The sequence below is a fragment of the Neoarius graeffei genome, chromosome 20 (genome assembly GCF_027579695.1).
Source record: "Neoarius graeffei isolate fNeoGra1 chromosome 20, fNeoGra1.pri, whole genome shotgun sequence".
NCBI lineage: Eukaryota > Metazoa > Chordata > Actinopteri > Siluriformes > Ariidae > Neoarius > Neoarius graeffei.
The window spans coordinates 7,395,886-7,467,974 of record NC_083588.1 but is presented as its reverse complement, the minus strand read 5'-3'; the positions used below and the strand labels follow the sequence as shown (position 1 = coordinate 7,467,974).

Below are 72,089 nucleotides of genomic sequence, written 5' to 3'. Positions count from 1 at the left end.
AGAATAAAAGAGCAAATGTAAATGATTATTTACAAGAAATTGACCGATGCCTAATGGACCTACCGAAAGCCACAATGCGAGAGAAACTTAAACTGATCTGGAAGACCTCCAGTAGCAGCGTTCATGCCTTTTTAGAGACGCTACCCCCAAACGTTCACGATAGTTATTTGAAACTTCGCAATTACATGAGGGAAGAAGATGCGCCGTACACGGATGAAACCTCCGCGACATCGTGTGCCATACAAGTTAAACAAAAACAGTCTGAGGTGCCTCGTGAATATTATAGACGGCTACGTACTGCCTATTTCCAGGGTAGTAGTGCACCAGGCTTGGAAGAAGATAGAGGTTTCAAATCCCTCTTCTTACATAACCTCCACCCAAGCATGCGGACTCAAGTCACACTGGCATGTCAACAAGGGTTCTACTTGATGAGGGAAATTAGGCAACTAGCCCAAATGACCTGGGAGACCATTGTCAAACCCACAGACAGGAACAATGATGAACCCAGAGCCCTTAGTCTCCAGGATGCAGACGGGCCCCCGCTGGCCTTAGAAGGAGGCGAAGCTCCAAAAGGGGGACCCCCCTGGAGAAATCCCAGTCCAAACTGCCCCTTGCCGAGCCATCACCAGGGTGAGTGGAAGAATCGGCAAGGTAAGGCCAGGAGGGACCGAGGGCAAGTGCACAGTGACTATGGCAACCACCCATCATATGAAAAGGGTCGTAGGAAACAAGGCGGTTGGCAGCAAGACCTTCATCCCCACTCTGGCCAGAGACGGCAGGAGCGCTCCGACTGTAACTCTAAACGTAGGGGTAGAGATGACCGACACAGTGACTCAGACCAACCTGGTGAGTTCCGCTCAGAGCTGGATTCTTTAAAAGCCCAGTTGGCTGAGATTAAAAACTGTTACAAAAGAGGTCAGACCCCTCAACAGATAAATAGAAGCGAGCGTAAAAGGACAAAAGGCCTACTACGACCGAAAAGCCTCCCATCACAATATCAAATAGGCGACAAAGTCCTATATTGTAACTTTACCAAACCAGTAGGAGTTTTTTTTTTAAAGTTCCTACCACACTGGTCGGGACCTTTCGATCGTGGAAAACTGTCCCCCATCGCGTATCGCTTTAGGACATCCAGGCCAAATCAAACGCCCTCATATCGATAGATCCATAGCCATCAAATCAAGCCCTTTGAACAGTTTCACTCAAAAAAGGGGGGGACAATAGTTAGGCCCATCCTGTCCACCTAGCTTGTACACCTCACTCACCCATAAGCGTACACCAACACTCCCAGTCACATTTTCATATCAAATACATAACAACATTACACACCAAGCTGGATAAGATGGTCTGCGTCCCTGACAGCTTTAGCCACAGTAGCACACGCTTTCTGGCCAGACCACCCGCTGCTATTACTTCTCCAGAAGATTAGGTTTACCAACCCAAACACTAATACTTCTTTTCTTCCTTCATTTCTTCTCCTTTCTTGTTTTTCTTTTTATGCATAGGAAATGAAGTATATATGTTTCATGTTCAATGTTTAATTTTTTTTTTTAGATGTGATTGTGACCTAGTTAGATAGAGTAATTATATGCCCAAAATGCCCGTAGCCTGAGTATATGCCCAAAATGCCTCTGCCTCCAACTGTCTTACCGGAACTCATGAGTTTACACAGTTTTCATAGGACACCATGGACTGTACAGAGCAAAGGCTACCTCAAGGACTATGGACATGTGGACTGTACGGTACTGTGCTCTCAGTGCTATGACTCCGTCATACCCCTGAGACCAAAAGGGGGATTGTAGGTACACACACAGTCCCTTTAAGAACTACAACTCCCATCGCCAACTTCCGAGTTGACCTACGTCACGTCTGGGCGGGATTTCCTACGTCACATCCTCCATAAAGCTATAAGCAACTGAGCAACGCTTCCTACTTCCTCTTTCGGGGCCGTGAATTCAACACAGACACAAGGAGGACCACCCGCTCCACCGAGCACCCAAGATAAAGACGTCTTTTCTTTTCTCCCGAGAATACGATTCAACACGGTTTTTGTTTACCCTTGGCCATGGTAGAAACACTTAAATCATGCTATCTCTCTCTCAGTTGAGCTACAGCCGATTTGTTTGTCTATCAGTAACATTACCAAACTGCCGCCCAAAACAGTTTAACTTAAAGTTAGGAGCGATCAGATTCCTCCTAATTAAAGCGCTGTGCACATTATTCTGATCAGAGACTCTCTTTTCATCACAAGCGACCATGCGTCAGACCAAGAAATCCTCTGCTTTCTACAGAAATGACTCACATGCTTCACAACGGTGAAACTCCAAAAGTCTCGGAACAACTTCTCATAATCTCGCGTAGAGGCGAGATACTGAAGTAAGACTGGCAAATTTTGGGCAGAAAAAGACTAGTCTTAGGAATTAGTTTTATGAAGGAGTGTGAATTTAAACTCAGGAACGGTTTAAATGTGTACACTGTAGACACTTAGAGTGTGAATTGATCATTGTTCTATTTTTGTCCTCTCAATTGCTTAATAGATAGGTTGCATGCTCTCTCTCTTTATTCCTTTCTAACCCTTAACTTCATTTTTACACATATTTTGACCTCATCAAGATTTCAGTGGAATTAGCTGCTACGGCTAATTATTTTGTTTCATTAGCATCCAGGGCTAATTGTATTGTCTCAAGGGACCACAAGGTCATCATCCTCCCCCCACAAACACACGTGGAGTTAGCTACCAGAGCTAATTCTTTTGTTTCCACATACAAACATACCTTAGCTAGCAATCCATGCTAACTCTTTTGTTCAGGCCACACACAGGCTAACTCTTTGTTCAGGCCACGTGGATATACACAGACACACCTTAGCTAGCCACACAGCTAATTCTTTTGTCTCGTTAGCAAGCTAGGCTAACCTTTTGTTTACCATGAGGCACACACACACACACACACACACACACACACGCACACACATATGCTTATCAAGTATATATCATATTTGTATATATTTCAATTGACATTACTCATTTTTATCTTTGTTATAATAAATTCATTTATTATTGAAACTGTGTGTTTATTTGTGTTCTGATATTTATGAAGTACCCAACCTCAAAGAATTCCAAGGTGCATATGAGTTGTATAATACGGTAAGTGATCATAATAATTTGGAATATACCATAATTTAGCTGTTTGATAATTTATTATTAAGCATCAAAATTAATGGTATTGATTAATGAGACTGATTTAATGACCTAATGAGACTGATTCAATGAGATTGATCACTCAATTACCAATTGCACCTACACAGTGTACAGTATAACAATGTCCACAAGATACAAAACTTATCAACCCTATTTCACTGATACTTTAATATTTGATTGAAAATTATAGGGGGCGGCACGGTGGTGTAGTGGTTAGCGCTGTCGCCTCACAGCAAGAACATCCGGGTTCGAGCCCCGTGGCTGGCGAGAGCGTTTCTGTGTGGAGTTTGCATGTTCTCCCCGTGTCCACGTGGGTTTCCTCTGGGTGCTCCGGTTTCCCCCACAGTCCAAAGACATGCAGGTTAGGTTAACTGATGACTCTAAATTGACCGTAGGTGTGAATGTGAGTGTGAATGGTTGTCTGTGTCTATGTGTCAGCCCTGTGATGACCTGGTGACTTGTCCAGGGTGTACCCCGCCTTTTGCCCGTAGTCAGCTGGGATAGGCTCCAGCTTGCCTGCGACCCTGTAGAACAGGATAAAGCGGGTTGAGATAATGAGATGAGATGAGAATGAAAGTTATAGTACTTGATATAGAGGCTTCTGTTCCATTAAAAGCCACACATCCTCCATCAGATGAATCTCCTCCCCATGTTTGAAATAAATTTCACTGGAATGAAGTTTTAATCAAAGAACTGTATTAAAATTATATTTTTTCAAGATTCGTCACATTGAACCTTTCATTCGTTTCACAGAATATTTCATGAACAATGAAAATACAGTGGTGCTTGAAAGTTTGTGAACCCTTTAGAATTTTCTATATTTCTGCATAAATATGACCTAAAACATCATCAGATTTTCACACAAGTCCTAAAAGTAGATAAACAGAACCCAGTTAAACAAATGAGACAAAAATATTATACTTGGTCATTTATTTATTGAGGAAAATGATCCGATATTACATATCTGTGAGTGGCAAAAGTATGTGAACCTTTGCTTTCAGTATCTGGTGTGAACCCTTTGTGCAGCAATAACTGCAACTAAACGTTTGCGGTAACTGTTGATCAGTCCTGCACACCGGCTTGGAGGAATTTTAGCCCATTCCTCCGTACAGAACAGCTTCAACTCTGGGATGTTGGTGGGTTTCCTCATATGAACTGATCACTTCAGGTCCTTCCACAACATTTCCATTGGATTAAGGTCAGGACTTTGACTTGGCCATTCCAAAACATTAACTTTATTCTTCTTTAACCATTCTTTGGTAGAACAACTTGTGTGCTTAGGGTCGTTGTCTTGCTGCATGACCCACCTTCTCTTGAGATTCAGTTCATGGACAGATGTCCTGACATTTTCCTTTAGAATTCGCTGGTATAATTCAGAATTCATTGTTCCATCAATGATGGCAAGCCGTCCTGGCCCAGATGCAGCAAAACAGGCCCAAACCATGATATTACCACCACCATGTTTCACAGATGGGATAAGGTTCTTATGCTGGAATGCAGTGTTTTCCTTTCTCTAAACATAACGCTTCTCATTTAAACCAAAAGTTCTATTTTGGTCTCCTCCGTCCACAAAACATTTTTCCAATAGCCTTCTGGCTTGTCCACGTGCTCTTTAGCAAACTGCAGATGAGCAGCAATGTTCTTTTTGGAGAGCAGTGGCTTTCTCCTTGCAACTCTGTCATGCACACCATTGTTGTTCAGTGTTTTCCTGGTGGTGGATTCATGAACATGAACATTAGTCAATGTGAGAGAGGCCTTCAGTTGCTTAGAAGTTACCCCGGGGTCCTTTGTGACCTCGCCGACTATTACACGCCTTACTCTTGGAGTGATCTTTGTTGGTCGACCACTCCTGGGGAGGGTAACAATGGTCTTGAATTTCCTCCATTTGTACACAATCTGTCTGACTGTGGATTGGTGGAGTCCAAACTCTTTAGAGATGGTTTTGTAACCTTTTCCAGCCTGATGAGCATCAACAATGCTTTTTCTGAGGTCCTCAGAAATCTCCTTTGTTCATGCCATGATACACTTCCACAAACATGTGTTGTGAAAATCAGACTTTGATAGATCCCTGTTCTTTAAATAAAACAGGGTGCCCACTCACACCTGATTGTCATCCCATTGATTGAAAACACCTAACGCTAATTTCACCTTCAAATTAACTGCTAATCCTAGATGTTCACATACTTTTGCCACTCACAGATATGTAATATTGGATCATTTTCCTCAATAAATAAATTACCAAGTATAATATTTTTGTCTCATTTGTTTAACTGGGTTCTGTTTATCTACTTTTAGGACTTGTGTGAAAATCTGATGATGTTTTAGGTCATATTTATGCAGAAATATAGAAAATTCTAAAGGGTTCACAAACTTTCAAGCACCACTGTAAATGTGTAAATGTTTCTGCACCTATAGAGGGCAGTATCTCACTTCTCCTGAGGTGAAACTCATGAAACGCTTTTTTTTCTGAAATGAGAAAAGACACAATTTTATCTATCAGAATTAGGAGCAGAGACATCGTCTAAATAACAACAGCAACACTCAACATATTAATTCAGACACCTTCAACATGTATATTATAAACACTGATATAGACAGTGACTAAAAACATTTCTTTCTTCCAGGGCTGCTGACAGCTTTGGCTGGGCCCGGGACAAAATGCTCTGAATGGGCCCCCCCTAACACCCCCCCATGTCACGTTATCTGACCAGGGGGCTGAGACGCGGTGCCAGCATATTGGTGCCCGCATATTTCGGCACGTGAGTGCAGGGTTCAGAAGCGCAGTGTGCTGCTTTGCAAAGTCGGAGCCGCCGTCAGCTGCGATCAGGTTTGTGCATGTGTGGGTTTCGCAGAGCAGAAGCAAACGAAAAGCCAATGTAAAATGCAGGCTTGAAAAAAAAAGCCCAAAACCAGCAACCTCACACACATTGTGATCCTGTGAAGTAATCCCCAATTTCACTGAATCTTTCCCCCCTGTGCTGTAACGGAAGAAGTGGTTACTGTTATTTTGTATCCTTTAACCAAATGCCATTAAATGTATTCCGTTATGCGACAGCCCCCGCAATGCCTTCCTAAACTCGTAGATAGTCTACTCTACTCACGCGATTGGGGTGCTCTTGAAGGAGCAGCGATGGACAGGGGATTTTGGGCAGGGCTGGGGGCGAACATAGTATACTGTGCGTGCGTACTGTCCAGTGTGAAAAGCAGAGAAGAACACACCGCTCAAGAAACGGCGGGATATGATTGCGGGCTAATGTGAATATTCTTAGCTTCAATCAGATATATGAAATACAATGTTATTAAGCCGTTGTGGTTATGAAATGATTCAATGCCCTGTGCGTTTGATATGGTGTTCAGTGTGACTTACTCTCCCCTCGTTTGTAACATGAATTGCGTGCCACGCGTGCCTTGGTTGGGGTTACTTTACGGGGCTGGAAAAAGTTGGCTGTGTCTTACCTGGCTCAGCTGCCCCACTGCCTTTGCTAGTACCTGCTGCATCATCCGAATCTTTTTTAAAATATTTATGCAGTGAGGCCCTGAGTCTCTTGGTTTCTTCCTCTCTTTTTTCTTTTCTTTTCTTTTCTGTGCTCCTGACTTGTGCATGTTGGCAAATGGCACGCACGCTGATTGTCGAAACGCTATGATTGAACGATGTCATTTTTTTCCCCTTAATCAAAGAGTCAGACCAAACTATTTTTGCATTAGGGGTGGTAGGGGGTTCTTGACGCCTTTTTCAAAGACAATAAAGGCAAAAGATCTAGAAATCATTTATTGAATGCAAATATAGCACATTTCTCCCCCAAATCAACACATTTTGAAATGAAATAAAGTAATCGCAACTTCATGAGAGCCCAGTTCTGGGCCCTCCCCATTCCTGAGCCCAGGACAACATACCCGTTTGTCCCCCCCTGTCAGCGGGCCTGCTTTATTCTATAAAATATGTTCATTAATAATTAACAACCATCTCTAAAGTCAAGGAAATTACTGAATTACAATAACTTTGAAGGTCACTTGCATGTTCACCGATGATTAAAATCAACCACTAAACTGAACTGACAAACTGTGAAATGTGTCATCGCTCTCATCCTCGGCACATGCAAAATCAGCCCGTGGATCTTCATATTATAGACCTGACAAAGCTTTATCAACAGACAAGGAGTTGGCGTGAGCTCCTGACTGAATGAGTTGGTGATGATTTGTGAACTGAATTATTTCTGTTACTCCATTCAGTTTCTATCGGATAATCTGGATGAGAGACGTAGCTGAAAAATGAAATCTGTAAAGTTTGTGTTGTTCAGTGATGATCAGTGATCAGAAAACTTCATGTTCTTCTGGGTGTTACAGTGATGCACTAAAAGGACATGAGATCTAATGAGTAAAGAGCAGTTATGGACTTGACAGCAGGAAACACAGCTGGAGCTTTACAGTCAACTTTTTATCTTCATGGCTGTTCCTCTGTGAATCTTTTTATGACTCTAGTGGGCGTGACATGCAAATGAAATCCTGCATTTGAACCATTTATGGCGATTCATTCAGCTCAACAACACACCAGCAGTTTGTGTTCATTTACAGTAACAGGAATCATTTGAATTCTTTGAGATGGGATGAGGCAGAGTTTTCAGTTACTTTGCTCTCGCAATGCCCATTCAATGTTAGTCTTATCGATTTCACAATTAAAATATAACATCTTTTCCCTTCTTTATTTCTTTTGTTTGAACTGTAACACCTGTCTTTGTGTGTTCTTGTATTTCAGATTCCTGCAGTCAGTCACTGATCGAGTCTGATTCAGTGATCATCAAACCTGATCAGTCTTATAAACTCACCTACACAGCTTCTGGATTTGACTTTGGGAGCTCCTGGATGGCTTGGATCAGACAGGCTCCTGGAAAAGGGCTGGAATTTGTTGCAACTATAGAGTATGATCGTGCTAACAAGTATTTCTCCAGTGCAGTTAATTGCTGCTTCACCATCTCCAGAGACGACAGTTACAAGCAGGTGTATCTGCACATGTACAGCGTGAGGACAGAAGACACAGCTGTGTATTACTGCGCTCGACACACACAGTGAGACAAATCAATGACAGCCCTGTAAAAAAAACACCTCAGACAGTGTACAGTATAACAGAATGTCCACAAGATACAAAATTTATCCGACAAGTTAACCTAAAAAAATAATAATAATAATCCCACAAAAAATGAATCAACACCTTCACCAGATTCAAGAATTCAGCACCACTGTGGTATCAGTGCATTTCATCAATTTTATTAATCTTTCAGGATGTTTTTTTATTTTGCTCTTTCAGTGACATTAGAGAAGCATCATCACAGAGAGTGAAGAACAAACTCCATCATAAAGACACAGTGATAAATGACTTAATTTCCCACTGATACTGTATCTGAGTGCTTTCTCTCTTTCAAACCCTGCTGATACAAATGCTCCAATCTGGAATTCAGACTTCCTTCATTTGTATCGCTGCTCCATAGGAGACCTTTTGACTGACAGCAAAAACATTTGAACCTTTTTTTTTTAATCTCTCCTTCCAGTTCTGGATATTTTGAAAATAGGACTTTTGTGCCTGGCGGCATGGTGGCGTAGTGGTTCGTGCTGTCGCCTCACAGCAAGTAGGTCCGGGTTTGAGCCCCGTGGCCAGCAAGGGCCTTTCTGTGCTGAGTTTGCATGTTCTCCCCATGACCGCGTGGGTTTCCTCCGGGTGCTCCGGTTTCCCCCACAGTCCAAAGACATGCAGGTTAGGCTAACTGGTGACTCTAAATTGACCGTAGGTGTGAATGTGAGTGCGAATGGTTGTCTGTGTCTATGTGTCAGCCCTGTGATGACCTGGCAACTTGTCCAGGGTGTACCCCGCCTTTCGCCCGTAGTCAGCTGGGATAGGCTCCGGCTTGCCTGCGACCCTGTAGAACAGGATAAAGCGGCTAGAGATAATGAGACGAGATTAAATGAAGGACATGAGGGAAGAAAAATCTGCTGTGAAACAGGACACAGAAACTGGTCAAAAAAAAAAAACGGGCGGCAAGAAAACAGAAAAAATTTAGAAGGACTGCAGTTTTTGCTTCCAGGCTTCACAGAGCGTTGGGCCTGAACTTGGTCCTCCTGCAGCTCTGTCTGTGTCACATCTCTCCAATTTACCTGCTTATTGTGGAATCTCCCATCATCAGCAGATAAGCAAATACAAGTACTTGAATATCATATCAACATTTTAGTCTTATTTTGCTTCTGTCCCAACTCGTTTGAGTGTGTTACAGGCGTCAAATTCGAACTTTGTTCATTTTCAGAAAATATCATCAAGTTGGTCAGGAAAACTATCAAAAATCTTTTCGTTGTATTTTGGTCAATTAAATAAAAACTCACGAATGTGAGTATGTAACAAATGGCAGGTTTTTGTTTTTATTACAGTTTGGAAAATATCCCAACTTTTCTTGAAATCAGGTTCGAAAGATCTGCAGCGACATGAGAAATGCATGAACATTCTGCTTTACATTTTGCTTCAAGTCCTCTGAAAGGCGCTCTTTCTCAACTTTGACAACATCTGCCCAACATGTTGAGGTTAAAAGGACTGAGAGAGAACTGATGTCCAACAATGTGACTGGAATTAGTTTCATTTAGAAAAAAAATATCGTTGTGAAAAAAGTACAATCTTGAGGTGTGCATCAGGATGGGAATCAGCTCTAATAAAGTCACAGGAGCATGTGGTCAGATATGAAACTTGTGGGAGCCACAAAAGACCAGAAACATGAACATGGCAGTGTATTGGGAGCTCATTTGATGCTGCGTGACACGTTTTCTGCTTCATCCTTGTTCACGTCACTCAGGTTTAAAAAAACTAAAGTGTTTATGTTGTGGCAAAAAGAACCAACAGAGTTTGTGAGAAAATATTATAAAACAAAAATGAATGCAGAAGTGGGCAGGAGGGGGATTTATGTCCTCAAGCACAGATAATAATTATCGCCCTAAATTTAGTATCTCATCCTTGTTGTGAGTTTCACTATATGTATAATTCCCTCTTTTATTGATTTATAAATAATGGAAGTGAGTAAAGAGCTTTCTGTCATGGAAAAGATTTATTCTATTAAAAAGCCACACATTCTCCATAAGATGAATCTCCTCCTCATGATTTAAATAAATTTTAAATCCGTTCTCCTCCCATCATCAGCAGATAAGCAAATACAAGCATCAGGGCTGGATGTCGCTCTATTTATGTGGTGTGACGATCTCTGTTAAACATTGGAGAACAGAGAAGACCCCAGTACAAACAACACACACCATGTTCTCTCCATCTCTACTGCTTCTGCTGGCAGCTGCTTCCTGTGAGTGCTTTATCAATTTCATTCATTTACTACAATAATTAAAGTGCAGCGTATATTGTGTGAGATATCACCATGTGTTTTCCTCCACAGATGTGCATGGTGAGGAACTGACTCAGCCTGCTTCCATGACAGTCCAGCCAGGCCAGAGTCTCTCCATCCACTGCAAGGTTTCATATTCAGTTACTAGCTATTATACAGCTTGGATCCGACAACCTGCAGGAAAAACTCTGGAGTGGATTGGATACATCTATCCTAGTGGGAGTACAGCTTACAGTGTGAAACTGAGAAATAAGTTCAGCATCTCCAGAGACACTGCTACTAACACAATAACAATTCAAGGACAGAATCTGCAGACTGAAGACACAGCTGTGTATTACTGCGCGAGAGACACACAGTGACACAGAATAGTGGATTCCCCTTACAAAAACTTTGTGACGTGTTAGAGACAGCCTCTCAATGCGATGAATACAGTGGTGCTTAAAAGTTTGTGAACCCTTTAGAATTTTCTATATTTCTGCATAAATATGACCTAAAACATCATCAGATTTTCACACAAGTCCTAAAAGTAGATAAAGAGAACCCAGTTAAACAAATGAGACAAAAATATTATACATGGTCATTTATTTATTGAGGAAAATGATCCAATATTACATATCTGTGAGTGGCAAAAGTATGTGAACCTTTGCTTTCAGTATCTGGTGTGACCCCCTTGTGCAGCAATAACTGCAACTAAATGTTTCCAGTAACTGTTGATCAGTCCTGCACACCGGCTTGGAGGAATTTTAGCCCATTCCTCCATACAGAACAGCTTCAACTCTGGGATGTTGGTGGGTTTCCTCACATAAACTGCTCACTTCAGGTCCTTCCACAACATTTCGATTGGATTAAGGTCAGGACTTTGACTTGGCCATTCCAAAACATTAACTTTATTCTTCTTTAACCATTCTTTGGTAGAACAACTTGTGTGCTTAGGGTCGTTGTCTTGCTGCGTGACCCACCTTCTCTTGAGATTCAGTTCATGGACAGATGTCCTGACATTTTCCTTTCGAATTCGCTGGTATAATTCAGAATTCATTGTTCCATCAATGATGGCAAGCCGTCCTGGCCCAGATGCAGCAAAACAGGCCCAAACCATGATACTACCACCACCATGTTTCACAGATGGGATAAGGTTCTTATGCTGGAATAGAGTGTTTTCCTTTCTCCAACCATAACACTTCTCATTTAAACCAAAAAGTTCAATTTTGGTCTCATCCGTACACAAGACATTTTTCCAATAGCCTTCTGGCTTGTCCACGTGATCTTTAGCAAACTGCAGACGAGCAGCAATGTTCTTTTTGGAGAGCAGTGGCTTTCTCCTTGCAACCCTGCCATGCACACTATTGTTGTTCAGTGTTCTCCTGATGGTGGACTCATGAACATTAACATTAGCAAATGTGAGAGAGGCCTTCAGTTGCTTAGAAGTTATCCTGGGGTCCTTTGTGACCTTGCCGACTATTACATGCCTTGCTCTTGGAGTGATCTTTGTTGGTCGACCACTCCTGGGGAGGGTAACAATGGTCTTGAATTTCCTCCATTTGTATACAATCTATCTGATTGTGGATTGGTGGAGTCCAAACTCTTTAGAGATGGTTTTGTAACCTTTTCCAGCCTGATGAGCATCAACAATGCTTTTTCTGAGGTCCTCAGAAATCTCCTTTGTTCGTGCCATGATACACTTCCACAAACATGTGTTGTGAAGCTCAGACTTTGATAGATCCCTGTTCTTTAAATAAAACAGGGTGCCCACTCACACCTGATTGTCATCCCACTGATTGAAAACACCTGACTCTAATTTCACCTTCAAATTAACTGCTAATCCTAGAGGTTCACATACTTTTGCCACTCACAGATCTGTAATATTGGATCATTTTCCTCAATAAATAAATGACCAAGTACAATATTTTTGTCTCATTTTTTTAACTGGGTTCTCTTTATCTACTTTTAGGACTTGTGTGAAAATCTGATGATGTTTGAGGTCATATTTATGCAGAAATATAGAAAATTCTAAAGGGTTCACAAACTTTCAAGCACCACTGTAAACCATCTCAGTCACACTTTTACTTTTTATCTTCTTCTGATTCAGTTTATTTACCCAAAACATTTCTGACACCAAAAACCTCATCCACTTCAGTGAAACATTTCCGAGCAGCAATATTTCTATGAATTAGAGTTGAAGATTTCATCATTCAGTCCTTCTACACAATGAATATCACATGAACGCTTTTCAATAAACTTTTAACTTGTTAAAAAAAGTTCAGCTAATTGAACAACATTTAATTATTCATGTTAATATTAGGTTTGTCCTCCACTTGAACAGAAACAAGGCAACATCTATCAGTCACTTGACATTGAATATATTAAAGCTGAGTAATGAATTATATCATGAGGTCTCACTGATGGAAGAATAAGAATAATGTGTGGAAAACAAATACACACACTTAAAGACAGACAGACACCTGCAATTATAATTTCTAATTTTCTCAGTGTTTCAAGTCTGTAATCCTCGACTGGGTTCATGCCATGTTTCCTCCAAATACCAAACATGATAAACAAAGTTTCACAAACGCACACTAAATTTATGGCTCTGATGTTTGTCCTTTTGTGTGATTTGTACTTTGGTAGGACAATGTGTCAGAACAATTTCTCACATCAAGAAATGAATGAATGCTGAGAGAAAATGAAATGCAGTCATTTGCAAATCTCTAAATAAAAAGTGAATCTTATCGTGGATTTCTTTCAGTTGTTTTTTTTTTCAGTTCCCCCCATCACTGATTATTTTTCTATAACTGCACACTCTATTACTGTTGTGTTTTATTCATTCCCTAATGTGGTGATATTCTCATGTGATTGCTTCATATAAATTCACCTGAAAACAGCTAATAGCCCATAAGCTCACCCCTTAACAACTGTTTTAATGTTTTTAATTGTTCAAATATTTGCTCCAAATTATTATAGATTTAAACTCACAGATTAGAGGTGTTTGAGAGATGGGGAGGTTTTCTCATCCAGAGGAATCCATCAAATTTCCCTGAAGATAAGGAGTGTCTTGATGCAAATGTCCTTCCCTGTGATATATTTCAGCAGTGAAGACCAAGAGCTTTTACTTCTTCTGCTTCAACACACACACCATGATCTCTACATCCCTCCTGCTGCTGCTGCTGGCAGCCGTACACTGTAGGTGTTTTTACATTTGATATTTAATACATTTTTATTTTTTACTGGCAGCTTTTTGCTTTTTCAACAGTAAAATAACTTTTTTTTTCTCCCCAGGTGTTCACTGTGTTGAGCTGATCCAGACCGGATCCACAGTATTAAACCCTGGTCAGTCACTGACTCTGACCTGTAAAGTGTCTGGATATTCATTAACAAGTACCTACTGTACAGAGTGGATCCGACAACCTGCAGGAAAAATTCTGGAGTGGATCGGATCGATATGTTACGATGGGAAGACTTACTACAGTGAGAAACTGAAAAGCAGGTTTCAGGTTTCCAGAGACACGTCCAGCAGCACAGTAACATTAACAGGGCAGAACATGCAGACTGAAGACACAGCTGTGTATTACTGCGCTCGTTATCCACAGTGAGACAAATCAACAACATCCCTGTACAAAAACACCTTATACAGTGTACAGCATAACAGAATGTCCACAATGTACAAAACTTATCTGTCCAAGTTGAACTGAAAAAAAAATCCCACAAATTTCAAGAGTTTCATATTGTTTTTTTTTTCATTGTTTATCGTGTAAATGTTAAACCACAGTTCTACATGCACAGCCTTAAAGGTGCTGACTGCAAAGTCCTCTGAAATTTTCAAATTTTTTTATTGTGCATGCATTTCCCTATGTCTCGCAAGAACAATGTCATGCGCACAAAACTACTTAGCATAACTATGAAACTGCGTCACAACAAAATGGTGGCGGGCGGTAAACATCATGACTCTGCATTGACCTCAGGGAGTTTTGAGTCGCAGGGATGTAATTTGGGGTTGACATTTGCAAATAGATCCATGAAACAAAAACAAATAGATCTTTTCTCTGTGTCTGCTTTTGTGTTCTCGTTTCTTCCTCTGTAAGAACAAGACAATAGGTGTATAACTCCAGACTCACGACCATGTTCACCAAAGTTGCTGAAGTCAAGCCCATGCATTCTGAGGCTAAGCTAGCTGCGCATGAGTGAGAATGATTTTGTTATCTGTCCAGAAAAATGACAGGTCATCTCATCTTGCTCGATCTTGCAGTTGCACTCACGATCTTGCTCGATCTTGCAGTTGCTTTTCTTTTCTGTTCTGCTGGCTTTTAACTGGAGGGAAAGTGGAGTCCACCATGCTTCGAAGAACACCTGAAAAAAACATTTCCTGAAAACTGACATTTATTTATTTATTTATTTATTTATTTATTTAAAATCTGCTTTTGTGAAACATCCACCATACAACAGACCCTCCAGGATTTCGCGATGTTGCGATTTGCAACTTCAACGCAAATTCAACCAATCCCCGAGAATTCAGGGTGGTGTTGCAATGAATCAGCGCAACTTTCCCGCAAATTTGACCAATCGCTGGCGTCGTCTTGAGGTGATGTCGACAAACTACCTTCCACCTCACTTCCATGTATACATTCAAAAGGAGCAGCATGTGCGCAGTGTTGCCAGATTGGGCGGTTTTAAGTGAATTTTGGCGGGTTTTGAACATATTTTGGGCTTGAAAACGTCAGCAGTATCTGGCAACACTGCATCTGCGAGTCAGTGTTTATGTAGGCTTAAATTCTGTAACTGAAAGTGTGTTATGTTTACAGTGAAGGACTGTGTGCACTTTACATTATTTTTTTACTTAATACAAGAAATTAATGGATGCCAACGTTTTTGCCAAAATGGTATTTTATTTTCCATTGTTTAGGCAGCTTCAGCATCATACTGTGAGATTCTGTTCAAATTGTTTTTTTTTCTTCTATGAAGCCTGAGCCATTTATTTTATTAGTTTATAATTATTGTTTAATTTAGTCTTCAGGAGAGATTGCTTGCACACAGTACTAGTATTAATAGGTTTTTTTTTCTTACATGAAAGCTGAGGCATTTATGTTATATTTTAAGGTAACTTCATGTTGTGCTGTGAGGTTCTATGCACTTTAACTTTAGAACCAACAGGTGCATTTGGATAAGTAAAGCCTATTTTTCTGCATTTTTGTAGTCCTGGTAATCTTTTATATTGGTAAAGTTGTTTATAGGACCATTTCTCAGTGTCTTTGTTTTTTTAATCAATAGTTTTTCAGTAATAACTTAATATTTAGGGGGCGGCACGGTGGCGTAGTGGTTAGCGCTGTCGCCTCACAGCAAGAAGGTCCGGGTTCGAGCCCCGTGGCCGGCGAGGGCCTTTCTGTGTGGAGTTTGCATGTTCTCCCCGTGTCCGCGTGGGTTTCCTCCGGGTGCTCCGGTTTCCCCCACAGTCCAAAGACATGCAGGTTAGGTTAACTGGTGACTCTAAATTGACCGTAGGTGTGAATGTGAGCGTGAATGGTTGTCTGTGTCTATGTGTCAGCCCTGTGATGACCTGGTGACTTGTCCAGGGTGTACCCCGCCTTTCGCCCGTAGTCAGTTGGGATAGGCTCCAGCTTGCCTGCGACCCTGTAGAAGGATAATGAGATGAACTTAATATTTAACATATCACTCAATTTTAATCACAAAAAGAGAAAATCGCAACAATTTCTCGCAACTTTCACTTCCTCCCGCAATGTAATCGCAACAAAAATCTAAAAAACACTGCAACTTTCATCGAAATTTTTTGGAACCCCCCCCCGCAACATCAGACATTTTAGCCCGCAACAATCACAAAAAAGGCCCACAAAATCCTGGGGGGACTGATACAAGTAATTTGTAAGTTGTTCCTCTGGAATGATAAAGTATTCCAATTAAGAATTAATGCATCCATCCATCAATCCATTTTTTTTACCACTGGTCCGTGTCACAGGGGCCGCAGTCTCAAAAGTGATGCCCAAAACTCCCTCTCCCAGGCCAGCTCCTCCAAGCCATTCCCAGGACAGCCAAGAAAGATTGTCCCTCCAGCATGTCCTGGATCTGTCCCAGGGTCTCCTCTCAGTTGGACATCCTGGGAGACATCTGGGAGTCATCCTTGACAGATGCCTGAACCATCTCATCTGGCTCCTTTTGATGTGAAGGAGCAGCAACTGTACTTTGAGCTCCTCACACCATTGCAAAGGCAGAGCCCAGACAGCCTGCATAGAAATCTCATTTCTGCTGCTTGTATCCGCGATCTCATTCTTTGGGTCATTACCCAGAGCTTGTGACCTTAAGTGAGGGCAGGAACATAGATTGACTGGTAAATCGTTGACTTTGCCTGATGCCCAGCTGTCTTTTCACCATGACAGATTGGTAGAGCGTCCGCATGTCTGCTGACGCTGCACCAATCAGCCAAATTCCCATCTTCTTTTCTTCTTCGAAGACCCTGAGATACTTAAAAATTCCTCCACTTGAGGCAGCGACCTACCCTCAACCGAGAGAGGTTGGAGGAAACTCCACCCATTTCCAGCTGAGGACCATGGCCCCTGAATTGGAGGTGCTGATTCTCATATCAGCCGCTTCACACTTACCTGCAAATTCTCCCAGCGCATGCTGGTCACAGCTTGAGGAAGCCCAAAGGATCACACCATCTGCAAAAAGCAACAAGACGATCTTGATGCTCCCAAACCGGACACGTTCCATCCCCGGATTGCACCAAGAAATTCTGTCCATAAAAATTATGACCAGAATCTGAGACAAAGGACAGCCCTGGGCGAGCCCAATGCCAACCGAGAACTAGTCTGACTTCCTGTGAGCAATGCAAACTAAGCTCTCGCTCTGTTCAGACAGAGACCTAATGGTCTGTATCAGTAGGCCTGGTACCCCATACTCCCAGAGCAACTCCCACAAGATCCCCTGAGGGACATGGACATACTGTATGCCTTTCCAAAATCCGCAAAACACATGTGGACTGGTTGGGAAAACTCCTATGAACCCGTCAGTATCCTTGAGAGGGTAAAGAGCTTGTCCAGTGCTGCACAGCCAGGACGAAAACTGCATTGTTTCAAGAACATTTGAACCTTTTTCTTTAAAATCTCTCATTCCAGTTCTCGATGTTTTGAAGACAGAAATTTTGTGCCTCTAGAGAGCAATCTGTGCAAACTCAACCTGTTGCTCTCTGCACATTGAGGGAATTTTTCTTTTCACATTCTGCGATGAATCGTGACCCTCAGATTAAACAGAATTACATACAGCATATCAGCAGTTGTGTTGTGTTGATCAGGAGATAAGGCTCTTTATTCTGGAGAACCTGATTTCATGGTAAATTCATAAGGATTGAAATGAGGAAGTTGATCAATTGTCTACTTTTCCAAATAAATCCCTGTTTAAGCTTTTGATTTATGCAAAGGATGAAAATAATCTCCATCTTACTGTGGTTATAGAACTGCTCAATCACATTGTCTTTACAATTGTTTAAATTCCCAACCAGAGACAAATGAATGAATCTTATAGAGCAGGGGTTTTCAACTGGTTCTGCCCCAGGGACCACCATTCAGACTAAGCAGTAGCCTGCGGCCCCCTGTGTGTGCGAGTGTGCGTGTGGGTGGCGGGGGATTTCTTACCTGCTAATGAGATACCTGGGCATGATGATTTGCACACAGTCTGTCTATCTGGGGGGATATTGTTGTAGAAAGTGCCAGTCTCATGTCATTTTCAGGTGCCAGCCTTGCCCTGTACTTGTTCTTTATGTATGCAAGTGTTGAAAAACCACTCTCACAGAGGTATGTGGTTGGGAATGGTAGAAGGCATCTTACTGCTTTTGTTGTAAGCTCTGGAAATTCTGCCTGACAACTGGTCCAGAACTTCACAAGGGGTTGTGTATCAAACAGGTGCTTTCTGACAGAGTCTGTTGACATTTCAATTAGCTGATCCTCTTCTGTTGCTGTTAAGCTTGACCCTGATGCTGCATCATTACTAAATGGGAGCATTATCCACTTGCTGTCACAGCGCCACTGATCTGAATCTTTGAAGTACTTCTGGAATTGTAGCACTGCATTCCTCAAATGTTCACAGACTATGCCTTTAATGTCTGTGCTCTCATTATATTCCTCAACTGAATGAAACATAGCCAAGTTGCCACTTTCGACTCTTTCTATCCACCTTGGCATTTTTTTAACGAACACATCCAGCTTTTCATAGAGCTGCAGGACGTTAGAGTCTCTCCCTTGCATTGAGCTGTTTAACTTGTTAAGCTCGGCGAAAACGTCTGTGAGATATGCCAGCTTAGTTAGCCAATGGCTGTCGTTAAACTTAGAAGCCAGTTCACTGTCCTTCTCGCATAAGAAATCATGAATAGCTTCGCGTAGCTTGAACACACGGGCAAGGGTTGTGCCGTGAGACAGCCATCTGACCTCGGAGTGATAAAGAAGGGTGCTATGTTCACTTCCTAAGTCTTGACATAGGGTTGCAAACAGGCGTGTATTTAATGCACTTCGTTTAATCAGTTTTACCATGTCAACAACGTCATCAAAGACACCACTGAGCTCTGCGCTGAGATATTTGGAGGCCAGAGACTCTCTATGAATCATGCAGTGAGTCCAAAGTATTCCTGGTGCTACTTTTCTTATGTGCCCAAGCAATCCAGTCTGGCTACCACTCATCGCTCTGGCCCCATCGCTACATAATGCCACACACTTCTGCCAGAAAATATTGTGGTCTTTGAAAAAATCGTCAAGGGCTTTAAATATCTCTGCACCTGTAGTTCGCCCTGGAAGTGGTTTGCAAAAAAGAAATTCTTTGCACATAGCACCATTATCCTCGTATTGCACAAATGTCAGTAGCTGCGCATCATTGGTAATGTCTGTTGTCTCGTCTATTTGAATTGAAAATCCTTGCACTAAGTTTCTCTATTAGCTGCTCTTTCATGTTAGTGGCCATTTCCTCGATTCTTCATCCAATTGTGCTGTCTGACAACGGAATAGTTTTTAATTTGTTTGCAGATTCTTCGTTTACATGTATCATGATTTTACACATGTCCATGGCTGCTGGCAAAACTAGCTGCTCTGCAATGGTATGGGGTTTCTTGCATTGTGCAACTCTGAGGGCCACCTGATATGATGCTTTCAGTGCATTTTCACTAACTTTAGCACTCTTTCTCATGAGAGTCTTCTGTCCTTTGAAATCATGCAACATCTGCTGCATTAACTCGATAGGCTTGCCAATCAATGAACTGTGATGCGTCTCTAAATGCCACAGTAGTTTTGAAGGCTTCATGGCTTCATTTGAAAGTACTGTTGAGCACACAAAACACAGCGGTACCTCCTCTCCAGCTTTGTCTGTGACTGTAAATCCGTATTTGATGTAATCTTCATTGTATTTCCTTTTTCGTCTTTCCCTACGTTTCACCGTTTCATCTGTATCTTTTCCCGAACAGCTTGCAGCATTAGAGGTGTCCTCTGTGGTGGCATTGCTCCCTTTCCTCACCAAATAGTGATCCATGCTGACAAGCTAGTGTCACTTGTACAGCTACCTCAGCTTTACAGCACACCATTCAAAATTTAACTTCACAAAAAAGTGAATATTTGTCAAACTAAACTGAATTATATAGCCTTGCTAGTTACTTTTGCAAGCTAGTTCATTCGCGCGCGAAGGACGAGTTTTGATATGACGTTCACGTTACCATAGGGGAAGTACAGTTGATCGACCTGATTGGTGCAACAAGGATAAGGTTGAATCTCCCATCTTGTTTTTTTTCGATATTTGCATGATATTTATTATTCATTCTGATACCAAAATCAACTGAAACGATTAGTAAAATAAAATGAAATTATTCTAAAAAGTATTTTTAGTCGTTAAACTAGATAGCAAGTCACGGACCACCAGCAGTACCGCCACGGACCACCGGTTGAAAACCCCCGATACACAGTACAGACAAGATAAATTACAATTAAATGTCACTGAACTCGAGTTGGTTTTTCAGACACCAGTCAAGTCTGATTCAGTGATCATCAAACCTGATCAGTCTCTGAAACTGACTTTAGGAGCTATTAGGAGCTTGGATCAGACAGGCACCTGGAAATGGAAAAGGGCTGGAATGGGTTGCAACTATCTCACAAGGTAGAAGGAACAAATATTACTGCAGTGCAGTTAATGGCCACTTCATAATCTCCAGAGACAACAGTAAGATGCAGGTGTATCTGCACACGAACAGCATGAGGACTAGCCTGGGCCCGCCCATCCTAAGCGTGATGCAACACGAGGGCCTGTTCCGAGCTTAGTCTGGCCAGGCAGGCTATCTACAGCATTTCCAAGCTCCCGAAAAATCGGGAACCAGTCAACTTTGAGCATCTCCAATGGCCCTGGGTAGAGGCGTGTTCAAGGCAGTGACGTAGTAGAACTGCGACCGGAAGCCATAGATTGTTTACAGAATCTATGGCGGAAGCGCTTCATTCACATCACAAACATGGAGCAGCGGCAAGCCTTTGACACAGCGGTAGATGCTGTATTGAAAGCATTCAAAAGAAAAAAAAAAAGCATTCAATGGGAAGTTCTCATTGAAAACGGAGCAAAGAGCAGCCCTGGAGGTATTTATCTTCTTCCTGTTACTCAAGCAGTTTCTGTCGCGTCACATACGTCAGAGGAAAGAGTGATGTGATTGGTTTAAGCTTTGTCACAGCCTTTTCTGGCTTCGACCAGTAGCAAACTGAGGCATTTCAGGGAGGCGGGTCAACCACGCGCTCTGGGAAACGGTTTGGCTTAATAGCATGGCCAGACCAAATGCTCGGAGAGCTTTGAAGTCGCGTTAGCCAGGCTAATGAGGACAGAATACACTGCAGTATATTAGAGCGCTAGAGAAGCACAGGGACACATGAGGTTTGAGAGCTGGGCATCAACCTCTTCATCATTTGGAAGCTTGTCTTTTTCTGTCCTGGTCACTTCAGAACATATAAGGAAAATGATTTTCCCCAAAATATTAAATATTGTGTCTGAGGAAAGAATGAAACACTTCTAAACATGCTGAAAATAATCATCAGCAGGGTGGAGTGATGAGTGTTGCTGAGTTACTCTTCCCTCTCTGAAGTTGATGTTGTTCATGGAACTGGAAGAGGTCGTGCTACACCGCCAGCAGCCAGCAGAGGGGGCAGCAGTGCACAGTGAGATTAGCCAAGCTGGAGAACTCAGTTACCCAGAATTCTCCAGGCTGATTAACCTGAACTGCCTGCACCTGCCAGGAAGGTTACTTCAGACCAACACTGGAGGTGCTGCTTCATCACCTCTTTGTGGAGGGGAGACTGGTATGGTATGTCAGGGCTTTGCCATGAGCTAAGAGCAAACTGGAAATCAAAATGAGACGAGGAGTAAAGAAATGGAAGAGAAACAAAAGGAAACATAGAAAGTGGTAGAAAGAAGGTACTAGACTGACTTAAAGCATGGCCAGGAAAAGAAAAAGACACCCTGAAAAGAAAGCAACTGAAACATTTTCCAAAGTGCACAAAATACACCAGAGCTCTTCCTGGGCTTTTTGCCCCAACTGACATCAGTTGGTTTTGAAGATTTCAGTATCAAACCAGCTCTTTCTTGAAGACTCAACTGCTCGTAGTGTATACTCCTGCAAATAATTCACCATAGTTGGGAAAGTACTTTAAAAAGACCTCTGGGATAAAGTTGTAGGAAGGGACAAGATAAGAGAAAGTGAGGAAAAGGTACTGAAGGCTTTAACTATCCCTCTGAGTCAGGTTCAGAGCATCATTAAGAAATAGAAAGTGTCTGATACCACCAACGCCTTGTCTAGATCAAGCTGTCTGTTGAAACTGGATGACTGAGTCAGGAGGATATTGATCAAAGAAGCTACCAAGAGGCCAACTGCAACTTTGAAAGAGTTACAAGACTTTATGGCTGGGACTGTTCAGTCTGTACGTGTTCCAACAATCTTACAAGCTTTACAAAAAGCTGGGCTGTTTGGCAGGGTGTAAAGAAAGAAGCTTTTTTTCTGAAAAAGTGCCACACTTTTGTTTACATGACGCAGAGATGCACCTCAAATATTCTGATGCAATGGAGCAAAAGGTGCTACGGTGAAATGAGACCAAACTCGGCCTTTTTGGGTGAAAATTCAAATGCTATATTTCGCAAAAAAACAAAACAATCAAACAAAAAAAGCCCACCACAGGGGACAAAAACCTACTGTGAAGCATGGTGGGGGCCAAGTTATATTGTGGGGGTGTTTTCTCTTTAGTGGGGATGGAGTAATCAATGAGCATTGAAGAGAAAATGGATGCTGTCAAGTACAAGCAACTTCTTGAGGAAAAGCTGTGCCCCTCTGCAAGACAGCTGGTGGGCAGGTCGTTCATCATCTACCAAGACAAATATCCAAACTATTAACAGTTGATTCCTTCCTTTATACAAACACAAGACTGAAAATATATTCAGATCAAATCTGTTTCTTCATTTTTGTTCATTTGTTCCTTTTCAGAAGCTGGGATCTTTGAGTTGATACAGTTTTATGAATGAAAATGTTTGAAGAAAAGCTGTTCTGTCAAAAGTCTGCCGTAATTAACATGAAATTCCAAACACACACTGCATGCAAACCCCCCCCCCCCCCCCCCCCCATTTCAGAGAGATATAAATCCACTGCAAGTCCACAGCAGCCTTTGTGTTTGTTCAAGTACAGCAGAGGAATCATCAGCTGGTTTCTTCTTCTTCTGATATCCTCTGTGTCCTGTGAGTAAACACATCTCTCCACAACTTATTCACCTTTTTTATGCTCCATATTTCAGTCTGAGCTAAAGTGAATTGAATTTCATTGTTTCTGTATGTGTTACTGTTTTTCTCTTCTCAGATGTGCATGGCATCAGTCTGACCTCATCTCCAACTGAGGTTAAACCTCCTGGAGCCTCAGTGAAGTTGTCCTGTCAGGTTTCTGGCTATGCCCTCACTAGCTACAGCACAGGCTGGATCAGACAGTCTCCAGGACAAGGCTTGGAGTGGATTTGGATCATATGGGGTAGTGGAAGCATAGACTCTGACCCCACACCAGCACTCAAGATCTGTGAAGAGGATGTTTGTCAGCTTTTTCGCAGACAGAAGATCAGGAAGGCACCTGGCCCAGATGGCGTGTCACCCTCCTGTCTGAAGGTCTGTGCTGATCAGCTGGCTCCCATCTTCACCCAGATCTTCAATAGATCCCTGGAGCTGTGTGAAGTCCCCTCATGCTTCAAACGCTCCACAATAATCCGGGTTCCCAAGAAAACCACCATCACAGGACTGAATGACTACAGGCCTGTAGCTCTCACATCTGTAGTCATGAAGTCCTTCAAGAGACTGGTGTTGTCACACCTGAAGGACATCACAGACCCCCTGCTGGACCCCCTGCAGTTTGCCTACTGGGCAAACAGGTCAGTGGATGATGCAATCAATATGGGACTGCACTACATCCTGCAACACCTTGACTCTGCAGGGACGTACGCCAGGATTCTGTTCATGGACTTCAGTTTGGCATTCAACACCATTGTTCCAGACATCCTCCACACCAAGCTCACCCAGCTCACTGTGCCCTCCTCCACCTGTCAGTGGATTACAAACTTCCTGACTGACAGGAAGTAGCAGGTGAGGATGGGGAGCATCATATCCAGCACTCGGACTATCAGCACTGGCACCCCCCAAGGGTGTGTGCTCTCCCCACTGCTCTTCTCCCTTTATACCAACGACTGCACCTCAAGAGACCCGTCTGTTAAACTCCTGAAATTTGCAGACGATACAACGGTCATCGGCCTCATCCGGGACGGTGACGAGTCTGCATACAGACGGGAGGTTGAACAGCTGGTCTGGTGGTGCAGTCAGAACAATCTGGAGCTGAACACGCTCAAAACTGTGGAGATGACAGTGGATTTTAGGAGGAGCCCCCCCACTCTGCTGCCCATCACCATCACCAACAACACTGTGACTGCCGTTGAAAGCTTCAGGTTTCTGGGTTCCACAATCTCTCAGGACTTGAAGTGGGAGACAAACACAGTCACTATCATCAAAAAGGCTCAGCATAGGTTGTACTTTCTGCGCCAGCTCAGGAAGCTCAACCTGCCTAAGGAGCTGCTGACACAGTTCTACTCTGCCATCATTCAGTCTGTTCTTTGCTCTTCCACCACTGTTTGGTTTGAATCGGTCACCAAACAGGAGAAGAACAGACTGAAACGGACAATAAGGTCTGCAGAGAAAATTATTGGTGTCAACCTGCCCTCCATCCAAGACTTATACTTGTCCAGAGTCAGGAAATGGGCAGGTAACATCTCTGCGGACCCATCACACCCTGGTCACAATCTGTTTCATCTTCTCCCCTCAGGGAGGCAATATCGATCACTGTATGCAAAAACAACCAGACACAAGAACAGTTTCTTCCCTCAGGCTGTCTCTGTGATGAACAGCTAAAATCCAGATTCATATATCAGTAATATCACTTGCAAAATATCTGCACACTCATACTGTCATTCTGCGCTCACTGTTACTTATATTATATTTATACTTATTTAAATTTATTATTCATCTTTGCACTATGCACCATATTGAACCAAAAGGGAAATCCTTTCTGTGATGAACAGCTAAAATCCAGATTCATATATCAGTAATATCACTTGTAAAATATATGAACACTTATACCGTCATTCTGTGCACACTGTATATTTTATATTTATTTAACTATTCCATACATGACTTACCTAGATTACTTTGCACTATGCACCTATTTTTGTCATTGTTGTTGTTTGCTTGTTTGTTTGTTTTGTGTATATGCTTTTTTATCTGTTTGTACTGTGAGAGCTAAGTGAACCAGAGTCAAATCCCTCATGTGTGTCCACATACCTGGCAATAAAAGTGTTTCTGATTGTGATTCCTTTAAAGCTTGCTTCAGCATCTCCAGAGACACAAGCAACAATGTGCTTTACTTGGATATCAGGAGCCTGGTGCCAGAAAACACGGCTGTTTATAACTGTGCACGAGACTCACACTGACACAACATGTAATGATAAGTTAATGAGTTGTACTTTTACCCCCCTGCCACAAGAGGGCTGCGGATGTTGTGTACCCCCAGATATGTGTCTGTGTGTGTGTTAAAAGCATTCAGTAGATGAATAATGAACATGGCACGGTGTACCTGTACCCTGATTCAGTTATGTTAATAAATTAGTGTAGCCACGAACCCCGGTTTCTTCTATAACATATTGGAAACATTACATGGTACCAGGAGTAGTCCAACAGATGTCATGGAAAGTGTGAAGCTCAGGGATGTGATTTTTCCGCGAATTCTCGGAATTCCGCTTTTTTCACCTCAAAATTTGAAAAAAAAATTTCCGATTTTTCGCTCAAAAATCCGCATTCATATCCTATTCATTCCGACTTTCAGTAATTCCGTCATTGAGATGAAACAAGGTACGTGATCGGCCCATCGCTCTGTAACAACCAATGAATGTGCTTGTTAGATAGCTGTACGTAAGCTCGCTTCAAACAAAGAGTTGAAAGATGGCAGCCTCCGTGATCGAGCGTAAAGACGCACCTGATCATCAGTTTGGTGTGTGTGTGTTTTTAAAGTAAATAAACATGGGGAAGAAGAAAAAAACAACCCAGCTCATTTCTTTCCCCATAATAAACCTGTGAGTGGTGATGGTGTCACTGCACGTGCGACAGTTGGGTATGTTTTCGCTGGGTGACGAAGGTTGCCGTGGCAATGGGGCCTCGCGCCATCTGTTGCTTCCTGGATGCGCATGCGCACGCTATGAAAGCTGTGGTGAAAAGGTTAGCATCGGAGGCTAAACCTTCTGAGGAGAAAAGGGGCGGTTTTTATTTCAGTTTGTTTTAGTTACGTCCGAAGAAACAGCAGTTTAAATCACGGCTCTAGTTTACAAATCAAAATGGTTACTCAGTGAAAAACAAAACAAAAGCTAGAGAGAGGGGGAGTGGTGGGAGTTTAACCCGGGAAAGTGAGTCTGTGAGGTGGCAGTGATGCTTGACCCCTCCCGCCTCCTCTCACTTTACCTCATAGTCTCTGCCAACTTCATCACAGATTATTTCACCTTTTTCACTCAAAGTTAGTTTTAATTTTCGCTCAAAACTTTTCCCACAGCGTGGATGTAAGGTAATTATACACAATTTTCATTTGTTTATTCAATATTAAATTGTTAGTGCAAATAATACATACTTGCCAACTTTTAGTGCATGAAAGACATTTTCAATTGGCCGAGGGTCTGATGCGCGGTTGAAATGATAAAAACAGTGGATCCCAATTAATTGCAAACACATTTTTTGTGAATGTTTAGTGAAAAAAGTGATTTTTATTCTTGCATATGAAAATCCTCAAGTGAGTGAACACTGTACAGTTCTGTATATGAGTCAATTTCACAGAAAACGTATTTTTTTTCTTTTGTCCGGACGTGTTTTGCTTACATTTTGAGATTTCTAAAACCTTTTTATGGTCTCATATGATAAAACATTATCAGTTCTACCTTGCATTTAAAAATTTGACTACTTTGGTTCATAAATGTGTATTTTGTAGCAAATTTTAGGGTCGAAAATGAGCAAAAATGGCTGTCCCACTGAAAAGAGACTTTTTTTCAGACATGATTCTTAATGTTAGACAAAGGTGGAATTGAAACTTTTTCATGTTCAACGACAAGACTGTGGAAACCACAATGGACATATGATGTCACAAATTGAAAATGCCATTAATTTGTTAATTTTTGTACCTGTCCCAGAGGTTTGTGTCAGTTCTGTTACCGTGATTAATCACATAACAAAAAAAAAAATGCTCCCAAAAGCTATTATTGAAATTATTTGTTGCCAAGGATCTACATATTCTCACCTTTTATATGGATGGCAGAATGAACTGAATCTGAGAATATTTACTTAATTTCAGTTTTGGTAAGTAGTCTATGCATGACTAATTTTTTTGTGTCAATCCTGTTACCCTGTCTAAACGGGGTGTGCAGTAACTTAATCAAATATTAGAAGTTGCCATACATAAGAACCAAACCGGGAGACTACCAGGAGCAATATAGTTTAATCAATAATGGTGGATGAATTCTTATGTTGCATCATGTTTGTTTGAAAAGGCACATTTAGGTATGTTCAACTTCTACAGTAATTGAAAGTATACATTTTGTTTTTCCTGATACAATTTTCTATTTATTCTAATGCAGATGATTTAATTTAGAATGACATTTTTAGGTTTCATGTTTTGGCTTTTTGTCAGTTAAGAATCACTGAATTTACTACAGGGGCTCAGAGTTGCATGTTGACCATTAAATTGGATTGAATTTGTTAATCATGACAAGTTTTTTCTTGTGTGTTTGCTTGCCATTTTAGTACAATTTTTAAGTCAGAAAACCCCAGAACCCAGAAGCTTCGGGGGGCTTTGCCCCCCTTGTCCCCCCACCAGGGTGCTGCCCTGGACCAGCTGGGGGCCTGCGGCCCCCAGACCCCTGGCTAAAATTTTCAGATAATTTCACCAGCCCCAAATCACATCCCTGGAAGCTGCCTGACCCTCTGAATTGGACTGGAAATGTGGACTGTGAGTGGCGAATGTTCAAGCAACGATTCACGTTGTATCTACAAGCACTGGGACTGGATGCAAAGCCAGACGCGTGGAAAATAGCACTGCTCCTCACCGTCGCGGGATCTCAGGCTGTGGAGGTATTCAACACGTTTGTGTTTGCTAACAGGGATGACAATGAAAAGTTCGACAAAGTCGTGGAAAAGTTTGATGAGCACTGTTCACCAAAGAAGAACAAGACCTTCGAACGGTATGTGTTTCGATCCCGCATGCAATTGCAGACTGAAAGTTTTGATGCTTTTGTGACGGACTTGAAATTGAAAGTAAGTACATGTAACTTCGGAGAACTTAAAGATTCAATGATTCGTGACCAAATAGTGTTCGGAATACATGACAAAAACATGAGAGAGAGGTTACTACGAGAGACTGAGTTAACTTTAGCAGATGCTATGAAAATATGTCACGCGAGCGAACTGGCTCAGCAGCATGCAAAAACATTCAGTGCGCAGAAGGATCAGGAGAGAGCAACGGTGCCCATGGCCGCGGTGAATAAGCCAAGGCAGAAACAGAAAAAAACAGAGTAAACAACAAAAAGACACGGAGACATTTTCCTGCAAAAGATGTGGCAATCAGCATGCACCTAAACAATGCCCAGCATTTGGCAAAATTCATAGCAAAAGTAAAGGGAAAAATCACTTTGCTAAGCGATGCTTTTCCAAAGGTAAACAGAGTGGAAGTGATCGGATTCACACAGTGGAAGAAACGGAAATTGCTGATTCGTTCTTTGTCGGCATGGTAGCGCAGGCTGACGATGGCATGGTAGCCCAGCCAAAAGACATTGAACAGTGCACAAATGCAACCTGTGTTGGGAAGGACAAGTGGATTGTGCCACTGGCGATAAATGGTGCAGTCATTCCTCTGAAGTTAGACACAGGGGCAAAGGCCAATTTAATTAGTGAATGTGACATCAGAGCTATGAAGGTGAAACCACGCATCCATCCCAGCTCAGTGAAGCTCAAAGCCTACAATGTACACAACATTGACACAAAGGGCACATGCAAACTAAAAGTGAAAATTAAAGGAAAAGAGCATCACCTTATGTTTGTAGTTGTTCCGGATGGACATGACTCATTATTAGGTGACACTGCATGTGAGAATTTAGGCTTAGTGAGGAGGGTTTACTGCATTAACAATGTTAATAGCCAGACTGGGGTGGAGTCAATAGTAAACCAATACCCAAACATCTTCAAGAGGTTTGGAGTCTTACCATTCACCTATAAGATACAACTGAAAGATGATGCACAGACAGTCGTCCATGCTCCCAGGCGCGTTCCAGCTCCCCTACGAGAAAAGCTGAAACAAGAACTGGATAGAATGATGTCACTGGGTGTGATAAAGAAAGTGGAAGAGCCGACAGAATGGGTGAATTCGATGGTATGTGTCGGAAAATCAATTGGAGACCTACGTATGTGCATGGATCCAAAAGATCTGAATAACAACATAAAAAGAGAACATTATCAAATACCTACGAGAAATGAGATAACAAGCGAGATGGCCAGTGCCAAATACTTCAGTAAATTGGATGCTTCGCAGGGCTTCTGGCAGTTAAACTGCATGAGGACAGTACAAAGTACTGCACTTTCAATACACCGTATGGGCACTACTGCTTCCAGAGAATGCCTTTTGGCATATGCTCCGCTCCAGAAGTATTCCACAGAACAATGGAGCACATCATAGAGGGCATTGAAGGCGTACGTGTGTATGTTGATGATTTGATCTTATGGGGATCTACACTTGAGCAACACAATGAAAGGCTCAACAAAGTGCTGCAGAGAGTTCAGAAGTACCAGCTGAAGCTGAACAGATCCAAGTGTCAGTTCGGAGTGAAGGAAATCCCCTTTCTTGGTGATAAGCTGTCAGCAGCCGGTGTTGAACCAGACAAAAGCAACATAAAAGCAATACTGGACATGCCAAGACCTGGGGACAAAAAAAGGTGTGTTGCGTGCATTAGGCATGATCAATTTCATTGGAAAATTCATTCCAAACTTATCGTGCAAGACTGTACACTTAAGAGAGCTACTGCGTGACAGGTGTGAGTTCAAGTGGACATCTGAACATGAGGCAGAATGGTCCCATCTGAAGACAACTCTCACCACAGAACCAGTGTTGACGTTTTTCCATCCGTCTAATGGCCCTTTTCCACTACCCTTTTTCAGCTCACTTCAGCTCGCTTCAGCTCACTTCAGCCCGACACGGCTCGCGTTTCAACTACCAAAAAACAGCACAACTCAGCTCGCTTCAGCCCTGCTTAGCCCCCAAAACTCGCACCGTTTTGGAGTGGGGCTGAAGCGAGCCAAACCGTGCCGAGTGAGGCTGGGGGCATGAGCAGACACTCCCCTGTGCACTGATTGGTGAGGAGGAGTGTCCTCACATGCCCACACACACCCCGCGAGCACGCTGGGATCTGTAAACACCGTAAACCCGGAAGAAGGAGAATTACGAATTATGAGAATTATAAAGCCTTATGCGCCTCGCCTCATCTATACGCTCTTGCCAGTATCTGTTGGCGTTGTCGGTGACAACAAGCCACAGCACCAAGACCAGCAACACTAACGACTCCATGTCCTCCATGTTTATTGTTTACTATTCGGGTTGTGAGACTACCGCTTAAAAGATCACTGATGTCACTGTTTGCGCTGCTTAACGACATCACGTGACGTCCACCCACTTTCGCTAACTCCACCCAATGTGTCCACCCACTTCCAGCCAGCATGGTTCAGCGCGGTTGTAGTCGAAATGCAACTCCAACAGCCCCGCTCAGCTCGACTCAGCACGGCACGGCTCAGCCCGACTCAGCCGCGTTTGTAGTGGAAAAGCAGCATATGAGGATAAAGATATCCACAGACTCATCAAAGGATGGCATTGGAGCTGTTCTACTGCAGGCATCTGGAGAAGACTGGAAGCCAGTTGCCTATGTGTCGAGAACGATGAGAAGTGCAGAGTGCCACTACGCTCAAATTGAAAAAGAGTGTTTGGGACTTGTGTACGGTTTCCAGAAGTTTCATGGCTATGTGTATGGCCTACCAAAGTTTGTAGCAGAGACAGACCACAAGCCGTTAATAGCCATCATCAAGAAAAACCTCAGTGAAATGTCACCACGCATTCAAAGGCTCATGATGAAGCTACAATGCTATGATTTTGACCTGATTTACACACCTGGTAAGCACATACTGCTAGCTGATGCTCTGTCTAGGGCAACCACACAGAGCGAGGAGCATGACGAGTGTTCCACTGAAAATGAAGTGAATCTACATGTGAACTTGATCATTGAGACACTGCCCCTGTCTGACATGAAATCGAGGCTGATCGCTGCTGAAACAAAGAAGGATGTCGTCCTACAGAGAGTCATCAAGCTGATGAATGAAGACTGGCCACGGGGTGAGTGTCAACAGTATTACAACATTAGAGGAGAGCTGAGTTTTGTTAATGGACTGCTGTTGCAAAAGAGCAGAATAGTCATTCCTCAGTCTCTGAGACCAGACATGCTTAAAAGGCTGCACGAAGGTCATCTAGGCATGGAAAAATGCAAGAGAAGGGCTAGAACTTCAATCTACTGGCCAGGCATTAATGCTGATATCGACAGAATGGTGTCAAGATGTGCCACATGTCTAAAACATCAAGCAAAACAGCCAAAAGAGCCCATGACGATCACAGAGATACCTGACGAGCCCTGGCAAAAAGTTGGGACTGATTTGTTCTACTTGAATGGAAAGAATTACCTGCTTGTAATCGACTACCTATCCAACTATCCAGAGATGGCACTGCTCCCCAATATGTCAGCGGCCTGTGTGATTAAGCACATGAAATCTATTTTTGCAAGGCACGGGATCCCTCAGATTGTCTACAGTGACAATGGTCCATCCTATTGAGGTATTTCACTCACGTGACTAAGTCATGTGATGCTGCCATTTTGGACGGCACGACTCGAATCAGTTTGAATGCGAGGAAGGCGACAAACGAAAAACATAAAAGAAAAAGAAGCGAGATGCAGAAAACACCTTCACTATCCAGCAACGTAGGGCATTTACAGGGCGAGCAGAGGGAGAGGTATTTGCAAAAATTGAGGTTAGCAGGCTTAGAGAACGACGTTTACCTGCTTCCACCAGGACTGTTCACTGACAGCTAAGATTTGTTCACATTTTCATTTACTTTCGGTCCTCAGGATAAACAAAATGTTATTAAATGTCATTGAAATAACTTCTTAGTCTGTTGAGACATGGCCCGTTATAAGTTTTTCCTTTACTGTATTTACTAGTTTACTGAGCGCGCTTCGGGGCTGGCCGGGGCTAGCTAGCGCTCCGGGGCTGGCCGGGGCTAGCTGGGGCTGGCCAGTGCTCCGGGGCTGGCCGGCGCTAGCTAGCACTCCGGGGCTGGCCGGCACTCCGGGGCTGGCCGGTGCTAGCTAGCGCTCCGGGGCTGGCCGGCGCTAGCTAGTGCTCCGGGGCTGGCCAGGGCTAGCTAGCGCTCTGGGGCTGGCCAGGGCTAGCTAGCGCTCCGGGGCTGCCCGGCGCTAGCTAGCGCTCCGGGGCTGGCCGGCGCTAGCTAGCGCTCCGGGGCTGGCCGGCGCTAGCTAGCGCTCCGGGGCTGGCCGGCGCTCCGGGGCTGGCCGGCGCTAGCTAGCGCTCCGGGGCTGGCTGGCTCAGTAAACTAGTAAATACAGTAAAGGAAAAACTTGAGACTGAAAGGTTTTAACAGTCATCCAAATGACTGAACATAAACGTTGCTACAGCAACATACTAGGTACTATGATGTTGACATTAGCTAGCTTGCCGTCCAAAATGGCAGACACCTGGGCGTCACTTGACCCTGTGACGTCAGGTGAAATACCTCAATAGCTGCAAAGAGTTTCAGGATTTTGCACAAGAATATGACTTTCGTCATGTGACTTCTAGTCCCTTGTATGCTCAATCAAACAGAAAGGCAGAGAAAGGTGTGCATATAGTCAAGCAGCTGCTCAAGAAAGCACAAGAAAGTCATTCAGACCCATACTTAGCTCTGTTAAGTTATAGAGCTTCACCTCTTGAGCATGGCTTGTCCCCTGCAGAAATTCTTATGGGACGCAGACTACGCACCACACTTCCATACACCTCTGAGCAGAAACAAAAGGAAGTGAAACAAAAACGTCTTCAAAAGAGACAAAAAGCAAATTATGACAAGTCAACAAAAAGCTTAGTACCACTGGCTAGGCATGACACAGTGAGAATTTATGATTCCAACACCTGGAGCAAGAAAGCAACAGTTCTTGAGGAAGTGAGTCCAAGATCCTACAATGTCAAAACAGAAGATGGTCAAATCCTCAGGAGGAATCGACGGAGTCTACTAAAAACACAAGACACCTGGCAAGAACAGGCAGATGAAGATTCTCAGGGAGATCCAGCCTTCACTGCATCAGCAGAACCACCCTCGCATGATCACCAGAGAGCTGTAGAGACTGACTTGCCAGTGTTAAGAAGATCAGCGCGCACTGTCAAAGCACCTGACAGGCTGAATCTATAAGGACTATGAGCTGTATCCTTTTCATTGAAAATTGAGTTCATGTTTAATTTGCTTATTAAGTAATGTCAAGGTTAAAAGAAAAAATGAGTTCATAGTCATATGTGTATGTGTTAAAAGAAAAGTAATAATACACAGATACAGATTGCTAGATAAGATTGCTAGTTATAAGATTGCTAGTTATAAGATTGCTGGTGAAATAGTTTGTTTGTGATGATTTCATCTCAAGAAAAAGGGGGATGTAATGATAAGTTAATGAGTTGTACTTTTACCCCCTTGCCACAAGAGGGCTGCGGATGTTGTGTACCCCCGGATGTGTCTGTGTGTGTGTGTTAAAAGCATTCAGTAGATGAATAATGAGCATGGCACGGTGTACCTGTACCCTGATTCAGTTATGTTAATAAATTAGTGTAGCCACGAACCCCGGTTTCTTCTATAACATATTAGAAACATTACCCAACAGACTCCAGAGCTGTATAAAAATTGACACAAGCACATCCTCATGAGCTGTAAATATTCCCTCAGCAGGAAACTGAACCCCAGAAACATTTATTATAAACATCATCATGAACATTCTGCTTTTCATTTTGCTTCAAGTCCTCTGAGAGGCGCTCTTTCTCTACTTCGACAACATCTGCCCAACATCTCGTCTCGTCTCGTCTTCTTCCGCTTATCCGGGACCGGGTCGCGGAGGCAGCAGTCTAAGCATGGAAGCCCAAACTTCCCTTTCCCCAGACACCTCGGCCAGCTCCTCGGGAAGAACACTGAGGCGTTCCCAGGCCAGCCGAGAGACATAGTCCCTCCAGCGTGTCCTGGGTCTTCCCCAGGGCCTCCTCCCGGGGGGACATGCCTGGAACACCTCCCCAGGAAGGCGTCCAGGAGGCATCCGAAAAAGATGCCCAAGCCACCTCAGCTGGTTCCTCTCGATGTGGAGGAGCAGCGGCTCTACTCTGAGCTCCTCCCAAGTGACTGTGCTTCTCACCCTATCTCTAAGGGAGCGCCCAGCCACCCTGCGAAGGAAACTCATTTCAGCCGCTTGTATCCGCGATCTTGTTCTTTCTGTCATTACCCAAAGCTCATGACCATAGGTGAGAGTCGGAACGTAGATCAACCGGTAAATTGAGAGCTTCGCCTTTTGGCTCAGCTCCTTCTTCACCACGACGGACCGGTAAAGCGACCGCATCACTGCGGAGGCTGCACCGATCCGCCTGTCGATCTCACGCTCCATCCTTCCCTCACTCGTGAACAAGATCCCGAGATACTTAAACTCCTCCACTTGAGGCAGGACTTCTCCACCAACCTGGAGAGGGCAAGCCACCCTTTTCCGGTCGAGAACCATGGCCTCGGACTTGGAGGTGCTGATTCTCATCCCAGCCGCTTCACACTCGACTGCAAACCGCCCCAGTGCATGCTGAAGGTCCTGGTTTGAAGAAGCCAACAGGACATCATCATCCACAAAAAGCAGAGATGAAATCCTGTGGTTCCCAAACAAGATTCCTTCCGGCCCCTGGCTGCACCTAGAAATTCTGTCCATAAAAATTATGAACAGAACCGGTGACAAAGGGCAGCCCTGCCGGAGTCCAACATGCACTGGGAACAGGTCTGACTTACTGCCGGCAATGCGAACCAGACTCCTGCTCCGTTCGTGCAGGGATTGGACAGCCCTTAGCAAAGAGCCCCGAACCCCATACTCCCGAAGCACCCCCCACAGAATACCACGGGGGACACGGTCGAATGCCTTCTCCAGATCCACAAAGCACATGTGGACTGGTTGGGCAAACTCCCATGAACCCTCGAGCACCCTATGAAGGGTATAGAGCTGGTCCAGTGTTCTGCGACCAGGACGAAAACAGCATTGTTCCTCCTGGATCCGAGGTTCGACTATTGGTCGAATTCTCCTCTCCAGTACCCTGGAGTAAACTTTCCCTGGGAGGCTGAGAAGTGTGATTCCCCTATAATTGGAGCACACTCTCCGGTCCCCTTTCTTAAAAAGAGGGACCACCACCCCAGTCTGCCACTCCAAAGGCACTGTCCCCGACTGCCACGTGATGTTGCAGAGGCGTGTCAACCAAGACAGCCCCACAACATCCAGAGACTTGAGATACTCAGGGCGGATCTCATCCACCCCCCAGTGCCTTGCCACCGAGGAGCTTGCAAACCACCTCAGTGACTTCGGCTTGGGTAATGGACGAATCCACCTCTGAGTCATCAGCCTCAGTCTCCTCAGTGGAAGACATGATGGTGGGATTGAGGAGATCCTCAAAGTATTCCTTCCACCGCCCGACAATGTCCCCAGTCGAGGTCAACAGCTCCCCATCCACACTGTAAACAGTGTTGGCAGAGTACTGCTTCCCCCTCCTGAGGCGCCGGATGGTTTGCCAGAATTTCTTCAAGGCTGACCGATAGTCCTTCTCCATGGCCTCCCCGAACTCCTCCCAGTTCTGAGTTTTTGCCTCCGCAACTGCCCGAGCTGCAGCACGCCTGGCCTGCCGATACCCGTCGGCTGCCTCAGGAGTCCCGGAGGTCAACATGGCCCGATAGGACTCCTTCTTCAGCTTGACGGCATCCCTTACTTCCGGTGTCCACCACCGGGTTTGGGGATTGCCGCCACGACAGGCACCGGAGACCTTGCGGCCACAGCTCCGAACAGCTGCGTCCACAATGGAGGTAGAGAACATGGTCCACTCAGACTCAATGTCCCCCGCCTCCCTCGGAAGCTGGGAAAAGCTCTCCCGGAGGTGGGAGTTAAAGACCTCCCCAACCGAGTGCTCGGCCAGACGTTCCCAGCAGACCCTCACCATACGTTTGGGCCTGCCAGGTCTGTCCAGCTTCCTCCTCCGCCAGCGGATCCAACTCACCACCAGGTGGTGATCAGTTGATAGCTCAGCCCCTCTCTTCACCCGAGTGTCCAAGACATAGGGCCGGAGATCAGATGAAATGACTACAAAGTCGATCATCGACCTCCGACCTAAGGTGTCCTGGTGCCACGTGCACTTATGGACACCCCTATGCTCGAACATGGTGTTCGTTATGGACAAACCATGACTAGCACAGAAGTCCAATAACAGGGGGAGGCCGTTCCTCCCAACCACGCCCCTCCAGGTGTCACTGTTGTCACCCACGTGAGCATTGAAGTCCCCCAGTAGCACAATGGAGTCCCCAGTCTGAGCACCCCTCAGTACCTCTCCCAGGGACTCCAAGAAGGCCGGATACTCTATACTGCTATTTGCCCTGTAGGCACAAACAACAGCAAGAGCCCTCTCCCCAATCCGAAGGCGCAGAGAGGCGACCCTCTCGTTCACTGGGGTAAACTCCAACACATGGCGGCTGAGCTGGTGAGCTATAAGCAAGCCCACACCAGCCCGCCGCCGCTCACCACGGGCGACTCCAGAGAAGTGGAAAGTCCAGCCCCTCTCGAGGAGCTGGGTTCCAGAGCCCAAGCTGTGCATGGAGGTGAGCCCAACTATCTCTAGCCGGTACCTCTCAACCTCCCGCACAAGCTCAGGCTCTTTCCCCCCCAGCGAAGTGACATTCCATGTCCCAACAGCCAGCCGCTGTGTCCAGGGATCAGGTCGTCGAGGCCCCTGCCTTCGACTGCCACCCAATCCACACTGCACCAAACCCCTACTGCTACCTCTGTGGGTGGTGAACCCACAGGAGGTCGGGCCCACGTCACCTCTTCGGGCTGAGCCCGGCCGGGCCCCATGGGCCAAGGCCCAGCTACCAAGCGCTCGCATACGAGCCCCAACCCCGGGCCTGGCTCCAAGGTGGGGCCCCGGCTGCGTCATACCGGGCGACGTCACAGTCCTGGATTTTTTCTCCATAGCGGTTTTTGGTGAACTGCTCTTGGTCTGGCCTGTCACCTAGGACCTGTCTGTCTTGGGAAACCCTAACAGGGGCATAATGCCCCCGACAACATAGCTCCTAGGATCATTCAAGCACACAAACCCCTCCACCACAATAAGGTGGCAGTTCTAAGAGGGGATCTGCCCAACATATTGAGGTTAAAATGACTGAGAGATTAAAATGACTGAGAGAGGACTGATGTCCGATGTGATACTCACAAAATGCGTTTTGTTGAGATTATTATTATTATTATTATTATTATTATTATTTCATTTCCTCTGAGAGTCACTTTTTGGTTTATCGCTATTGTATTATTTTATTGTAGTCTGTCTAATTCAGAATAAGAAGTCACACAGAGAAACACACAATGACATGCTGTTGCGTGAAATGAACACTGGGTGGCAGCACTTACCGGCGGCGTCACTGGGACTCTTTGCAATGCATCGCGAAAGTGGGGCTCATAATCCAGATGAATGGAGAATGAGCAGTGTGCAGAATTATTTAGAGTTACATTTTTCATGCCATACATTCATATTCACAGATGGATCAAAAGATCCAGAAAGAGAGTGTGCTGGTTCAAGCAGTACACATTCCAGCAAATGATGTGAGCATTTTGAAAAGAACAGATGGCAACTTATCTGTTTACACTACAGAGTTAGTAGCGATCTGGTTGGCACTGGAATGGATAAAAGAAAACAAATTTCACAATACTGTCATCATCTCAGATAGTTATTCAGCTCTACAAAGCATACAGTCAGGCAGATCATTCAGAGGCGACCTCATCAATGAAGTATACAGTACATTATTCCATCTAGAAGCAGTCAGAATAGTAACTAATTTTCTTTGGGTACCGGCACATGCTGGTGTTGAGGGTAATGAGCAGGTGGACAAGTTAGCCAAACAAATACTGTTAGGTTTATTATTATGTAGGTTTATAAATAATTGTAATTCTTGACCAAGAAGGCAGTACCCTGATAGCAGAGGGTCGTTGAAACGACGTAGAGTTTTGGTCAGAATGGTCGGTTTCCGTCGTACGTCAGAAAATCAACGTTGAAACGGCGCCGTGAAACGTCGATTTCTCCGCCGTCTGAGAGGGTCGATTTATCACCGTTGAATCAACGTGGGTAAAGGTTGATCTGTCGACCGTCAGAGAAGGTTGAATATATGACGTTGAACCATTGTCACTTTTGCCGGCCAGTTTTCAACATTGGTAGGATGATCTAATTCTGGCCCGTAGCCAGGGGGGATCGGAGGGTTCGTTCGATCCCCCCCTGTGACACCGCGCCCCGGACACACACGCCCCTCAAGATTACTCAAGATTTATTCATTTGTTCATGTCCGATGAATATACATTGATTCACATTTAAATTTACAATATCAAATCCAGACTAATCAAAAAAGAAAAGTAGACTAAGTGAGGACGAGTTAGAAAAACGGGTTCATTTCTCCTATGTTTATGTTTACATGTTTTGTTCAGACTGCTTTACACCCCAATCCAGTGGGTGGCGGTAATGCCCCCATTAGACCCCTTTCACTGACGTCACCCAAAACCGGAAGTAAACAAACCCTGCGCCACATTGGAAGACCAACAAACTCGTGATTTGGGGGAAATAAAGGCGTATGGGAGCACAAATGCCTGACCACTTGGTGGGAAAAGAAACAAGGAGATTACTATTACCGCAGTACCAGTACCAGTTTAATGCTAATTTAACACCAGGATAATTATTAGGGTGTGGTGGAACACAATTAGGATGAGCCCTACATGTATTATTGACATACCCGATACTGTTGCGTGTACAATTAGTTAGTGGAGGGTTACATTGGCATGAATTTGGGACCCAGCGAGGACATGGAGAGGTGGCGGAATTCTGATCATATATCTGCTTACATTGAGACTTAGGAATGTGTCCCAAATACACGTTACTTCTTTTAGAGTAATTCGTTCTAAAACAGGAGGGAAAGTGAAATTGGAAGGCATATCTACTTGCAGAGTAGTGAGGATAGAATCTTGCAGTATAATGTCGGGGGTATCTGTGCCATATGCTAAAAAAGTCTGGTTTAACATTGCTACCGCAGAAGGGTGCGGAGAGTAATTACAGAAAGGGCCCCAAAATTTAAAAGGTTGGCCTTTTGGGCCCCAAGCATAATATAAAGCTTCAGAGCATAGCGGCAAAGGTGGGCTTGTAATAATAGTAGAAGACGGCATCAAATGACATACATAACAACTTTCGTTTGTGTGTGTGTATGCAGTCCAGTTAGTGAATTGCCAGAAGATGTTGTCTTGAGGTCCAGCTCCAGCGGGTAACCCTGCTCCAAGCAATAAGAAAATAGTCACGAAGGCCCGAGCGGGTAACCCTGCCCCGAGCAAAGATGAAGCAGCCACGAAGACTCGGGCAGGTAGCCCTGCCCCGACCAAAGATGAAGCAGTCACGAAGGCTCGGGCGGGTAGCCCTGCCCCGAGCAACAATGAAGTCACGAAACCTGTGATAAGGACTGTCATGGTTGTAGTGAGGATGATTGGTTCCAAATGGGGCGCGAGATCTCTTCCCCTTTTTGTTCACAACGTCTCACAGGCAGCAACCCGATTCTCAGTCAGCCAGGGCTGCACACAGGTCAAATCTATGTAGAGCATAGAGAGAGAAAAAGAGAGGAAACAGAGACTGGATAGGGACACAAAAAAAGCGTTAATAGCAAACTGATCATTGTATCACAACTTTGATATGGAGCCTTCTTCAGTCGTGTGGCATGGATCCACTGTGGAAAAAGGTCAGTTAAAACAGCCGTACGAGTAATGGCGACTATTTCTGCAGGCTCACTATATCTAGGTTCTCCCAATTGTCCAAATCGTATAAAAAGTCGCACCAGCACCTTGTCTCCCACTTGGAAGGGGTGTGTGTTTGCTGATGGTGGAAATGATATTGTACTATTGACCTTAGTACAAATTTCAGGCAATTTATCGATAAGGGCTGCAGAATACTCATCCATATGTGTTTTCAAATCAGAGGTACCCAGAGCCGGAGTCCCCTTCCTCCAGGGGAGAGGGAAAGGTCATCCAAAAATAATCTCATAGGGGGAATAGCCACCGAGACTAGGTTTTGATGTCATGCGAATTTCAGCCAGTGTGGCTGGCAATAGGTCTACCCAATTTTTTGAACCTATGGTCTGCATAGCCTTAGTTAGTTTGTCTTTCAATGTTCGATTAGTACGTTCTACAATACCAGAAGATTGAGGGTGGTACGGAATGTGAAAACGCCAGTTTAGTGAGAGATACTTACAAAGGTCTTGTGTGACTTTTTAGGTGAAAGGGGTACCCTTGTCTGAGTCAATGGCATCTGGAACCCCATAACGAGGTATTATTTCTTTTGCTAGAATATGAGTAACTACCTTCACATTCTCTCTAGAACATGGAAAGGCTTCTACCCATTTAGAGAATTTGTCCACAATCACCAGGAGATATTTAAACGGCCCACAGGGAGGCATGTGTGTGAAGTCGATTTGCCATTCTAGGAATGGAGACGTAGGTATGGGTAAACACTCATGTTTCGCGACTGCTTAAGAGGGATTATTTTGTGCACAGATGAGGCATCTCTCGAGAATTGAGTCCACCAAACTATTTAGATTGGCTATACAAAAAAGTTTGTTCATGTCCCCCTTCACCCCCCTTCATGCACGGTGTGTCACACCATGAAATTCACGCACGAGGAAGGGAAGGCAATGTGATGGAAGACAAAGGCGGCCATCCTGACTGTACCATAGGCCATCAGAGGCGACATAAGCGCCTTGTAACTGCCAAAAGGCAGAATCATTTGGAGAAGCTGAAGCCTGTAAAGAAATAAGGTCTAAATCTGGAATCAGGCTACTAGCAAGACAAGACGTATTACATGACGAAGGGTCTAGGCCAGGAGACATGACACCAGAAGCAGCAGCAAGTTTTGCCATACGATCAGCAAGAGAATTACCCACAATTTCAGGGGTGTTTCCCGAGGCATGCGCTTTAGTTTTAACTATGGCGAGTGACCTAGGGAGATGACAAGAATCAATAAGGTTTTGTACTAAGGTAGAGTGTGAAATGGGCTTCCCGTCTGCGGCGTGGAAGCCTCGAGACTGCCAAATCTTCCCGAAATCATGAGCCACACCAAAGGCATAACGAGAGTCTGTGTAGATTGTGACATCCTTGCCCTGAGACAAAATACAAGCATGCATTAGCGCATACAACTCGGCTCCCTGAGCTGAAGAGAAAGGAAGAGCATAGGCCTCATGCACAATATCAGGCAGGGAACACACAGAATAACCACAGAGGAAAACACCATCTGAAGGTTTAGAACAAGAGCCATCAACAAAGAGTACTTCCCCCATCTCCAGAGGGCTGGAGGAGAGATCAGGCCTGATACTGGTAGTATGCAAGATTTCAGATAGACAATCATGATCGGTGTCTTCCAGAGTGTCACCCTGAGAATTAAGAAGGCATGCGAGAGCGTGACCTACAGTATTAGAGGATGTGGCATGAATTTCAAGATTGTCAGTAGAAAAGAGAATGGTTTCATATCCGGAGCGTCGCTGCGCAGTCATATGTTGAGTCTGTAAATTTTGCAATAACTGTTTAACTTGATGTGACGAGTACATGATCAGTGGGTGAGACAAAACCAATTTTTCTGCATCTAAAACCATCACAGCACAGGCGGCGACAGCTCTTAGACACGCAGGCAAGCCTTGAGCAACAGTGTCTAATGTTTTAGATAAGAACGCACATGGACGAATCCCTCCTCCATGCTCCTGAGCCAGAACACCAGACGCCGTACCTTGTTGTTCACAGGCGTAGAGATGAAAGGGCTTTGAGTAGTCAAGTAAACCCAGAGCTGGGGCTGAACAGAGAGCGCTTTTGAGGGAGTGATAAGCGTTAATCATAGTGTCAGTCCAGGTCAAAGGATGTCGCAGTGGATCTTGATGAGAGATTGCAGAACGGAGAATCTTGTCATATGAGGAGCAGTCAGGGATCCATTGTCTGCAGTAGTTGATAAGACCCAGAAAAGACATCAGTGCATGTTTAGTTGCAGGGCGTTTTGTGTCTAGAATCACCTGCACCCAATCAGCTGATGACAACCTTGTGAAAGTTCAAAGCCCAGGTACTTAACAGTGTTCTTGCAGAACTGGAGCTTGGTTCTGGAAACCTTGAAGCCCTTGTGCGCCAGATGTTGGAGCAGGCGCAAGGATGCGTCTCGGCAGATTTCCGGTGATTCAGCGGATACCAGAAGATCATCTGCGTATGTCAGGACCACAGAGCCCTGGGGGAGGGAGAGGTCACAAAGTGCGTTACGAATTACAGCTGAGAACACAGCCGGAGAATCAATAAAACCTTGCGGTAGGCGTGTCCAAGTATACTGCTTCTGTCTGTGCGTAAATGCAAACAAAGGCTGTGTGTTTTCTTCAACGGGAACGCTGAAAAAAGCAGAACAGAGATCAATAACAGAAAAACAGCAATGATCAGCAGGAACTTGTGATATTACAGAGGAAACGTCAGGTACAATGGGTGCCACAGGGACAATCAGTTCATTAATCTTACATAAGTCCTGCGTCAAACGCCAGGTACCATCAGGTTTAGGTACTGGATTGACAGGTGTATTGTACGGGCTGGTACACGCTCTCACCACGCCTTGTTCAAGGAGAGATTGTAGGATGACATCAATTCCTTTGGCTGTGTCTTCAGAGAGAGGATACTGGTTAACATAGACAGGAAACATGTGTTTAAGCTTAGCCTTATAAGGAACACAATGAACTAGGCCTACCTCGTCCTTCTGTTCAGCCCAAAGGGAGGAGGGGATATCAGTCAAAGCTGTAGAAGGGTCCGTAGAGGAAATAACAGTGTTTACAGAAGCCATGCAAACAGCGGAGATATTTGGTACAGTCACATGTGAAGAAAGATAAGATAAAGCAGGAGGCAGCGAGTCAGGAGTGCAAATAGTCATTTTTGATCCCTGAAACGAAATGGATAAATGTAACAGACTCATTAGATCCCGCCCCATTAGATTAAAAGGACACTGTGGCATCAACACAAAAGAGTGATGTTTACGAAGTGCTGTGTCAGCAGGACAGGTTACCAATAACGGAGGAGTGCAAGGGGAGGAGAAAGGGACCCCATCAATTCCCACAGAGCGAACAGTTTTGTTAGAAATCGGACCCTCGTAGGATTTTCCCACTGAGGACATCGTAGCACCAGTGTCAATTAGCAAAGGAAGCACCTTTCCATCTATAGCTAATTCCACGACAGGCAAATCACTGGCTAGATAAGAGTCGAAAGAACAATGTAGCATCATGGGGTCACAGCTCTGTAGGCAGCTCTAGGCTCGATATGGACCTATGGGGTTTGCCGTAGGGGCAGGCAAAGCAGGAGCAGGAGGAGGAGGAGGAAGAGGAAGAACAGACACATCATGCTGAAGATTAGAAGAAGAAGGGGGGAACATATGCCATGCCTTGTCTTCATCTGCCCTTTTCTTTCGACACTCACGCCGCCAATGTCCTTCTTTACCACAATAGTAGCACACGCTACTACCTGGGCATACCTTATTCCAGGGCCCCACCCTGGCTTGTGGATTACCCCAATTCCAATTCTTCTGTCTATTCATGTCCTCACAGGGCTGTGAGTAACCACCAACAACAGAAAGGCAGGCCACCTGCTTACTATCCAGAATACCATCCCCCTCCAGAGTTCTAATTTTTTCCCCTAGGGCTCTCACTATCATATTACAAAGGTCACTTAAATGATATTTCAAAACCTTCTGTATATCAGGACGACAATCATTCAAAAATGTCAAAATAAAGAGCGGATTGGTTTGCTGCTGATTCAGTTGCATATTTCCCAAACAAGTCCACATCTCGCTAAAACGTGTCAGAAACTTTGAAGTGAGTTCAGCCTTCTCCTGTTTACAATTAGTAACCTGTGAAAGATCACGGCTAGCCTGTTTTCGTGAGAGCAGATAACGTGTCAATTGGTCCTTTAATTCTATCATGGCTCTATCAGTCTCTTTCCAGTAGAACTTAAGCACATGCTTTGTGGTGGTTTTGCCACCTTCTTCTACTTTAGTTTCAACAACCTCGTAGTCATCATTCTCAGGACCTAGGCAGGGCACTGCAGCTAGCAATGCAGCTTCATCATAACTATCGCTTAGAACGGCATGCATGATAAAACGATAATCTGCACCAACCAGCTGTTTATGTCTACACATTCTTAAGAGCATTTCTACAAAGTTAAGTGGGTTGTCTATCGAAGGCAACAACTTAATCATATCTTTTAATTCTGATGCCGAAGGCGGATCAATCTTAAATCCTCTTCAGGCCCACACACAAGCTGCATTTATGGGGCTATCATCATCGGAGTCATCGTCTATATTGGAATCGTTTGTCTCATTTCTTTGTAACAGCGATTTTAAGCTTACAGAGGGTTTTTTACGTTTAGCACCTGTGTTAAGAGATACGCTAGGAACGCTATCAGCGGACATGAAGTATTTGCCGGTGTGTTTACAGGAACATTTGCAGGTGTGTTTCTTGATCTCCCAGACATCGGTGGGAGAGCAGAGGCTGTAGATCTAAACAAAGCAGGTTTTGCCTTCTCGTCAGGCTTAGGGCATGGTACTGAATTCTTTTGCTCTTTAGTTTCTTTAATTCCGTGAAAACCATCCCATATTGATTTCATTTTAATCCATTCTAAATAGCCTCTGGTCATGTAATCATAATCCCATTCTGGGTTGCCAAATCCTTCATATATCTGTTTATGTGCCGAAACGAGGTAGTCTGATTTAAAAGTTCCTGCATGAGGATAAATTAAAGACTGACATTGTAATTCGGACCATTCGACTAAATGGTCTAACCAAGGAGTAGTGTAGAGTTCTAAATCACATCGATTCATCCAATCCCGTGGAGTATCTTCAGAATCGGGTCTGAGTACCTCCTTATTACAGTTACCCCCCATAATGGTTGCACGAAGGAATCAGTCTCGAGATTAATTATTATTATGGGTTTAACTCATAAAGCACACTTTTCCCGTAAACAAATTACGAGGGTCACCTTCCCTTGTTTTCACACGAGGATATCCAATCTTCTCGTGGCTCTTCCACGAGGTTCACCAAAAATCTTCCCATAAACAAATTACGAGGATCACCAAAATAAAAACATCCCGTAAACAAATTACAAGGTTCACCAAAATAAAAACGTCCCGTGCCTATACACGAGGATTACCAATAACAACTGGGTTTTTTTCTGTTACTACCAACCAGGCGGAAGTCCAACCAATCAAACTAATCAGTTAAAATAGACGTACCTGATTGGAAGTAATCCTGGACGAGCCCCCAAAATGTTAAGGTTCACCCAGTCTGAACAGTCCTTACTTCTCGAGACCCCAATGCCTTCGTGCCACCTACGGATCCGGGACGGAGACACCGTGAAAGAAACAGACCAGGAAAACCAGAGATAGGTTTCACAGCCAGTTTATTCACAGTTCCTTCGTCAAAGATGGAAAATTCACAGAAACTTTTTATACATTTTGTTCATCTCTCTGAAGGCAGAGTGTGGGTGTGTGTGTCTGTGTGCGAATCACTGGAGACCTTGGCTCTATGTGTGTGTGTGAATAGGGGTGGGTGTGTGTGTTATGTATGTGCGTCGTAGGAATGTGGCATAGGAATGTGTGTGCATCTGTGTAGGAGTGTGTGGGTGTAGGATGTCAGCCTATGACATCAGCTATGTTTGTCTCCTCAATTGTGTGCAATTGAGGGGACCTTGTGGGGCAGGTTACATCAGTGTGTGTGTATAAATCTTAAATCAATCATAACATAATGACATATTTCTGATCATATGACATGACAGCAAGGTACAGACAGATTTTAAAGGTCTTTGCTTACATACACCCCTTCAGGTCAGATATAACATAGGGCAATATGTACTTAAGATGTTGATGGAATTTTTAAACACAGATAATATATCTAGTCTACGAAGTCTAGTCAAAGAAGGTCAAATACATCAGAAATTAATGCCAAGTTAAACAGCTAAAATATTAAAATCATAAATTCTTAACACATGAATGTGTGTCTTGTGCTAAGTCAGCAAATTACATCTTGATTTCATCAATATGTAGTAAGACAATCATAAGCAAAATAACAAATAAGAATATGTCTTTACCAATTTTAAACAAAGATATGTTAAAAGAAAGTAAACAAAAATAAGAATAAACTTAAACAAAGACAGTCATACGAAACATAAGAAAAATAAGAATAGAAGTGCTACTTCTCCGGAGGAAGGTCAAACAGGATTAAACTCATAAAGTCTTAACATTAGAATCATAAAATCTTAACAATCCTAAATTATATTATGTAATTATAAAACTAACTTAAAACTATAAAACTAACTTAAATCACTAAATGCATCTTAGATCTAACAATTAAATCTAAATCACTGCCATAGTATATGCAATAGTCCAAAATAATAAAGGATCTTAAAAAGCTCTAAAATATAAAGTCTTAACAGTTTGTGCAGCAATAAGGCTAATACAAATCTATAAACTATAAAACTAACATGAATCACTTAATGCAGCTTTAAATCTAACATTAACGTTGGATATGCAGCTGTGGGTGTGTGTGACATCATTGCAGACCTTGGCGCCATTCAGACACATCTCTGATCAATAATACACATTTCATATCAAAATAAGCAAAATGTTCCCAAACAATGTCCAGCCGAGACAGAAGGTCATTTCAACTAAGAATATAATTTTGTCACAAAAATAAATTGCTGCCTTCTTGGTCAAGAATTACAATTATGTATAAACCTACATAATAATAAAACCTAACAAACATAATCCAGATGAATGGAGAATGAGCAACAGTTGTCCTGCTTCGCTGATTTCTGTCTTATATTTCCAAAAAGCTTCTTTCAGAGGATTATCTATATATCTGTCAGTGGAGACCAAGCCGGGACCCGCTACACCAACAATGTGGCTGGAATTATGTTACATTAAAAAAAAAAGAAATAGTTGTCAGAAAAGGACAAACTTGAGGTGTGCATCAGGAGGGGAATCAGCTCGAATAAAGTCATAGGAGCATGTGGTCAGATATGAAGCTTGTGGGAGCCACAAAAGACCAGAAACTTGAACATGGGAGCTCATGTGATGCTGCGTGATATGTTTTCTGCTTCATCCTTGTTCACCTCACTGTGGTTTAAAAAACTAATGTGTTTATATTGTGGGGAAAGAATCAACAGAGTTTGTGAGAAAATATTATAAAACAAAAATAAATGCAGAAGTGGGCAGGAGGGGAATTTATGTCCTCAAGCACAGATAATAATTATCACCCTAAATTTAGGATCTAATCCTTGTGAGTTTCTCTATATGTATAATTCCCTCTATTATTGATTTATAAATAATGGAAGTTGGTAAAGAGCTTTCTGTCATGGAAAATATTTGTTCCATTAAAAAGCCCCACATTCTCCATCAGATGAATCTCCTCCTCATGATTTAAATAAATTTGAAATCCGTTCTCCTCCCATCATCAGCAGATAAGCAAATACAAGCGTCAGGGCTGGATATCACTCTATTTATGTGGTGTGATAGTCTCTGTTAAACTTTGGAGAACAGAGAAGACCCCAGTACAAACCTCTCTGCAGTGTTGAATCATGGGTAGCTGCACATAAGCGCCTATGGAAAAAATTTCAAAATGTATTAATTTTCATATGAAGTTCATATTGTAGTCAACAAAACAGCTGCATTGATCAAGGTCTTCATAAATGAACACAGATTTCTGTCACCTTTCTCACAGACTCCACATAGTAACATCATAATGCCACTCAAAAAGTGTTGAAAATATATATTAAATGTACATGTACAGGTTATGCATAATATTACTGTAAACAACCTTTTGGAAGCTGCATGACCTGTTAGTAGAGCCACAACTATATGTACATTATACATACATCTTCAGATTCTTCCAACCAGGCCATTGGCACAACCTCCACAGAGTTTTCTCCGATAAACTCCATGACAGCAAACCTTGACATCTGGAATACATATCAGAAATATGCATGTATACTGATACCCAAATTGACCATTTAAATAAAAACTATAGTATTGCTAGTGTAGCATGCATAGTTCCTGCAGCATGTGCAATGCATTACCAGTGGCCCTTATTTAGCACTATAAATACTTTAAAATATTAAAGTACATGTGCAAGTTATTTTACACCTTATACTATTATTAAGTACTATTCTATGTATCATTATTAGTTATCAAAAGGTTTCAAAAAAATATATTTTGATACAAGACCTGCTACTTCTACTTTAATCTTTATCTCGTATCCGGACATGCAAAATGCAAAATGCATGCAAAAGCTTTGCGGAATATGTATTGCCTTTTGTAAAATACCATGTACTACTCACTGAAATTCATGAAGCACTGCCATAAATATGGCGTCTGCTCCTTCGTTCTGTTCGATCAGGATAGCAGGTCGGTTTAGCCTTGTTCTTGAAACCAGTTCCATGCGAGCATCTCTGAAGCGTGCCTTATGAACTCCGATGATCTTCGAATCACAAAATGGATCAGAAAACCAAGACTGTGTTCTGTGATACACACGGCACATAAACTTCTTTTGGTGATCTTCATCAAATTCCCTTGTTTCTGCAAGCACCTCACAGCAGGATGTATTCCCTTAAATGTATGCATTATCTGGCCTTCTTTTGTGAACCTTCTGATCATTTGGACATGGCTTTACTTCACTTTGTTCCAATTCACTAAGCCTTTTGACCAGTTGCACCAGTGGGTTCTTTCCCGATCTCACAAGTCGTTTTAGGGATTGCAAATAATTTTCAAAAGGAAATGCGCTGCATTGATCCAGACTGCCAAACTTCTTGGCATCTGACACTATGTGCAACAGAGTGTGAATATTGTACACAAGAAATTCTTCTCCATATAAGCTTCTTCCCTCCAACACAAAATAGTTCAGTAAGTCATTTGCATAGGCATGATGGTCCTGGGTCAACCGAGGATTCACCAATATATTCATAGCAATACTCAGAGTCAGAAAGTGTTCATACAGGTCTGGCCGGAGGACACCTTTGAGGACAACTTTTCCTGTGTACAGGAGGAACTGACGAAATTCTGTGGCCTTCCAACGATCAACTTCATCCAGGCCTCTAGGTTTCCTAACAAAGTAGTTGGGAACAAAGCTTTTCAAATGACGCAGTTTTTGGCTTATAAATGTTGTATTAGCAGCTGACATACCAACTTCCTTCTTACCTCGTATCCACAAAATCAGTAATCGTTTCATTACCCCCAAACAACTTTGATGCATGTAATCCAAGGAAAACACTTCTATCATATCAATAGGCAGTGCTGTAAAGGGTGACACACCATGGTGATGCACGGCTTGGTCTTGTGCATGGAATGTTTCATCAGTACGCATTGCTAGGTCATCAATTTCTTGGTATGTTACCTTTTTTATCCATACACCTTTTTGGGAACACCTGTCACATCCATAATATCCAGAATATTGTTTAATGTTTTTCACCATTGCCCTGGCAGGGGCATCACAAACAATGCAACGCAATCTAATTTCGATTGTATGATTCACACAATCCAAGCGAAGGCCCTCGTGTAAAATCTGGTCAAGATGCTCAATCGTGTCTTGAAGGAAATCCAAATTTGTAGGTTTGGAAGGACCAAGACAAAGGGCAATCGGAAAAATAGTAACTGATTTTAAATGAAGGGCACATAATATGGGCCATAATGACAATTGATTACTTTTGAACAGTGGAAGACCATCAATGTTCAAAGACAACTCCAAGAATGGCAAATCTTCCAGCATGGTGACTGGATACTTGTTCAGCTGCTTCACAAGTTCTGCTTGTAAAGGGAAGTAGACATATTCCATACCCGATTTCACATGGGTATCTACATTCTTTACAGTTTCTAATAGGGTTCTGGAAGTTTTAGGAAGCTCTGTATGTCCATGGCGTCTCGGTATCTTTAACAGGCCATCTACAGCATTGTGTTTAATGCCATAAGTCTTGACCCAATTCTCTTTAAGATCATATTGCAGTGAGCGTTCCTCTTCAGTATCCTCATCTGAACTGAAATAAATTATTACATTTTTGTCAATAACATCTTGACCATTTTCTGCATCAGTGTTATTCCCACTGCTAGTGTACCCAGCACTTTCACAATTTGGAGCATTTCCATCAACATCAGAATCTGATGGATCTTCATGTTCATCCATGTCAGAATCCATGGTATCATCCTGTAGCTCGAATAGTTCCTCAGGACCATATCCCTCATGGTGTATTTCATATGAATGCACGTCGTCAACATCATTTTCTTCTGAACTCGGCTCAGCACTTTTTGCTTTACTGATGAGAGACAGTGTTTTCTTGCTTCTTTTCCATTGTCTGGTATATTCTAATTGTCTCTTCTTAACCTCAGCCATCCTGTATATAATTAATAAACTAAAACACTAAACTATATGGGAATACGTTAGGGCAAACAAAATTATAGTAGTGCTTCCTGTAACCCAACTGGGCCTAAATGAAGCCCTACCATATTCCTTGCAATTTCATGGTAAAAAAGGCAGATTTTCCACCAATCCAGTCCTTATTTTGGTGAGTTGGTTACACACGAATGACTATATTTTTCAAGTTGGTATGTTAGAGGAAAAACAACTGGTTTTGTTTGCCTTCTTTACATGCAAAGTGTTAATAAAATATCATGCTCAATTTAAATATTAACTGATAAGGCTACACATGGGAACTATGAATGAATAGTTTTTTGTATAGGGTTACATAAACAAATAAGGGACACTACAATTGTAACTAAACCCGGTCTCCATATATATATATATATATATATATATATATATATATATATATATATATATATATATATATATATAAAATTTACCAGTGGGGATTTATATAATTTACCAGTGGGGATTTATTTTTAATTATGCAAATTGATAATGTTATGTCATGTATGTGGCTGGGTTACTTTCTGACACCTGTCAGCTGGGCCCACTGACTTAGTCAAATTGCATAAATAGGTCAATTGGCCTATATATAGGCAATCATGCATGTATACATGTCAATTTACCTATATATACTTAGCGTCAAAAGAAACGCACCACCAGAAAAATAATTGTTGTTCAAGTCATATTACTTATAGGATATCCTATATGCATTAAAATTGTCAGGTAGAGCATTTTCTCATATATTCTGTGGTATTATTTTTTTATTACCCGACTTTAAAGGCGTCTTAGCAACATTGTTTTACTATCGCTCAATATCGCGCAATGCCACTGTTTCTCTAAGCGGAAGTTTTAGGCATGAATTGTTGCTGGTATACCATGGATCTAGACTAGGACAAGAGAAAAGGGTAAAATAATCAATTTTGGTGGCTTTCTTTTTGGAATAAATCGTACGACAGCCCTTAAATAGTACAGCAGCCTTAATTTTGAAAAGGCAAATTTCGGAAGTGATAATCGTTATCACTGTTACTTCTGGCACGTCTCAGGGTCGTAGAGGATCAGACACAAAGCCCCGCAAGGAACATGAGCCGTAACGGTTATGTCATTTGCGCCGATGATTAATTGTTGTAAAGTGACTTCCATACGACAAGCTGCAATTATGCAATGGAAATCACGTTGCCTATCTATTGCTTTGCGAATTGTTTCAAGTTGTGTCATTGTGTCTTTTGTTTGCATTTGACTTCACCATTGTTCACCTTTAATGTGTAACAGAGAAACCCGTCACTAACGACTCCTGTTTACTGCATCTGACCAAATGGGCGATAATGGAAAATCTCCATAAAGACGCCGCATTTTGAAATTGAGTATCCAAATAAGAGCAAAATCTGAGCCAGCACTCTGAATGACAAATTTATTGCATTTGCAACTTTCTACAATACGTATTTCATAAATTATATTACCTTTTAAAGTGGTGTGTTTATTTTGACACTATCTATATATAGGCAAGTGCCAGAATCTTCTTCAAATTTTGTCACATATTTAATACCATATTAAGGAGCAGTCCATATTTATATTATAGGGACTGGGGGGGGGGCTGGAGTTTTGGTTAGAAATTACATCTAAATTTAAGAATTTGAACTGAAAAATGCCCCCCCATCCTGTTTCACCAGGATCACAACACTCCCACCCCCACCATGCCCACCCACCTCCGATTTCAATTATTTCATTTTACCAAAATAACCCCCCCTCCCCCGCCCATTATTATTTTTGAGAGAATTAAAATAGCCGAACAGCAGAAAAATGAATATATTTAAAAATTGAATAGCAGTGCAGCGGAAAAATTTTTGTTTAAATATTTAAAATAGTATGAGCAAAAGCCATTTTTGGGCATAACTTTTGAAATGATTTCTCTGAAACAAAACTGGTGCCAGTTTAGTTTCTGTTAATGCCGGAGTTTTGACAGACTTGTACACATTTGCACTGTCAAACAGGAATCGGGAGGGGATTTTTTACCAATATTTTAAGCCAATGGGTGGGATATTGACTAAATTTTAAAAGTTAATTGTCAATGTCCCTGGGTTGCACCACGACCCCCTCCTGACAGTAGGGGCCACTTCACCATTTGACATAGTATATGTCAATTGGACCATAAAAATGGGGGTTGTATATGTCAATTGGCATATACTATGTCAAATGGTGAAGTGGCCCCTACTGCCTGAGGCACAACATTGACAGGCGCATTGTGCGCCAAGAAATTTACAGCACTTGGGTTGTCAAGATTACTGGCACAAGTTTTAATGATAGCTATATCGAGGTCATCACCACCCTCATAAATAGGAAACAGAAGGGAAATAAGTGAAGGCGCAGGGATTATGGGGGTAGGGGAGGTGCCTAGGTCAGTAATCAGCGCAGCTAAAGTATTATATACAGGGTAAGTTTGACACAGTGTCTAGGAGGGTAAGAGCCCCAAGAGGGGGCAAGGCGTGTTTGTGACGCCAGCTGGGGTGCGCCAGAGGGATAGCGGGAGAGGGGAGGGGAGCCGTGGGTGCACTAGCTGGGTCTTATGACTCGCCGCCGGGATAAAGGCGTCAGTGCAACATAAACAAACAAACAGACATCAAATCGATCAGTCTCTCAAAAGTTGTAGATATGAAGAGTTCAGATGCAAAACCCCCTAAACGCCATCTCTGTGAAAAATGAGTTAATGATGTTGTGTGAATCCTGTCTACATCTAGTATATGTAACTGAAATATTTTTGTAAAAAAATTACATAAAAACCACTCCCCGTCTTGTCTAAAATATTGGTTTAGTATCAAAAACCTCTAAACGCCACTTCACTTTAGCAGCAAAAGCCTCTACTTTCAACAACCAATCAGAATGTGACCTGGACTCGCGTGCCATAACGTTTGTAAACAAAGTTTCATCAGGAAAACTTTATTCACAGGAAGATTTTTGCGAAATGGCAGCTAATACCGACATGAATTATGATGGCATGAATGAACCTGTCCTCCAGACAGTGAATGGGCGGAGGAAACGTCGTGTTGTGGAAAATCATGGTCGCTATTTAGCGGAAATGAAGTGATATAGTGGCGAAAATGTTGAAAATGGAATAGTCTGCCATCACAACAGCTTGATGTGCGCCGCGGTAAGCTTAACTCAGATCGACCTGGCTTACTTCAAAAAACAGTTATACACGTCCAAAGATAAGGTTGAACAGGACGCTATACTTCTGTCTCACTTGAATATTATGCCGGTTAAGCGGAGGAGAGAACAAGTTGACGACGAGGGGAAGAGACGACAAAGAGACATGACCATCAAATTAATTATTATTATTTTAATAATAATTAAAATAATATTAATATTAATAATATTAATATTATTAATAATATATAATAATAATATAATATAAATAATATTTACCATCAAATTATTATTATTATTATTATTATTATTATTATTATTATTATTATTATTATTATTACAGTTATTGTGTCAATGTTGTTAATGTTACTAACTTAAACTTGCCCTTCTTGGCAGAATATTGCTTGTTGCATTTACTGTACATGTATTTGTGTTAAGATTTTCATGTTGTTTACACCAGGTTTTTATTGCACTTCAGTATTATTCCAATGTATTTTATTTGGTTTAGTACTTTGTATCATTTGCTTGGAAAGCAAAAGTCTGCTGATGTGAAGAAAATAAACCTATTGGCGTTGTTTAAACTGTGTGGATTACGAATTTCTTAAATGTTGACATGACAGGCCTCTTGCCTTCATTTATGAAGAGGAGTGTTGGTATTTATTTAGGTATTGCTTAAAAACATGACACGATTATCTCATGATCATAGGTCCATTAACTTAGCTATGAATGTGCCAACCACACCACCATCACTATTACAACCACCCTATATGTGTGGCATACTAATTTTCAATGTTTCCAGTTGTATCTCTGGTGATTTTGTAACACTTACCCATGTCTGTAAGGAAAAAATGGATTTAGAGGTTTTTGCACACAAAGAACCTATGGATTTAGCTGGTTTTGATGCAAAAGAAAGAAAATATTTGTTAAAAACAGTAATTTTGCTGAAGTAACATTTGTGAGATTAACACAGTGTTTTCCCTAACTAATAACCTTGTGATTTCAAATTAATCTAGGTTTCTGTACTTAAATACAAAGGCCTGATAAAAAATGGCCTTTTTCTCAAAAAGTGGTCAAGTGGAGTTAGAGGGTTTTGCATCTGAACTCTTCATATATACCAGGAAAACGATTTATATATGGGACCAGTTTGACACTGTACTGTGTACAGTGTACACTGAGTGCCCATGTATGAGTGTTACTGTGTAGGCCTAAGTGGGCCCAGCTGCTTTTCCTATTATGCCTATACAGTGCTATGGTCCTATGGATGTACTGTAATTTAATGCCAGTATCTATAAGACTATAACACCTTTACTTTTTAACTGCAAGCCAATCGATAAAACAGAGTGCCAGGCAGAGACCCGGCCTGGCATGGCATTAATGATACTTGACAGCAAATCTACACTTCATGTGCGTCCAAATAAACCGTGTTAACAGCATAACTTGAACAACAAATAACACTAAGAATTTATTTGATGCTTCGTTCAAACCGTGATATAGTTTATGTGGATGGTATGATTTAGCTACCTTTTAGGAGTAGATTTTTCCACACGTCTGAAATAGCTTCGACCGTTGACTTCTCACTTGCACAAACAGGAATGACGTCACATCCGCATGGCCAACGAGAACAAGATTTGTCTTTTAAAAAGGTAGCGCTATTTTTAGTATGTAGGCTCGCATGCAGTAATAAAACAAAGAGTGGTCCGAGAAAACATCCGAGAAACATGGATATCGGTTTACATATAAAAACATGTCAATAGTGATATAGATTGACAGTGGCAAGTGGGTTATTTAGCCTAGATGTACGGGGTTTTTTCCCAAGGTTCTTGGGAACTCAATTTATTTAAAAAAAGTGATTAGTTTAAACATATTTTTATTTGCAACTGGGAAACAGGTGCATTGCCGATACAAATCTGTGATTACGGGTTAACAGGAAACACTTTTCATCAAAACTTTAGGGATTTTAACCCAGCTTCCAGCCTTGATATGGGATTTTAATGTACTTTAAGGTTGAATGTAGATCTTAAGCACTCGAAAGGCTGAAAATAAATAATGAAACACGCTCAACTTTATATTAAAGCAAGATTTCATAAACGTAAAAGACTTCATACTCCAAACTGGTCAAAATATAACAGAATAAAAACAAAAACAAAATATAAATGAATAACCTACACACAACATCCCCAGGACGTTAATAGAACATTACCTATAACCCTGGAGAAGGGGATGGCAGGGGTTCTTCCCCATTAGCTGGTGCCGGGGTGGGGGTCGTCATACCCATAAATATACGCTGGTGCTGAGGGGGAGGGGGTGGGGATGCCACACAGGAACCTTAGGGCAAGGGGCAATCAGAAGGAAATTTAGCCAGGGGTCAATGAGAGAGGCAGGCACTTGGTGCTTGGGAACAGGAAGAGAAATTTGACTATGTGTTGAAGAACATTTGATTTAATCAAATACAGAAAATGACTTCTTGATACTTTAATTCTTAAAACGTTATAACAAATGATTCTTGAATCAGTTCACATGACTAACCTACACACAACGTCCCCAGGACGTTTGTAGAACATTACCTATAACCTCCACATAACGTTACTAGAACGTTCTTAGAACGTTTTACACAAAACACCCAGACAGTTCAGAGTGACAGCGAATTATATATAAAATGAATCAATTTTACGATATTGAAACTACAACTGCTTCACAAGTAGTAATGGTGTTTATATTAACATATAAATCAAATTTTATCGTTTCTTTTTACAATTTTGAAGCTAAACAAATGTGTCACTTTAAGGTAAATTTATATGTACTCCATAAACTTTATATTGGGAATAAATAAAGGCTCCTAGTGCTATATTTTGAAGAACATTGGATTCAATTCATGCAGAACTTTATGACTTATTCATACTCCAATGCTGAGAATGTGATAAAAATCCTACAAAGATACTTGGATCAGTTCATGAATAACCTATACACAACGTCCCCAGGACGTTAGTAGAACGTAAACCTATAACCTCCACATAACGTTAAGAGAATGTTCTTAAAACGTTGCAAAACAACTGGGCCAGTTCAAATGTATCAACTTTAAAAATACTTTCAACTTTAAAATACATAATGATAACTGTGAAAGTACACATTTACAAATATAAAGTCTTTAAATAAAAACTTTAGTCAATCTTCATTGAAATGAAAACATAGATGTCTTTCTTTTGGGTTTTTATGTAAACTATTAACTGACTGAGAATGAGCAAAAACGAGCCATGTTGTTTTGAAAAACATTTGATTTAATGTGGACAATAACTAAATTCACACTAAAATGCTGAAGACATTATAAAATCATCCTTGGCACGTTGTGCATTAGGTCACATGAATAACCTACATACAACGTTCCCAGAACGTTATTAGAACATTATAACAGAATGCTTAGAAAATAATCATTTAACCTTACAAGAAGTTGGGATACAGTGGAAAAATAATTCCCAAAGGTATTTTGATTAACTTGACTTGGCCATTGGGAAAATTGATTTCCATGAGCCTGAGATTGAAAACGTTATAAAAATGTCCTGAGAACGTTCTCAGAACCATAACCTAAATATAACCTAGATATAACGTTACGAGAACGTTAGGTGTTAGCTGGGAACACGCAGACAATTCTCTCAGTCCAGAGCTGACAGCACACACACTCCACACACACACACTTCATATTGTGAAGTACACTTGGCCATTTGTACATCACCTGCCTCTCACATGATGAGTGAAATATTACACTTTTTGTTGCCTAAACTTGACACAGTACAGTTTGAAAGAACCACATGTGGATCACCGAAAACAGAGTTTCTCCACCGTTTTCAGAGTGAAAGACTTTCCACGGAGTCGAGATCAAATCCCAGTTTAACCTTCCCTCAGTCCATCAGCAAGCATGTGATATTTTATATCCATATATTTTATTTTTTTTTTGTTGAATTCTTGCCCATGTGTATTCCTTTGTAACATTTAATCATGAACTCATTGTGGCTTGAATCTGAACAGCTTGAACTGATTTGATTAACAAAGCAGAAAACTTTAATGCTTGATTGAGCTCACTTCTTCACATGTGTGTGTTTCGGTGTGTATCTGTGTGTTGCTTCAGGCTCTGATAGTCACAGCTGGAGAGAGAAGAGATTAGAAACTGTGAATCGAAACTTTATGCAAGAAAATTTGCATTTCAAATGGCCTCCATGTAAATGACCATTCACGTAATTTATTACATTTTTACTCTCCTGATACATTTTGTCCATCATTCTGCTTCACTCAGTCTTCATTCTTCACCTGTGTAGACCTGCAGTTATTTTAAATTAGTGATAAAGTAGTCTTTGTTTCCTACAAGGTGACCATGGAGTTGAATTCCATTGTACTGTGCAGTAAAGAATTTAGACGCAACTAAAATGCACCAGAATATATTTTGATCATACACATGTAATATACAAAATGTAAAACATAATACATGAATCAAATAGAAATCACATTTATACACTTACTAACAGTGTAATATGTCATTTAAACTGTATAAGATTATTATCAGTAAAGCATCTATCACAGTTACAGTCACAGGAACAGGATGCATCTGTTCTCGAACCCACACTGCCACCTGTGATTTCTTTCTCCAAAAATGAAAAATCTAAAACGAACCACAGATCACCTGTTCATTCTGAATGTCAAAAACATGAAACAAACTCAGTGTTTTCATCATTTGTCACATTTTCTCCCATGAACTCACCATCCTGTTCACTGTGTGGGAAACCATGTGCTCATGGGTCAAAATTTCCAGTCATTTCAGACATTTTGATCTGACTTTTTGATCTGGACATAATCATGTTTAACTGTGCATTTTTAATAGCATGAGTCCTTTTTGTCACCATGAACTAATTTTATATACCTTACCTGAGGACATGGAGACAATGGCAACAACATACTTCCTGGAAAATCATACAAGTTTTTCAAGAATTACTTTGATTTAAAACGTTATGTTAAATATGTACATGAGTTCAGTTAAAAATGGCTTTAATGCAGATCGTTTTTGGTGGAAAAAATAGATAAATAGTTTCTCTTGTGGAATTTCTACAAATAATTTTTGCTCATTTTCTTCTAGGTGCCAATAATTCTGGCAGGCACTGTAGCTGGTGTTGAATCATTAATGCTCTGAGGCTTTTTATGACTCATGATCCACAGGGCTCTTGTTAAGATTAAGGCTGGTTTGTGTTTTCTTCTTTGATAATTCACTTCAGTCCATGTGTTGAGGCTGTTTCAGTCAGTGTGTGTGTGTGTGTGTGTGTGTGTGTGTGTGTGTGTGTGTGTGTGTGTGCTGCCCACATCTCCTGAGCCCGGCTGCAGTGTGTAAAATCTCCTCATTGACAGCTTTGGAACAAATACTCAAGCCATGCAGCTGTGTTCTGGTGAAATTGCAGGGATGTGCTTCCACCCAGTGGAAGACCTGTCAGGAGAAAGTTGCCTGATCTCAACATGACGAGGGACTGAACACGCAGCTGAGTGTTGTCCATGGAGAGAAATGACCAGAACTTCTTCAGGTTGTAAAGTAGAAACCTGGATGACTGAGTCAGGTTAGAAATCTAGAACAAGACAAGAGCAAGAATGGGCATTTTAAATATGACTCTGTGTCCTGGTTTTCTTTCAGCATGTACACAATTTTGACTTTTAGCACTGGATGGCAGCAGTGAGCAGATGATTCTGGGACATTGGGGTCATGGAAAACAGACTTTGAGCCTCGTTTATCAGGCTTACAGGAAAGCTCTGTAATATGTGAGTAAATGTTTGTAAAAGCAAAACTGATCAAAAGTTTTCCACCAAATTCCCCCCAAAAATTCACACTCTCCTGGATATGTTGATCACATGTTTCCGTGTGTCCAACTTGCAGGAGAAAGGACAACACAATGGGATGATAAGGGGCACTCTTGTACTTTGTCTCTCCACACCATGATGTTATAGAGAAAGCGCAGTGTAAACAGAATGCTTTCTCTCCTGCTGAACACCATAAATGAACAGCAGCGAGCCCACCCTGATGGTGTTCACATAATTGCGGGAGACTTTAATAAGGCCAACTTGAAGACTGTACTGCCGAAGTTCTATCAACATGTCAAGTGTTCTACTTGAGGGGAGAACACTCTGGATCATGTTTACTCCAACATCAGGCACGTGTACAGAGCCATACCCCTCCCCCACCTTGGCCAATCAGACCATCTTTCCCTCCTGCTCTCCCCAGTCTACACCCCCCTCAGATGCAGAGCCAGGCCCACCATTAGGAATGTTATAACCTGGCCTGACAATGCACTTTGCAAACTACAAGACTGCTTCAATCAGACAGACTGGGACTTATTTGAACACCAGGAGCTGGAGATATTCACAGGAACGGTACTGGACTATATCAAGTTCTGCATCGGGAATGTGACAGTGGACAAAAACGTCCGGGTTTTCCCAAACCAGAAACCCTGGATGACCAGCCAGGTCCGCTCACTCCTCAGGGCCCACGATGCTGCCTTCAGGTCAGGTGACAGAGCTCTGTACAGAGCTGCTCGAGCTGACCTGAAAAGAGGAATTAAAAAAGCCAAGGCGGACCATAGGATAAGTATAGAGTCCCGCCTGTCCAGCAACAACACACGGGAGGTGTGGCGGGGTATACAAGTCATCACAAACTTTCGAGGCTGTGATGCGTCAACAGGAGACTTGAGTGCGCCGCTGGCAGAGGAGCTAAATTGTTTCTTTGCTCACTTTGAAACATCCCAGCAGCACGCATCTGCTTCAGCCCTGCCTCCACCCCCACCCCCACCTGGTTCCTGCACCACTCCATTCACTGTACAGGAGCACGATGTCAGACAGATGCTCCTGGCAGTGCACCCCAAGAAAGCTACCGGTCCAGATGGAGTACCTGGTAAGGTGCTCAGAGCGTGTGCCTATCAGCTCGCCCTCACCTTTACCAGGATCTTCAACCTCTCCCTGGCTCAGGCAGTCATCCTGCCCTGCCTAAAATCAGCAACAATAACCCCAGTGCCAAAGAAGTCTCCCGTCATCAGCCCTCACCCCGGTGATCATGAAGTGCTTCGAGAGACTAGTTCTTCAGCACATCAAGGACTACCTCCCCCCAGACTTCGACCCCCACCAGTTCGCATATCGTGTGAACAGATCCACAGAGGATGCCATTGCCGTAGCTCTCAAACTCTGCGCTGAACCACCTGGAGCAGCGCTGGAGCTACGTCCGGATGCTCTTTGTGGATTACAGTTCAGCCTTTAATACAATAATCATGGACATTCTCATCAGAAAACTGGACACTCTCGGCCTCCCCCGTCTCACATGTGCCTGGATAAAGGACTTTCTCACCAACTGGCCCCAGACTGTGAGACTTGGCCCTCACTTCTCCTCCACCCGCACGTTGAGCACCGGCTCTCCACAGGGCTGTGTGCTGAGCCCCCTCCTGTACTGCCTCTACACCCACGACTGCAGTTCGACCCACAACAACAACCTCATCGTCAAGTTTGCTGACGACACCACTGTGGTCGGACTCATCCCGAAGGGAGACGAGGCAGCCTACAGAGAGGAGGTCCTGAAGTTGGCAGCCTGGTGTTCAGAGAATAACCTTGCTCTGAACACCAAGAAAACCAAAGAGATCATTGTTGACTTCAGGAAGCACAGCACTGACCTAGGCCCCCTTCATATCAACGGCGAGTGCATGGAGAGGGTCCACACCTTCCGGTTTCTTGGCATTCTCATCTCCACCGGCATCTCCTGGACAGAGACCATCACGGCAGTCATCAAGAAGGCTCAGCAGCGGCTACACTACCTGAGAGTCCTCAGGAAGTACAACCTAGATTCCAACCTGCTGCTGACCTTCTACCGCTCATCCATTGAGAGCCTGCTGATGTACTGTATCACAGTATGGTATGGCAGCTGCACTGCTGCAGACAGGGAGAGGCTCCAGAGAGTAGTAAAGGCAGCACAGAAGATCATCGGCTGCCCTCTCCCCTCCCTGATGGATAACCTCTTGCTGCTTCAGCAGAGCTAAGAACATTACCAAGGACAGCTCCCCCCTTGGGTTTGATCTGTTTGACCTGTTGCCTTCAGGGAGGCGCTACAGGTGCATCAAGACAAAAACAAATAGATTCAAAAACAGCTTCTTTCCAAAAGCCATAACCACCCTGAACTCGAATATGCATTGACTTTATAGTGTAACCCCCCTGTCCCTGGACTCTCCCTGTGCAATACTTATAATGTGCAATACATGGACTCTCCTTGTGCAATACTTATAATGCGCAATACCCGGACTCTCTCTGTGCAATACTTATAATGCGCAATACCCGGACTCTCCCTGTGCAATACTTATAATGTGCAATACCCAGACTCTCCCTGTGCAATACTTATAATGTGCAATACCTGGACTCTCTCTGTGCAATAGTTATAATACTTATAATGTGCAATACCTGGACTCTCTCTGTGCAATACTTATAATGTGCAATACCCCACTCCATAATGTTGAACACAACACTGTACATAGCACCCCTTTTTTTGCAGTATATTCTTTGTTCTGTGTTTATATTGTATATTTTTATGCTGTTTTGCACTGTGATTGGAATTGCTTTTAATTTCATTGTACATGTGTATCGTGACAATAAAGGTATTCTATTCTATTCTATTCTATTCTATTCTATTCTATTATTTTTGCTTTTCAGTTTCAGGTCATATCAGACTATCAGTTCTTACAGCATGATACCTCCCTGTCCCTGACATCATCATGGGATTAAATCATTAACAGGAAGAGAAAATAAAATAATGAAGCCATTTCTATTAACATTTCTCCATGTGCTGTATCTCATGATGCCTTTATTCCTGAGAAAATCACTTGTTCAGGTCTCTCCATGAGTATGATGTCATGATGCAAATGAGCTGAGTGCAGAGTGGAGCACTCGAGTGTCATCAACACTCACCACGAAGATGAAACTCTCCTTATTCCTGCTACTAATCAGTATGTGTGTCCCCAGTGAGCTTTTCTGCTGATTTTCTTTTTAAATAAATTGTATAGCTTCAATGGTGGTCTTTTAATGAGGTCTTGTTCACAATCTTTCTCTACTAGGTGTGAAAGGCCAGAGTTTGGAGTTTATGTGGTTTGAAACTTAAAGAGATTGTTTTTCACAATGTTACATCCTGTGAATATCTGGCTTTGAAAACCTCCAGGCGGCACGGTGGTGTAGTGGTTAGCGCTATCGCCTCACAGCAAGAAGGTCCAGGTTCGAGCCCCGTGGCTGGCGAGGGCCTTTCTGTGCGGAGTTGCATGTCCGCGTGGGTTTCCTCCGGGTGCTCCGGTTTCCCCCACAGTCCAAAGACATGCAGGTTAGGTGTGAATGGTTGTCTGTGTTTATGTGTCAGCCCTGTGATGACCTGGCGACTTGTCCAGGGTGTACTCCACCTTTCACCCGTAGTCAGCTGGGATAGGCTCCAGCTTGCCTGTGACCCTGTAGGACAGGATAAAGCGGCTAGAGATAATGAGATGAGATGAGATGAAAACCTCCACTCCCACACCGATGTTGCTGATCTTAATCTATCGACCTCCCAAATCATCACCATCTCCTTTTCTGTCTGAACTGAATGAACTGCTAACTGTAGCCTTATCTGTCTGTACTGCTGTCCTTCTTCTGGGTGACTTTAACATTCATGTTGATATTAGTTGCTCCCTTACTGATGAGCTCTTGACTGTCTTTGAATGTTTTGGTTTAACTCAGCATGTTGACTTTCCCACACATAATCATGGTCATATACTTGACTTGCTTTTCTCTGCTGGTACAAAAATTGTATCTGTATCAGGTTCTGATGTAGGTTTTACTGACCACAAGTTGATTGAGTGTTGTCTCAGTGTGCCTTCTTCTAAACTTCCTCTGCGTTCTACTGTCTCTTTCCGTAATCTTTCTTCTATTGTTGTGCATTCTTTCTCTGCCTCTCTCCTCTCTTCTTTTTGTAAATTTGCTGAGGTTTCCTCTCCTGATGATACAGTTGCTGTTTACAATAATACTATATCTAACACACTTAACACTTTCGCTCCCCTTAAAACTAGGCAGGTCTCTGCAAATCGTGCCTCTCCTTGGTTCACCTCTGAGCTTAGGGCCATGAAGGCCAAGGGAAGGTGGCTAGAGCACCTTTATCAGAAAACTGGCCTTACTATTCATCTTTCACTCTTCTCTGAACACATCGCAAAGTATAAGGATGCTCTTAATGCTGCCCGATCCTCCTACTATGCTAACATCATTAAGAGTGGCGATCATAGACCCAAAACTCTGTTTAATACAATAAATAAACTTCTTCAGCCTCCTTCCTCAACCACTCCCAGTTCCCCTGCTCAGTGTCAGGCTTTTTTGGATTTTTTCAAGGATAAGATTGACAGTATTTAACAACACTTTCATTCTGAAATTCATTCTGAAATTCATTCTTCTGTCCTGCTAGTAGCTCTTTCTCATAAAGCTGACTGCTGTCTCTCTGCTTTCTCTCCTGTTGATTCTTCTAAAGTATTGGAAATTATGACTACGTCCTCCTCCTCCTCATGTCTGTTGGACCCTGCACCCACTGCACTTCTTAAATCCTATGTATCTACTATCTCCCCTTATATTGCTCATTTGATTAATCAGTGTTTTGCTTTAGGCACTGTTCCCATCTCCCTCAAAATTGCTTCAGTTACACCAATACTAAAGAAACCTGGTCTAGGTTCTCTTTCACTGTCCAATTACAGACCCATTTCAAATCTCCCTTTCCTAGCTAAAGTAATGGAGAGAGTTGTAGCCTCTCAGCTTCATACTTTCCTTGCTCGTAATGATCTCTATGAACCCTTTCAGTCAGGCTTTTGCAATATGCATAGCACTGAATCTGCTCTCTTAAGAGTTGTTAATAACCTCCTGCTCTCAACTGATGCTGGTCATCTCAATGTCCTTGTTCTCTTGGACCTCACAGCTGCCTTTGACACCGTACATCATGAGATACTCATTTCCAGATTGTCTTCTTTTGGTATTACTGGCTTAGCTTTATCCTGGTTTCAGTCATATCTAACAAACAGGCAACAGTTTATTTCTACTGGTGTTCATAAATCATCCACTGCTACTGTTGCTCAAGGTGTGCCTCAGGGTTCTGTCTTTGGTCCCCTTCTTTTTATATTATATGTTTCTCCTATAGGCCAGATTATTTGTAACCATGGCCTTAACTTTCATTGCTATGCTGACGATATTCAAATCTACATCACTATCACCCCTTCCATAGCCTCTGTTCAGCTGCTAAGGACTTGCATCACTGACCTTAAGCAATGGCTGCATAAGAACTGCCTTAAACTTAATGCTGGCAAAATGGAGGTTCTATTAGTAGGTACCAAAAGACAGGTTCAGAATTTCTCCAGTTTTACTATTGATGTTGATGGTGTGTCTATTCGTTCTTCCCAAATTATAAAAAAACCTTGGAGTTATCTTTGACTCCACCCTTACATTTGAACCCCATCTTAAACTAATTACGAAGAATGCTTTCTTTCACCGCCGCAATATTGCACGTCTCCGCCCTTTTCTCTTGGAAACTGATGCCAAAATGTTGGTCAATGCATTTATTTTTTCTCGTCTTGACTACTGCAGTTCTCTCTTTTATGGTCTCCCTGCCACATTGCTCAATCGCCTGCAGTACATCCAAAACTCAGCAGCAAGAGTCCTCACACTCACCAAGCGCACTGCTCACATCACTCCTGTTTTACAGCAACTGCATTGGTTGCCAGTTATCTCTCGGATCAAATACAAAATCTTGCTTTTAACCTATAAAGCTCTTCATGGTTTCAACCCTTCCTACTGTATCTCTGTGAGCTAATTCATTTGTACTGTCCCTCCTGCTCCCTCAGATCTTCTGTCTGCGGACTTCTGACTGTTTGACATTTTAAACTGGCATCTATGGGTGGCAGATCATTCAGTGTTGGTGCTCCTAAACTTTGGAACTCATTACCACAATCGCTTCATGACTGTTCCACTCTCTCTTCCTTCAAAGCTAACTTGAAAACTTTTCTCTTTACCTCACACTATTCTTCCTAGTTTTTTTTGTAACTCCTGTGTAAAGCATCCTTGGGTTTGTGAAAGGCGCTATATAAATTGAACTTATTATTATTATTATTATTCCTAGTCATGCAGGCCTGAGTAATCCTAGTGGAATGGTCAGCTTCTCTTGTAAAGCTGGAGGATATAATTTTGGAGCTTATGGCATGAGCTGGATACAACATCCTTGTGGAAAGCCCTTAGAGTGGATTGGGCACATCCGTACTGCAAGTGGAGCCACATTCTACAGTAAAACTGTTGAAGGACGAACTGAAATAACAAAGGATAACAGTAAAGGCATTTCATACCTCAGGTTGTCTGGCCTGACTGTAGAAGACACAGCTGTGTATCACTGAGCCTGAAAGACACACACGATTTCAGAAACTGTTTTTTACACAACAGTAATCCGACATGTATTCCTTCAGGCCTGGGTGTATCTAATAGACTCCGACGCCGAGTGTAGACTCTGGTAATAGATGATACCACAGTGCTGCTCTCAGATCTGATTGGTCAGAAGTTAATTAATTTTCTATCCTGGCAGCTCTGACAGTAGTGCAAGCTTCAAATCACAGGTTTCTATTAATGTGCACATTCTGCTCTGTTATCATTTCTCCAGTAACTCTCAGGAAATTCTTCAGGACAGAGGAGTTTGTCCTTTCTGGTTTCTCAGTAACATGTCAAGCCACTTTTTTTTAAGTTTGTTCTCTCTCTTTGAAAGGAAATCAGAGAGTCTGGTGAAGGAACAACTATTTGTTACAACAAAACAGGAAATAACTTGTCATGAAATGTAAAAGGATCAATATTAATGGATAAAAAGTATAATGGGACCATGTTTAGTGAATAAACAATGCAGTTGACAAGTGGTAGAAAAGGAATAAAATGCTTCAGGACTTCATCATGAAATAAATTCTAAGGAACAAAAAAACAATAATGCAAACATTTCTCCAAAGAGAGGATGTACTGTATCTCATCGTGCCTTCATTTTTGACAAAATCCTTGTATGATGATGATCACAGGTTTCTGATCAACAGAAACACTGCCCCTGTTCTATTTCCTGATCATGACGTCATGATGCAAATCCACAGTGCAAAAATTCCACCTGTTGGCAGGGTTGCAGGTTGCTCTTCTTGTGGTTGACAGTGAAGCCCAAGGATTGGATGTGGGCCAGAACTGTGTCTGTGTCGCGCACTACCTCCTTTCGAGAGGGGGTGCAGATGAGCCAATTGTCCAGATAGGGTAGGATTTTTAGACCTTGAGCCTGGAGGGGGGACAGCACGGCTGACATCACACGAGTAAAGACCCTTGGGGCCAGGGAAAGGCCAAAAGGAAGGACCTGGAACTGGAACACCCTGCCCTGGGAGGCGAAGCGCAGGAAAGGCCTGTGTTCTGAGCAGATTGGGACATGGAAATACGCGTCCTTTAGGTCCAGAGATGTGAACCACTCCCCCTGCTGGATGGACTGCATTACTACTCTTGTGTGGACCATCTTGAAAGGCAGCACCTTGAGATATTGGTTCAAGGGCCTGAGGTCGAGAACAGGCCGATGACCACTGCCTTTTTTGGGAACAATAAAATACTTGGAGTAGAACCCAGTGAGCTGTGCGCTGGGCGGGACTTCTGAGATGGCCCCTTTTAGAAGTAACTCTTAAACCTCCTTGATGAGTATGGACATCAAAGCCGGGTCTTTTACGAATGTTACCCTGACCCCTGAAAACGTAGGGGGCCACCGTCAAAATTGCAATCTGTAGCCGCGAGCCATCATAGCCATGACCCAAGGGTCTGGTGCAATCCCCTCCCAGGAGGTCTGTGACAGCTGGGAAGGACAATCGATGGGCGACCCAAGAATCCTATGCAGGACCGCTGCCGCAGCCTGCACCCCTACCTGTGCCCCGCTGCAGTCCTCTTCTTCCACTGGGTCAGGGATTTGGGGCCGTACTTCAGTCAGGTGCACGAAATCGCCAGTCCCGTGGGGCCACCGGGTCATTGCCCGCTGGCGGAGGCCGGGCGGGCTGCCGCAGCCTATACCTACCCATAGGCGCCCGGCTGGCAGTTGAAGCCGACTTATGGCACACATGCTGGACAGCTTCCCTAGATGCTGCAGTGTGTTCAGCACGATCAAGCACCTCCTGGGATCCTGGGTGAAAGACATGCCCAGGCGCCATGGAGAGGCTCAGCAGCTCCTGCTTGATGGCGTCCGGCAGGGAGGTTTGCGCCAGCCAAACCTGTCTGTGGCACAGCACCACAGAGGCCATAGTGTCCCCCATGTCTTGTGTCAGCTGGGAGTGGGAAGAAAGAGCTGCGTCCACCAGGGCTCTGGCATCCTGATCGTCTGGGCTCAGTGTCTTCTGTAGGGCTGACAGGGTGATGGCTAGAGCGTTACCCATTCGGGCCGCTTGTGCCGATGCATTAAAAGAGCGAGTGGCCCAGTCTGTCTTGGCGCACTCCTTACAAGGGCAACGTGGATTGGGGGATACGCGGGCAAGGCCCAGGGACGTCAATGCAGCCATTGATGGCTCAACTGGTGGCATGTCCCTCAGTCCAGTCTCAACTGGGTAACCAGCTGTTTCCAGCTGGCAGCAGCCTGCATGAAACCGGGGGTGTTGCAATGACTTATCCCATGTTGACTTGAGCATTGCTGCGTAATCATCCGCCACAGGTATAGGAAGTGGTGTGGTAGCTCAAGAGACGCCCTCCCAAAACTCCTCCCAAAGGAGCCTTGGCCAGTGCAGGCGCCTTTAGGCCCAGGACCTTGGCAGCTCTCAGCAACCGTCACACTAGGGAGCTGACAGGGGCCTCTTCCATCCCCGTGGAGCTGTCAGCTGGTTCTGCAGAGCCAGAATGCAGGTTTCCCCCGAGGCCATCCCCACCTGTTGTGTTGTCCGTCGCTGTGTGGGGAGCGTAGAGGGATAGCACATCCCCATCGCCCCGCCCATCCTCCTCACCATCGCTCTCAGATCTGGATGAGAGGGTACCCCCCTGGCCCGGGGGCAGGGAAGTGGATGACAAGGCCTGTTGACCTTCCAGCCTGTCCATACTCTGTGACAGAGCCTGGAGAACCGAGAGTATATATATATATATATATATTTATATATATATATATATATATATATATATATATATTAGTGCTGTCAAAAATGTCGCGTTATTAACGCGTTAACTTGACTCAATTTTAACGGCGATATTTTTTTATCGCGAGATTAACGCTCTGTGACATGATGCCATGCCCCGCACAGCCAGAGTCCTCTGCCCTCCCCCGAAGAGCTTAAGTTTCGTTTTCCCATCGGCGGCTCCAGCCCCACTTTGCAGTGGCTGTGACAAGACGTGTCATGCTCTGCTATAAAAAAAACCCAAAAAACATTGGTACAACCAGTGTTCGAACTATGCCGATATTTTCGGGGGGGGGTCCCTTATTTTCCCTTGGGGGGGGTGCTTGCGCTTGTCTCAGAGCGCGGCTCTCCATCGCGCGCTCACTTCGGATATGCAAATGCTTCCCGTTACACACGATTGCGATGTCAATAAACATCATTTTGCCAATATTTTAGAGACCCCCCAACATTTCCCAAATCATGTTTTCAAGGGATCTCATGTCTGTTTCAGGGGATCTCGGATCCCCCGTGTACCCCCGTAGTTCGAACGGTGAGCAAGCCCATTCACTTTTTTATGCTGATAAGAGAATTACAATGGTTTTTCATGTGACAAAAATGTGCGATTAAATTGCGATTAATCGCGAGTTAACTATGACAGTCGCGACATTAATCGCGATTAAATATTTTAATCGCTTGACAGCACTAATATATATCAGCTGGATAGTACAGTGGTAACACTCACTGACTACGATGCAGGAGATCGGGGTTCGAATCCCAGTTGGGGCAAAACATCATCCAGTAAGGGTCCTTAGGCAAAAACCCCTCATGATATATCAGCCTACCTCAGGAATGAGTGAAGACATAACTGATAGAGTCATACCGGCTCAGACGTCGCCCGGGTCAACAAGGTCTGCGTCAGTTGCTAGGGAACCAGGGCAAACTGATGAGAAATGGGCTACTGGAACAAGACATCGATGGACAAGGACAGAAAATACGGATTTGCTGGAATGCTACTATACAAGCAATCCCAGAGAGAGGGGATACATGCAGCGAATGTGGGACCATTGGATACTTCGAAACCCACAATCAAGGCTAACAAAGAAACAGCTATTAGCTGTTCCAACATCCGTAATCGAAATCTACTATCACAACTAGAGATTAATGAAATACAACAACGATGCTACAGCAAGGGGGAGCTGTCATCATCCCCACAACCAGAGATTGGGTACCAAGCCCCAACAGCTAACAGCCTCAACACAAGAGCTGCTGACCTGAGAAGGAAGATCGTGACCCAACTGGAAACCTGGAGCCCCTGACGAATACCGAAGCTGAGTTGCCAAGTACCTTCAGAAGATCTACTAGTAGATGTGAATGCTGCTCTGAAGACAATCTCCACAAGAACCATCACTGAAACCAACAAGCTGATACACAGTACAGCAACAGTAATCATGGAGATGCTTGGACACAAGGTGGGCTCGGGACATAACAAACAGTATCCACCAAGATTAGAGGCCAAGAGGCCCGATATGATCCATATGTACTGGCTGAAGAAGCTAACTGCACTCCATGAACGCCTAGCAGCACAGATGAACCAGCTGCTGAGGGATGGAACCCACCCAGAATGGCTAACCCAAGGCAGGACAGTCCTAATCATGAAGGACCCCCAGAAGGGACCCATCCCATCCAACTACCGGCCAATTACCTGTCTCTGCACAACATGGAAGGCCCTGTCAGGCATCATTGCGGCAAAAATGAGTAAGCATGTGGCTCAATACATGAGCGAGGCACAGAAAGGAATTGGCAGTAACACCAGAGGAGCCAAGCACCAGCTACTGGTTGATAGAACAGTTGCCCGAGACTGTAAGAAGAGACAGACCAACCTGTGCACTGCCTGGATTGACTACAAGAAAGCCTACGACTCAATGCCACACACATGGATACTGGAATGTCTGGAACTGTATAAGATCAACAGAAACCTAAGGACCTTCATCCAGAACTCAATGGAAATGTGGAAGACAACCCTAGAGGCCAACTCAAAACCCATTGCCCAAGTCAACATCAAGTGCGGCATATACCAAGGAGATGCGCTATCACCACTGCTGTTCTGCATAGGCCTGAACCCCCTCAGTCGGATCATCACGAAGAGCGGCTACGGGTACCAATTCCGTAGTGGGGCAACAATCAGCCACCTGCTCTACATGGATGACATCAAGCTGTATGCCAGGAACGAGCGAGAAATAGACTCGCTGATCCACACCACCCGGATCTACAGCGATGACATAGGGATGTCATTCGGATTGGACAAGTGTGGCCGGATGGTCTCAAAGAGAGGCAAGATGATCCGGACTGAGGGGATTGACCTACCAGAGGGCAACATAGGTGATATCCAAGACAGCTACATGTACCTTGGCATCCCACAGGCTAATGGAAACCATGAAGAGGCCACAAGGAAGTCAACCACAGCCAAATACCTCCAGAGAGTAAGGCAGGTCCTGAAAAGTCAGCTGAATGGTAAGAACAAGGTCCGAGCCATCAACATGTACGCACTACCAGTCATCAGATACCCCGCTGGTATCATAAACTGGCCAAAGGAGGAGATAGAAGCCACAGATATCAAGACTAGAAAGCTCCTCACCATGCATGGAGGGTTCCACCCCAAGTCCAGCACCCTGAGACTATACACTAAGCGGAAAGAGGGAGGCCGAGGGCTAGTGAGCATCAAGACCACGGTCCAGGATGAAACATCGAAAATCCGAGAATACATCAGAAAGATGGCCCCAAAGGATGAACTGCTAAGGC

The 72,089-nt window shown here is 43.2% G+C and overlaps 2 gene segments (V, D, J or C); both read left to right on the top strand.

Annotated features, from left to right (window-relative positions):
* The first annotated feature begins 13,691 nt into the window (after positions 1 to 13,691).
* LOC132869397 (Ig heavy chain V region 914-like) lies at positions 13,692 to 16,688 on the top strand. The segment is given in 3 exon segments: positions 13,692 to 13,737; positions 13,834 to 14,133; positions 16,639 to 16,688. Coding segments are annotated over 3 exon segments (396 nt in total).
* A 4,976-nt stretch (positions 16,689 to 21,664) lies between these two features.
* On the top strand, positions 21,665 to 25,568 carry LOC132869396 (Ig heavy chain V region 914-like). The segment is given in 4 exon segments: positions 21,665 to 21,871; positions 23,235 to 23,289; positions 23,408 to 23,593; positions 25,444 to 25,568. Coding segments are annotated over 4 exon segments (573 nt in total).
* Positions 25,569 to 72,089: the final 46,521 nt, after the last annotated feature.